Below are 72,089 nucleotides of genomic sequence, written 5' to 3' on the forward strand. Positions count from 1 at the left end.
AAAATAGGGGCAGGAGGAAAAATACATGTCATCTATGCACTTAAATAGCGAATGGAGGATGCTTTTCCCGTGGTTCATTTTCATGGCAGCCAGGTAGGCTATACTCCTGTTGTAAAGATAAGCAATGTGCTTAATGTTAGGAAAGTTGAGAAATGAGTATAGGACGACTAGCCTTTTGAAAACTGATGGAATCCTCTATTTTCTCTCGCAATTGTATAGCCTATAGAAATGTTGTGCAACATGAGCTCATGGGCTCTCATGAAGTGTTTAATTAGACTTTCGATCACATTTGCATTGATGTCAGAGTGATTAGAGGGACAATAGAGTGCTGACCACCAGGCAGTTAGCAAGTTTGGTAGGCTACTAATGACCATCAGCAGCATTAGAGCTTGAAGAAGCCTAATTACGGTGACTAAACGGTCACGTGGAATTTAACTGCCTTCATAACTCGTGACTGCCAGTGTAGCGGCAATTCAGTCACAGCAACAGCACAAGGTGCACCTGTGTAATGATCATGCCGTTTAATCAGCTTCTTGATATGCCACACCTGTCAGGTGGATGGATTATCTTGGCAAAGGAGAAATGCTCACTAACAGGGATGTAAACAAATGTGTGCACAAAATTTGAGTGGAAGAAGCGTATGTGCATAGGGAACATTTTCTGGGAACTTTTATTTCAGCTCATGAAACGTGGGACCATGTTCTTCACATGCTGCGTTTTATATTTTTGTTCGTGTAGATTCTACAGAACTTACTGAGTATTCTCAACCCCACTTTTACATCGGCACATAGAGTAGTGCCATAGAAAGTGCTGTTGAGTTTTAAGACCACTGTCCCCCAAGAAATAACACCATGTATAGACTCTAGTGCCTGATCAATAGGGGGTGTAGAATATTGTGTTCTTTACATGAATTTACTTCATCTCCAACCATTTCGCAATGTGGTTGAATGTATTATTTATTTTATATAAAGTAGTTATTCTCCCCTGATGTAGTTATAATTTTGCAACTTAGTTTAACATTATGCAGTATACAAATCTGCAAACATTAGTAATTTACTATCATACACAGCCTTTTACCGCCTTTTATTTTTCAATCAAAAATCCGGAAATCTTAATGTAGAGAGCTCAGGCACTTGTCATCTCCCGTCTGGATTACTGCAACTCGCTGTTGGCTGGGCTCCCTGCCTGTGCCATTAAACCCCTACAACTCATCCAGAACGCCGCAGCCAGTCTGGTGTTCAACCTTCCCAAGTTCTCTCACGTCACCCCGCTCCTCCGCTCTCTCCACTGGCTTCCAGTTGAAGTTCGCATCCGCTACAAGACCATGGTGCTTGCCTACGGAGCTGTGAGGGGAACGGCACCTCAGTACCTCCAGGCTCTGATCAGGCCCTACACCCAAACAAGGGCACTGCGTTCATCCACCTCTGGCCTGCTCGCCTCCCTACCACTGAGGAAGTACAGTTCCCGCTCAGCCCAGTCAAAACTGTTCGCTGCTCTGGCCCCCAATGGTGGAACAAACTCCCTCACGACGCCAGGACAGCGGAGTCAATCACCACCTTCCGGAGACACCTGAAACCCCACCTCTTTAAGGAATACCTAGGATAGGATAAAGTAATCCTTCTCACCCCCCCTAAAATATTTAGATGCACTATTGTAAAGTGGCTGTTCCACTGGATGTCATAAGGTGAATGCACCAATTTGTAAGTCGCTCTGGATAAGAGCGTCTGCTAAATGACTTAAATGTAAATGTAATGTAAATGTAATTGAAGTAGATATGTACATATAGGTAGGGATAAAGTGACTATGCAACAGGATAGATAATAAACAGTAACAGCAGTGAATGTGATGAGACAAAAGAGTTAGTACAAATGGGGTCAATGCAGATTCTCCAGGTCACTTTTGATTAACAATTTAGCAATCTTATGGCTTGGGGGTAGAGGCTGTTCAGGTTCCAGGCGTGGTGCAAAGGTACCACTTGCCGTGCAGTAGCAGAGAGAACAGTCTATGACTTGGGTGGCTTGAACGTTTGACAATTTTTAGCGCCTTCCTCTGACAGCACCTGGAATAGAGGTCCTGGATGGCAGGGAGCTCGGCCACAGTGATGTACTGGGCAGTACGCACTACACGCTACTCTGTAGCGCCTTGTGGTCGGATGCCAAGCAATTGCGATACCAAGCATTGGTGCAGCCAGTCAAGATCCTTTCAGTGGTTCAGCTGTAGAACATTTTGAGGATCTGAGGGAACATGCCAAATCTTTTCAACCTCCTGAGGGGGAAGAGGCGTTGTCGTGCTCGCGTCAGGACTGTGTTGGTGTATGTGAACCATGATAATTCCTTAGCGATGTGGACACCGAGGAACTTGAAGCTCTCAACCTGCTCCACTACAGCCCCGTCAATGTGGATAAATGTTTGATTTAACCTTTACTTTGACAGGGAAGTCATACTAAGACAAGGGTCTCTTTTACAGATTAGCCCTTCGTGAACACATCCAATACATACAGTTGTGGCCAAAAGTTTTGAGAATGACACGAATATTAATTTTCACAAAGTCTGCTGCCTCAGTATGTATGATGGCAATTTGGATATACTCCAGAATGTTATGAAGAGTGGTCAGATGATTTGCAATGAATTCTAAAGTTCCTCTTTGCCAAGCAAATTAACTGAATCCCAAAAAAACATTTCCACTGCATTTCAGCCCTGCCACAAAAGGACCAGCTCACATCATGTCATTCTCTCGTTAATACGTGTGTTGACGAGGACAAGGCTGGAGATCACTCTGCCATGCTGATTGAGTTCGAATAACAGACTGGAAGCTTTAAAAGGAGGGTGGTGCTTGGAATCATTGTACTTCCTCTGTCAACCATGGTTATGTGCAAGGAAACACGTGCCGTCATCATTGCTTTGCACAAAAAGGGCTTCACAGGCAAGGATATTGCTGCCAGTAAGATTGCACTTAAATCAACCATTTATTGGATCATCAAGAACTTCAAGGAGAGCGGTTCAATTGTTTTGAAGAATGCTTCAGGGCGCCCAAAAAAGTCCAGCAAGCGACAGGACCGTCTCCTAAAGTTGATTCAGCTGCGAGATCGGGGCACCACCAGTACAGAGCTTGCTCAGGAATGGCAGCAGGCAGGTGTGTGTGCATCTGCACTACAGTGAGGGGAAGACTTGAGGATGGCCTGGTGTCAAGAAGGGCAGCAAAAAAAGCCAAAGTGAGGAGGTGAGGGCCCTCGGAGTGTGGTATCAGGAAAATAACCTCACACTCAACGTCAACAAAACAAAGGAGATGATTGTGGACTTCAGGAAACAGCAGAGGGAGCACCCCCCTATCCACATCGACGGGACAGTAGTGGAGAGGGTAGTAAGTTTTAAGTTCCTCGGCGTACACATCACGGACCAACTGAATTGGTCCACCCACACAGACAGCATGGTGAAGAAGGCGCAGCAGCACCTCTTCAACCTCAGGAGGATGAAGAAATGTGGCTTGTCACCAAAAGCACTCACAAACTTCTACAGATGCACAATCGAGAGCATCCTGTCGGGCTGTATCACCGCCTGGTACGGAAACTGCTCCGCCCACAACCATAAGGCTCTCCAGAGGGTAGTGAGGTCTGCACAACGCATCACCGGGTGCAAACTGCTTGACCTCCAGGACACCTACACCACCTGATGTCACAGGAAGGTCATGAAGATCATCAAGGACAACAACCACCCAAGCCACTGCCTGTTCACCCTGCTATCACCCAGAAGGCGTGGTCAGTACAGGTGCATCAAAACAAGGACCGAGAGACTGAAAAACAGCTTCTATCTCAAAGCCATCAGACTGTTCATTTAATGATTACATACCCTACATTACTCTTCTCATATGTATATACTGTATTCTATACCATCTTCTGCATCTTGCCTATGCCGTTCTGTACCATCAATCATTTTTATATCTTTATGTACATATTCTTCATCCCGTTACACTTGTGTGTATAAGGTAGTTGTTGTGAATTGTTAGGTTGGATTACTCATTGGTTATTACTGTCGGAACTAGAAGCACAAGCATTTCGCTACACTCGCATTAACATCTGCTAACCATGTGTATGTGACAAATACAATTTGATGATTTGATTTCTCTCCAGGAAAAACATCAGGGACAGACTGATATTCTGCAAAAGGTACAGGGATTGGACTGCTGAGGACGGGGGTAAAGTCATTTTCTCTGATGAAACCCCTTTCTGATTGTTTAGGTCATCCAGAAAAAAGCTTGTCCGGAGAAGACAAGGTGAGCGCTACCATCAGTCCCGTGTCATGCCAACAGTAAAGCATCCTGAGACCATTCATGTGTGGGGTTGCTTCTCAGCCAAGGGAGTGGGCTCACTCACAATTTTGCCTCAGAACACAGAATGGTACCAACACATCCTCAGAGAGCAACTTCTGACCAACCATCCAGGGTCAGTTTGGTGATGAACAATGCCTTTTCCAGCATGATGGAGCACCTTGCCATAAGGCAAAGTGATAACTAAGTTTCTTTGGGAACAAAACATAGATATTTTGGGTCCATGGCCAGGAAACTCCCCAAAACTTAATCACATTGAAAACTTGTGGTCAATCCTCAAGAGGCGGGTGGACAAACAAAAACCCACAAATTCTGACCAATTCCAAGCATTGATTATTCATAAATGGGCTGCCGCCAGAAAGGATGTGGCCCAGAAGTTAAATGACAGCATGCCAGGACAGATTGCAGAGGTCTTAAAATAGGAAGGTCAACACTGCAAATATTCACTCTTTGCATCAACTTCATGTAATTGTCAATACAACTATTTTACACTTATGACATGCTTATAATTATACTTTAGTATTCCATAGTAACTGACAAATCTGACAAAAATATCTAAGAACCCTGAGGCAGCAGACTTTGTGAAAATTAATATTTCTCAAAACTTTGGCTATGACTGTACATACAATATACAAAATTACAAAACATGAAGAAACACAGACACATTAATCAACATGGATACATGGAGATGGTGGTGTGCTCGGCCCTATGTTTTCTGTAGTCCACGATCAGCTCATTTTTCTTGCTGACGTTGAGGTAAAGGTTGTTGTTTCCATGTCTCTGACCTTCTCCCTGTAGGCTGTCTCATTGTCATCGGTGATCTGGCCTTCCACCGTCATGTCGTTGGATAACTTAATGATGATTTTGGAGTTGTGCGCGGCCACAGAAAGTACAGAAGGTGACTAAGCACGCAACCCTGAGGGGCCCCCGTGTTGAGGGTCATCGTGACGGATGTGTTGTTGACTACCCTCACCACCTGGGGGCGGCCGATCAGGAAGTCTATGATCCAGTTGCAAAGGGAGGCATTTAATTCCACTGTCCATAGCTTAGTGATGAGCCTGGAGGGCACTATGGTGTTGCACATTGAGCTGTAGTCAATGAAAATTATTCTCTCGAAGGTGTTCCTTCTGTCCAAATGGGAAAGTTGGATCTGTTGGGGCGGTATCCGAATTGGAGTGGGTCCAGGGTGTCTGGGATGATTGTGTTGATATGAGCCATGACAAGCCTTTTAACGTCTTGAAACTAGGGGGCACTATTTTCATTTTTGGAAAAATTATGTTCCCAAAGTAAACAGGATATTTCGTCAGGACAAGATGCTGGAATATGCATATATTTGACAGCTTAGGACAGAAAACACTCTAAAGTTTCCAAAACTGTAAAAATATTGTCTGTGAGTATAACAGAACTGATATTGCAGGCGAAAGCCTGAGAAAAATCCAATCCAGAAGGGACTCTTATTTAGAAACCTCTGCGTTCCTATGCGTCCCTATGGAGCAGTGAATGGGATATCAACCAGATTCCTTTTTCTATGGCTTCCCTAATGTGTCTTGTGTCACAAGACATAGTGTCAGGCTTTTATTTGATGGATCTAATTTGGAATATTTTTCGGCGTTGTCGTGACCACTTATGCTAATTGGTGTCAGTTGATGACAATTCTCCCAGATCCGGGAGGGGTAGTTCTATTAAAGCATCTTGGCTACAGAGTGCTATGGGGCATTAATCATTTAGGTAGGTTAATTTGACATTCTTGGGCAGAGGGACTATGGTAGTCTGCTTGAAACTTGTAGGTACTTTATTACAGACTGGGTCAGGGAGAGGTTGATAATGTCAGTGAAAACATTTGCCAGCTGGTCAGAGCATGCTCGGAGTACGTGTCCTGGTAATCTGTTTGGCCCTGCGGCCTTGTGAATGTTAACCTGTTTAAAGGTTTTACTCACGTCGGCTATGGAGAGCGTGTTCACACAGTCGTCCGGAACAACTGGTGCTTTCATGCATGGTTCCGTGTTGCTAGCCTCAAAGCGAGCATAGAAGGCATTGAGCTCGTCTGGTAGGCTCGCGTCACTGGACAGCTCACGACTGGGTTCCCCTTTGTAGTCCATGATAGTTTGCAAGCCCTGACACATTTGACAAGTGTCAGAGCACATCTGACAATTCATGTGTGTGTCCTTCTGTAGCTCAGTTGGTAGAGCATGGTGCTTGTAACGCCTGGGTAGTGGGTTCGATTCCCGGGACCACCCATACGTAGAATGTATGCACACATGACTGTAAGTCGCTTTGGATAAAAGCGTCTGCTAAATGGCATATATTATTATTATTATATTATATGTGTTAGGAAGTGGTAAAGAGGAATAAAATGTCCAGGATTGTTTCTCTGACTTGAGTCAAAGTATTGTCACACCAATGTTAATCCCTATCTTTCCGAAACAGAAAAGACAACAGAGGGAAAGATTATGAAAGCAGGATGAACAGAGATTGGCAAGACCCTGGCTGAGAAGATTCTCTTTTGTGCGAACAATTGGCAGTGTAAAATGTAAGTGACTAACTCTTCATAAAACCTCTAGATGCATGCATGGTGGATCTTAACACAGGTAATGCTTTGACTGTATGTGATAAGCACATGATTGTATGCCTTTTTTACTTATAGCTGCTGCAATGTGAACTGGGTCAGGAGGTCTGAGTGCAACATGTGTAACACTCCTAAATTTGCCAAGCATGAGGAGAGAACAGGTACACTACACAACACTGCCCAAGTTCTTTGTCATGTTTTAAAGTATATTGCCTCCTTAGATATTCCTTGTTTACTCTTAATTCTATTGCCCTTTCGTGTTATCAGGATATGGTGGAGGGTTCAATGAGCGGGAGAATGTGGAGTACATCGACCAAGAGGAATCTGATGGAGAATAGGACAAGGTGGAATCTCTTTTGTGAATAAGAGCTTAGTGTCACGCCCTGATCTGTTTCACCTGTCCTTGTGATTGTCTCCACCCCCTCCAGGTGGCGCTCCCCCCAAGTGTATTTATCACTGTGTTTCCTGTCTCTATGCCATTTTGTAATATTTTTTGTTGTCTTTCAATATTTACCGGTTTGGGAGAAAAACAAAAGTACAGCAGGAATCCTGGGAGCAAGTCTTCCTCGAAAGAGAATTTTAAAAAGGCAGATCCAGTGAAAGCAAAAGATTAGGAGGAGGATGATGACGAAGAGGAAGGAGACCTTTCAAAATACAAACTAACCTGTTCAGTTAATGCAGGAGCACATTTTAAGGAACACAGTGGGTTACTGTATATAGCCCTTTTCCATTGATTTACATTGTAAGGCAGTTCTAACTCATTATTTCCACTATTAATATGTGCAGTGGTTGCTCCACTAAACGTTTTGTGATTATGCTGACTTAAGAGGTCATTTGTGGTTTAGTACAGTATCCTGTGTCACTATTTCATTGCTCCAGACCAGCATAAGGGGGAGTTAGAGCACTGATTATGCTTTTGGGTCCTACTGTGTCTCTAACTGACAATGGATGTGCAACATAAACTTAAATAGAAACTGATAAATCTGCACGACTTCAGTATTACTTACTAAAACTGTTGTGACACAGGTTTATTATTATTTTATTTTTAAAGTAGTACTGTAAGCCACTCCTGACCTGTCACAGTGCCTGAGTAGCGTAACGGTCTAAGACACTGCATAGCAAGCAGTGCAAGCTGTGTTGCTACAGATGCTGGTTCAATAATCATGAGATCATTGTAGATTTTTGTTTTCTCTCCCTCTAAAAACAGATAAATAAAACCAAATAAATATTTCTAAATAACAAAATAGCTTTATTTACGGATTAGTAACAATGTCTCACCCCATGTTCACTATATGTTATTTGAAAATGTCACGCCCTGACCTTAGAGAGCCGTTTTATTTCTCTATTTGGTTAGGTCAGGGTGTGATGTGTGGTGGGCGTTCTATGTGTTGTTTTCTTTATTTCTATGTTTTGGCCGGGTATCTGGGACAGCTGTCTATCGTTGTCTCTGATTGGGAATCAAACTTAGGTCACCCTTTTTCCCTCCTTTCCGTGTGGTTAGTTATCTTTGTTAGTGGGAGTCTAGCCCTGTAAGTGTCATGGTTGTTTTTCGTTTGTTGTTTTGTTGGTGGCATTTTAAATAAAAAGAGAAATGTACGCTCACTACGCTGCACTTTGATTTCCTTCCAACGACGGCCGTGACAGAAAATGAAATCATCTCCAAAATATTGTTATTTTTTAAACAAAGCGATTATTATTATTAATTTAGTCATATGTAAAAGCCCGTTGGATATTTTCACAGATATATTATTAACCCTGTTATTAGCAGAACAATATATATTGGTCATATTGTTCATGGCTCCTGAGTGGGGCACAATGGGATGGGATTGCCTTGCAGTTCTCCAGATAGTTCTCCAGATGTATCCACTGAAAGGTCAGGAGGTTCAAGGCATGAGGGCAGGGGGCACGGGATGGGCCGCAGAGCTGCGCACAGAAGACCAACCTAGCCCATGGGGAAGGGAGGAGGATGGAGGGGGGATGGACCCCTACCCCTCCACACTAGCAACACTTTAAGTGGCATTGCACTAATAATGGCGCTGACAAGGGAAATGCTCCCGCTGCTATGTTCTTAGTGCCAGTCTGCACGTTCAAACTAAAACAATGTAACTAATGGCATCTTTATGCTTTCGATACAGTTTTTCCCAATTGCGAAAACACAATTTTGCAAACTAGGCTGGTTTTATCGAAATACTTAACACAATTCACAAAACCACACACACAAACTGCAAAATACCTCATATATACTACAAAATGAAGCACTGCAACCAAAACTACATATAGCATTATCAAAATCAAACGTTTGCACGAAATGGCCCACACTTCATTCATATTACCAGATTTTTGTCTAACCAACTACACACTGTTGGGCATGATGAAAAGCACTCTCATCTTTGGTATGCTTTGCCATAATACTAAAATAGTTCAAATTGTAGAAAATTCTTCAGATGCACAGGATTATTTGCAGATACACACACATGCTGTTGATTCATATGCAACATATGCACAACAAATATATTTACATTGGCCTGAACAAAAATATGCTCACAAAATAACAGTAAACTGAAAAAGAAAATTGCAGAAAGTATGTGCATAACAAATATATGTAAAAAAAGAGTAAAGAAAAATAATTAGGCAGCATCTTGCCGCACAGCTGGGTCTGGCCACAACGCCTCATCCACATCACAGACAATATCTTCCCTTGCCAGACATTGAGGGAAGAAGCGCCTTGAGTGCCTTATCCATTCCTGAATCGCACCCACATCAATCTCATCACATGCCTATTCCATAGCCTGCACAAGAGGCATGCGCACAAAGGGCTGCCCGAAAATAACTCTTCTATGGGGTTCAGAAATGGTGAGTATGATGGGAGGTATTGCACGAGAAATGGTGGGTGGTCAGCAAACCAGTTTTGGACTGGGGCTGCACGATGAAAGCTCACGTTGTCCCATACTACAACGTACCGGGTTCTTTGATGGTCTGCATCATTCATACGCTCTGGTGGTATGAGAACATTGTGGAGTCTGTCCAGGAATGTGAGAATATGGGCTGTGTTGTATAGTCCAAGGTTAGCATGACGGTGGAGGACACCATGCGTAATGGAGATGGCAGTGCACATTGTGATGTTCCCACCACGTTGGCCAGGAACATCTATAATGGCTCTGGCCAATGGCGTTTCTCCCCCTTCTTCTGGTCTTTGCTAGGTTGAACCCAGCCTCATTTATAAAGATGAACTCATGTGGGATTGCATGAGCATCCATTTCCAGTACTCCCTGAAAACAAAGAACAAAAGCAGTCAATATGGTGTTATCCAGTACATTGGGAAACAATGTTGCGTGTAGTGTACTGCAGTCAATATTGTACTTACATCCACATATGCTCGTCTGACCTCTTTGTTTCTTTGAGAGATTCTCTCAAACGGCACCTTATAAAGTTGTTTCATTCTGATCTTGTTTCGCTTGAGAATGCGAGCCAATGTGGACGGGCTGACTTGTTGAATGTTCTTGAATTATAGTGTTGTCTTGGAAGATGTGGCTTTAAATTTCTCGTAATCTGATTTCATTATTTTCCAAAACCAAGTTTACAATGGCAGCTTCCTGTACCCCGGTGAACATTTGGCCCCTTCCTCCACCATGGTTGCGTCTCTCAGTCCTTTAGAAAAACAAAAATATAGGGCTTGGACAATGCAACCTAAAGATATTTCCCCCACAGTAGAGTAAATTCTACAGGAAATGTGTGCAGTTAGTGTATGACATCAGCCATTCTTGAAGTAAACAGGTGTCACCCAACTGATACACTATGACATGGGGTGTACTAGATAGTGTGACATTTTTTGGGGTTACATACCTGTACTCCAGTCTAAATGTCCGGATGACACAGGCAACAGTAAAACGGCTCAAATTGGGCTGCACTCTCTGTCCAGCCTCTCGCATTGTCAGCCCATGGTTGATGACATGATCAACTAAGGTTGCTCTGATTTCATTTGAAAGTTGTCTTTTTTGGCCATGAACTCCTCTACCAGCTCTACCCCTACCTCTCGCTCTTCCGCCCCCTCTCATTCTCACCCTTCCTCTTCCTCTTCCTCTCTCTGCAACGGCTTCCATTGTTGTTGTAAAACAAAAGGTGCTCACCTGTGGCCTTTTCATAGTGCTTACTTCCTGATTGAAGTGGTAACATTTAACCATTGAGGTGTTTGGCCAGGTGGCACATGTATTGGCAGATTAGCTCATGTAGTGTCATTTTGAATGGCAGTGTTTTGAAATGGCAAACATGTGACTTTATGTCAGATTGTTGTGTCTTATGCAGGGAACAATGTGCAGTGCATTTAAAAAGTGCCATTTTGAATTGCAAAATGTGTGTAAAGCAGAAAATCTGTTCAAACTTTTGGAGACTTGAGAAGACGTTTTGCTCTCTGTGTGTCAGTTTAAATAATTGTGCTGTGCATGTCATTTTAGTGTGTTACCAATTGGAAAAAGCTGTAATAAATAATGATAAAAATACTCTTTCAAAATGCTAATGTTTATTTAGTTATGGATCCATAACGAATTACTATGGGAATAAATATCACTGAATTACAGAAATATCCTCCAATCCTCTGTATGTAATTATTGGCGAAGAGTCACGTCATATTCTTCAATGTAGTGTAGGCCTACCGTAGGAAACATGAGTCTCACTAGTGTTCAGTAATGTGCTGTTAAAAGTGGGTTAGGTCTTATTTAAAGAGAATATTGAAGTTAGAAGCAATAGGATTTGAAGCAATAGCCTACAACTATTTCAACACCGTTTCACGCTGCTCTGAAATAAGAATTTGTTCTTAATTACAAGGACAGCCTACTCCTTCCACACTATCAGGGAATTGAACCCCGGTCTCACCTGTGCCTGCATGACACAGGTATTCTTTATCTAAATAGCCCAGTACTGTACTCCTGACCATCACATTGTACAGCACCATATTTTCCGTTCCTTCCTAACAGAAACACAGAGGGTTTTTGTTTTTCTTGGAATAGAAACACAATAATATGAATCAAATGAATTAAGCAAGTACCAGTGAAAAGTTTAGACACACCTAATCATTCCAGGGTTTTCTTTATTTTAAACTTTTTCTACATTGTAGAATAATAGTTAAGACATCACAACTATGAAATAGCACACATGGAACCAGTTAAGAACAAATTCCTATTTACAAGGACAGCTTATGCCTACCTCCCCGTCAGGGTATTGAACCCCGGTCTCCCTCGTGCGTGCATTCTCTAGAAGTGTCACTATTGAAGGCTTTCAAATGCTTCTCAAAGATGCCCTCTGGTGGTCAAACTTGCACTAACTAGCATTAATGGTACCAGTGGTTCACACTTAAATAACGTGCCATAGAATTGTAGCACAATGGTGGAGCACCTATTTGGGTCATGGCACAGCAGCCATTTTGCATTAGAAAGCTCACCGCAAAAGAGTTATGTTAGTTCGGCCACATTGTAAGAAAATATTGTGCAATGGAAAATTTGAATTTATGCTTCTTATTGGACACGTTCAGATAGGACCCCAGAGACACGTCAGGGATGGAGGTCGGAAAACACTCAATTGTACATATCCTTCAACAGTTTTTTCAGTTTTGTGCCTAGTTTACACACAACCCAGCTATGTTTTAAAACTGTAATTCCTGGGGGGGTTGGAGGGGCGCCATGTGCCACTGACGGTATTCTTAAATGTATGTGAATTTAGCAGCAGAACGGTACTTATTTTCAAGTATTAGTTTGGTGATCCCTTTCCGTAAAAAACAAGACTACTTTGCTTTTGAATGTCAGCATGTCGACAAAACATAATGCCAAAAACATGACTTTGAGAAAACTCGGCCTACAAGACCCATACTCATCACCGCCCACTCCTGAGTCTGATGGCCCGGGGACTCACACTTTACCCGGGGGTGCGGCTTGGCCTGGCGGCACTGCAATGAACATTCTCGAGGCCATCAAACTACTACACTCAGAAATAGTTGCTACGATTGAGGCCCGAATACAGGAGGTTTCTGATTCTTTAAAAGCAGATCTAACCATCCTGTGGAACGAGACTGTGCCAGCAATCTCATCACTCAAAACAGAGACCTCCACTACCAATGTCTCTGACTTAACTACCTCCCTGGAGGCTGACATGAATCGCCTGGCTGCAGATTTGAAAAAGGTGCAGGAGTCAGCAGAAATGCCTCGCGCCACGGATTTTGTTTCTGGGCTAGTGAAGGATGTTCTTGCCTTGGATGAGAATCCCCTGATCTTGCCCACCAGTCGCTGTGCCCAAAGCCCCGGGATGGTGAGAGGCCCTGTGACATATTTACTGAAGTGCACTTTTTCCATGAGAAGATGGAGATTCTCCGACGAGCCAGCAATACCACTCTGAGCTTTCAAGGACAGAGCTTCTCCATCTACCAGGACTACTCCCCCACTGTTTCCAGGCAGCGCGCAGCTTTCGGGCAGGCCAAATGACTACTACGGGACCATCCAGGTGTGAAGTATGGATTGCGATTCCTGGTCAGTTATTCTCCATCTCATGAGGGTAAATACTACACATTTGAGTCTCTGGATGAGGCCATGGCTCACATTCAACGTCACATGAAGAAGTCTTGAACTTGCCCCCAGATCAGCAACTGTTGCTTGCGAACTGTGGATAGTAAGTAGCCCACCTGTGGTACAAATATGTTTAGTTTTAACATACTATTCTTGTATAGTTGTTGAGTTGGTGAACACATTCAGGCTTATTTGATGCTGTGATCTAATGTTTTGATCATCTAGTGTGCTTGCCTTACAATCATTCAGTCATTTTAATTTAATTCTATTAAGGTTTTACTTAACTCCTTTGTTTAACCTCTTGCTCCTACCTGACAGGCGTCCCATCTAGACATCTGGAAATGCAAATGCGCTACGCTAAATGCTAATAGCACTCGTTAAAACTCAAACGTTCATTAAAATACACATGCAGGGTATTGAATTAAAGCTACACTCGTTGTGAATCCAGGCAACAAGTCAGATTTTTAAAATGCTTTTCGGCGAAAGCATGAGAAGCTATTATCTGATAGCATGTAACACCCCAAAAGACCTGCAGGGGACGTAAACAAAATAATTAGCATAGTCGGCGCTACACAAAACGCAAAATAAAATATAAAATATTCATTACCTTTGACCATCTTCTTTATGGGACATCAAGGAGTGCCAACAAACACTATTGGGTATTTTTTTCGATTAAATCGGTCCATATATAGCCTAGATATCGATCTATGAAGACTGTGATCAACGAAAAAAATGGCGTTTTAAAACGTAACGTCATTTTTTTAAATTCAAAAAGTCGACGATAAACTTTCACAAAACACTTCGAAATACTTTTGTAATGCAACTTTAGGTATTAGTAAACGTTAATAAGCGATCAAATTGATCACGAGGCGATGTATATTCTATAGCTGTACGTCTGGAAATAATGTCTGGGTAAATCTCAACCAAAATATCCAGTTGGAGACCGGAAGAAATGGGCTGTCTCTTCTTCGTTTGACCAAGAAACAAATCGTAGGCAAATGACAAGACTGTTGACATCGTGTGGAAGCTGTAGGTATTGCAACCTCGGCCCCATTTAATGTGGTTCACCTTTATCAATCGGTTGAAGTTGTGCATGGATATATTTTTCCATTTTCAGTGATCAGATTTTCCTGCACTTTTCGATGAAACGCACGTTCTGTTATAGTCACAGCCGTGATTTAACCAGTTTTATAAACGTCTGAGTGTTTTCTATCCACACATACTAATCATATGCATATACTATATTCCTGGCATGAGAAGCAGGGTGCTGAAATGTTGCGCGATTTTTAACAGAATGTTCGAAAAAGTAGGGGGTAGGAGTAACAGGTTAAAGGCTGTCTCATTCACCTATTCAGTTTGTTTACATAGTGACTAAAAATATTTCTGGATATTTGTTAACCACTTCACTTTATTTCTAAAGGTTTTGAATGTAATATATGCCCAGCAAATGTTCAACGTTGCACACAAGTAGTTTTTTTGGTCTTGGCTGTAAGTTGTCTTATCGTCAAACTAGACAATTATTGTAAAACAAATGTTTGATCGTCTTATTACGATTCGCTTACTTCAAATTAGGTTTTTGATTGAGCGCCTTTATACATTTTATTTATTTTCTCTCTCAATGCCTTTTATAAGACTCAGAATATAAGTGGTAATTGTAATTTTGTTTGCACAAGGCATTCACTTTATTTAAAAATGTTCTCCCTTTTTGCTGCTTGATCCACTAACACAAAACACGACTTTAAAGAACAGGACTATGGGTTTGGGTTTAACACTGCACTCTCACAGACATACAGTGCGAAGAGAACATGTTCTATTTAGGCTTGTACCTCGTTTGGAGGTACTGTCTGGGATGGGGGGGGGAGTGGTTGAGGGAGGAAGAAGGTTGAATTGTTCAGTTCTAATGTTGTCATTGAATTTTTAGTTTTTTTTCTGTACTTTTTCCAAGAATCTTGCAGCGTGCCTTATTACTCGGGGCAGCATGGTAGCCTAGTGGTTAGAGTGTTGGACTAGTAACCGAAAGGTTGACAAGGTACAAAACTGTCGTTCTGCCCCTTAACAGACAGTTAACCCACTGTTCCTAGGCCAACATTGAAAATAAGAATTCTTAATGGCATCAGACCGAGGCTTTGCATCTTTGCTAGTGCTCCTAGACCTTTGACCTCTAGACCTCCTAGATCACCACATTCTTTTGGAGGGATTGAAAACCCAAATTGGTCTACACGGACAAGTTCTGGCCTGGTTTAGGTCTTATCTGTCGGAAAGATATCAGTTTGTCTCTGTGAATGGTTTGTCCTCTAATCAACTGTGAATTTCGGTGTTCCGTTTTAGGACCACTATTGTTTTCACTATATATTTTACCTCTTGGGGATGTCATTCGAAAACATAATGTTAACTTTCACTGCTATGCGCATGACACACAGCTTTACATTTCAATGAAACATGGTGAAGCCCCAAAATTGCCCTCGCTAGAAGCCTGTGTTTCAGACATAAGGAAGTGAATGGCTGCAAACGTTCTACTTTTAAACTCGGACAAAACAGAGATACTTGTTCTAGGTCCCAAGAAACAAAGAGATCTGTTGAATCTGACAATAAATCTTAATGGTTTTACAGTCGTCTCAAATAAAACTGTGAAGGACCTTTACTCTGGACCCTGATCTCTCTTTTGACGAACATATCAATACTGTTTCAAGGACAGCTTTTTTCCATCTTTGTAACATTGCAAAAATCAGAAACTTTCTCTCTAAAAATTATGCGGAAAAATGTATCCATGCTTTTGTTACTTCTAGGTTAGACTACTGCAATGCTCTACTTTCCAGCTACCCGGATAAAGCACTAAATAAACTTAATTTAGTGCTAAATACGGCTGCTAGAATCCTGACTAGAATCAAACAATTGGAACATATTACTCCAGTGCTAGCCTCCCTCCACTGGCTTCCTATCAAGGCAAGGGCTGAGGTTTCAAGGTTTTACTGCTAACCTACAAATCATTACATGGGCTTGCTCCTACCTATCTCTCTGATTTGGTCCTGCCGTACATACCTACTTGCTCCTACCTATCTCTCTGATTTGGTCCTGCCGTACATACCTACACGTACGCTACGGGCACAAGACGCAGGCCTCCTAGTTGTCCCTAGAATTTCTAAGCAAACAGCTCGAGGCAGGGCTTTCTCCTATAGAGCTCAATTTTTATGGAATGGTCTGCCTACCCATGTGAGAGACGCAAACTCGTTCTCGACCTTTAAGTCTTTACTGAAGACGCATCTCTTCAGTGGGTCATATGATTGAGTGTAGTCTGGCCCAGGAGTGTGAAGTTGAACGGAAAGGCTCTGGAGCAACGAACCGCCCTTGCTGTCTCTGCCTGGCCGGTTCCCCTCTTTCCACTGGGATTCTCTGCCTCTAACCCTAATACAGGGGAAGAGTCACTGGCTTACTGGTGCTCTTTCATGCCATCTCCAGGAGGGGTGCGTCACTTGAGTGGGTTTAGTCACTGATGTGATCTTCCTGTCTGGGTTGGCACCGCCTTGGGTTGTGCTGTGGCGGAGATCTTTGTGGGCTATACTCGGACTCAGGATGGTAAGTTGGTGGTTGAAGATATCCCTCTAGTGGTGTGGGGGCTGTGCTTTGGCAAAGTGGGTGGGGTTATATCCTGCCTGTTTGGCCCTGTCCAGGGGTATCATCGGATGGGGCCACAGTGGCTCCTGACCCCTCCTGTCTCAGCCTCCAGTATTTATGCTGCAGTAGTTTATGTGTCGGGGGGCTAGGGTCAGTTTGTTATCTGGATTACTTCTCCTGTCTTATCTGGTGTTCTGTGTGAATTTAAGTATGCTCTCTCTAATTCCCTCTTTCTTTCTCTCTCTCTCGGAGGACCTGAACCCTAGGACAATGCCTCAGGACTACCTGGCATGATGACTCCTTGCTGTCCCCAGTCCACCTGCTGCTCCAGTTTCAACAGTTCTGTCTGCGGCTATGGAACCCTGACCTGTCCACGGGACGTGCTACCTGTCCCAGACCTGCTGTTTTCAACCCTCTAGAGACAGCAGTAGTGGTAGAGATACTCTGAATGGTCAGCTATGAAAAGCCAACTGACATTTACTCCTGGGGTGCTGACCTTTTGCACCCTCGACAACCACTGTGATTATCATTATTGGACCCTGCTGGTCATCTATGAACATTTGAACATCTTGGCCATGTTCTGTAATAATGTCCACCCGGCACAGCCAGAAGAGGACTGGCCACCCCTCATAGCCTGGTTAATCTCTAGGTTTCTTCCTAGGTCCTGGCCTTTCTAGGAAGTTTTTCCTAGCCACCGTGCTTCTACACCTGCATTGCTTGCTGTTTGTGGTTTTCGGCTGGGATTCTTCACAGCACTTTGAGATTTCAGCTAATGTATAAAAAAAATGATTTGATTGTGGTGTCAGGTACTTTTTAGAGAAACTGTATAATATTGTGATGAGGCAACATACATATTTTTATCCAAATTGCACAGTGTCGTGGCAGGCTACATTGTCCATGCACTCATTTGGCTTTGAGACATGATAATATCATAGAATGAACTTCCATTTTTACCAAGGATGTTTTACAGATGTTGGTCACATAAACACAGATTGTCTTTGATTTAGGAACATTCTTGTGTGTGCAATTGTATAAGTGAGGAAAACCATCTTGAAATGTCTATTGTATTCACCAGGAAGCTTGCTAAACTGATTTGATTTACTGTGAAGGTAAGTATTTTTCTTTACTTTCTTCTATTTCTTGTTTTGAATAAGTGCAAGGAATTCTGATAGTTTGTTTCCTAAGCCTAAAACGACACCAATTATTTGTAGCTGACAGTTGAATCATTCATTTTACCTCCTTAACTAATTGGTGGCCTAAGTACACTATATATACAAAAGTATGTGTACAACCCTTCAAATTAGTGGATTCTGCTATTTCAGCCATACCTGTTGCTGACAGCTGTATAAAATTGAACCCACAGCCATGCAATCTCCATAGACAAACATTGGCAGTAGAATGGCCTTACTGAAGAGCTGTGACTTTCAACTTGGCACTGTCATTGTCAAAGTCAGTTTGTAAAATTTCTGTCCTACTAGAGCTGCCCCGGTCAACTGTAAGGGTAGTTATTGTGAAGTGGAAAGGTGTAGGAGCAACAATGGCTCAGCCGTGAAGTGGTGGGCCACACAAACTCACCGAACGGGACTGGCGAGTGCTGGCACACGTAAAAATTGTCTGTCCTCGGTTGCAACACTCATTACTGAGTTCCAAACTGTCTCTGGAAGCAACGTCAGCACAATAACTGTTTATCAGGAACTTCATGAAATGGGTTTCCATGGCCAAGCACCTGCACACAAGCCTAAGATCACCATGGAGCAGTGGAAACACATTCTCTGGAGTGATGAATTACACTTCATCATCTGGCAGTCCGACGGACAGGTCTTGGTTTGGCGGATGCCAGGAGAACGCTACCTGCCCGAATGCAGAGTAGTGCCAAATGTAAAGATTAGTGGAGGAGGAATATCGGTCTGGGGCTGTTTTTCATGGTTCGAAACTTGCCTGACCTGCACAGAGCCCTGACCTCAACACCCTCAAAATCCTTTAGGATGAATTGGAACGCTGACTTCGAGTCAGGCCTTATTGCCTAACATCAGTGCCGGACCTCACTAATGCACTTGTGGCTGAATAGAAGCAAGTCCCAACATCTAGTGGAAAGCCTTCCCAGAAGAGAGTAGGCCACTATAGCAGCAAACGGGGGACACAGTATGTTAATTCCCACGATTTTGGAATGAGATGTTCGACGAGCAGGTGTCCATATACTTTGTCATGTAGTGTACACACAGTGCACAAACCATTAGGAACACCTTCCTAATATTGAGTTGCACCTCCTTTTGCCCCCAGAACATTCTCAATTCGTCGGTACATGGACTCTACATGGTGTCAAGCATTCCACATAAATGCTGGCCCATGTTGACTCCAATGCTTCCCACCGTTGTCAATTTGGCTGTATGTCTTTTGGGTGGTGGACCATTCTTGATATAAACAGGAAACTGTTTAGCAAGAAAAAGTGAAAAACCCAGCGGCGTTTCAGTTCTTGACTCACTCAAGCCGGTATGCCTGGCGCCTACTACCATACCCAGTTCAAGGGCACTGAAATATTTTGTTATGCCCAATGACCATCTGAATGGCAATCTATGTCCCAAGGCTTAAAAATTATTCTTTAACCTGTCTCCTCCCCTTCATCTACACTGATTTGAAGTGGATTTAACAAGTGGCATCAATAAGGGATCATATCTTTCACTTGGTCAGTCTCATGGAAGAAAGCAGATATTCCTAACGTTTTGTACACGGTGTATGTCTTATAGTTACAAGCATGCTACTCAACTTTGGTAAGAGTTTACCTTATGAAATTACTTCATTTCTTTCTATTGTGCGAGCTAAAATCTTTTCGCTTCATTTCTCTGCTGTATTCTCGAACAGCTCAGGGTATTTTTTTTATGACAAAAAATGGCTATTGTGGACCTTTAAATACAGGTCACTTCTACAAACAAAGTGCATGTTATGGTTTAATCATGTTTGATTGCTGTTCTCAGTCTTGTCTGTAGATGGCACTTGGTACTTTTAAACTACTACGTTAAATTAACTAACTCCGGAACAGAGCAAATGGAATGGCATCAAACACCTGGAAACCATGTGTTTGAAATCATTCCACTGATTCCACTCACTACCATGATCCCATTCTCCCCAATTAAGATGCCACCAACCTCCTGTGTCAGGAGGCTATTGTCACATTGTATAAATGATTAGAGACAGGCTCAGGAATATGTAAAGGGGGAGTTTAATACTTCACCCAAAAATATATGCCATGAAAAGGCACTGGAACGAAGCCCAACACAAACATGTATAGAAAAACACACGGACGTAACCCAAACAAAAGAGTGAGGTTAAACCTCTAATAAATACACAAGACAAGACTCATAATAACAGGTACACTATATACGCAGCACGAAAGCCGAACCAACAAAGCACAGGCACTCACAAGACCAACAGACATGGGAACAACAACCGACAAGACAATGGTGAACAGAGGGCACATATAAAATTACTAATCAGGGGAATTGGAACTAGGTGTGCGCAATGAAACAGTTCAGCTGGTGAAATAAACCTCAGGAGCTCATGTATGGAATGAGCAGCAGCACCTACCGGGGAATCCGTGATAGCTATGTAGAAATATTGTGATGATGGGATAGGTCTATCAACCAAGTGCATAGTGAGGAAGAATGATCCACTCATGTTAGGTTCATGTGTGACAAGAATATTCTAAAGCTATTTTCAGTTCAGCAAATTGCTTGCCTGGCCCTCCTAGTTCAGGCCAAACGCTATTCCGTGCCCAATGGAAGTTAATGCCTCGATCATACATGCAGTGTTTTTGCGTTTTGGTACACCAGAAGTACAGTGTATTCATTTCCAATGGAACACTGCGCTGGACTTGCAGCATTGCAGAGGAAGTTGCAGTGACTTCTGTGTGGTGCATACATTGGATAAATCTAAAGTATGCATCAAATTGTATGCATAGACGGCTTGACAGAAATGGTAACAGAAGGTGAATGTTGAAGTTTTGTTGCACACATATCAAAATTATGCTGTGTACCATTTTGCGCAATGACGTTGTAGGTGTGTGCCAGGCACAAGCCTGGTTCACATTACCCATAAGCACTCCTTTACATTGCGCCAGATGTCATGCATTTCAATGGGGACATCCACAACTGAGTAGAAACGCCCCTTTGCTGTTGAAGGCTCTGTGGCAAGATGGACATCACGATGGACATCACTTTGAACATTTTAAAACTTTGCAGTCTCTTCAGTCTTGTTGAAAAACAGTAAGTTACCAAAACATAGAAGATGGAAAATGTGGTTTTCAGTGATGGCTTAACTATCCACTTCTAAACAATTTCCTATTCCTATAAGTGTGTACTATTATAATAGCAATGTTAAATGATACACATTGCCTGTAAAGCCAATTATACTTTCACAATTGCCTCCCGTTTAAGTTTATGGTGGTGAGGCTTTACAAACACTACACTTCTCTGTTCAGTAGCAGGGCAAGATTCCTTGAAGATGACATACAGCATAATGAAATACCTCTCGATTTAAAGGGTAATTAGTCATGTATGTAGTGAATGACAAAGCAGCAGAATAATTTAGTTTGAGTCATCAGGCTAGCAAATGGCATTGAATTAGAAGTCAACTACAATGTGAAGGATATAGGCTTGCCTTGTGATAATTAGGCTAGTAGGCCTACATTTTCTTAAATGCAACGACTAGGCTTTTCCTAGGCTCTGAAGACTCCGAGGTCAGTGATTCCCAACCATGTGGTTTAGGGAGCTTCCAATGGGTTCCTGAAAAAGCTGTGATAAAACTAAGATTGAATAAAGCAGCAGCAAGGCCAAAATGTCTAATTTAAAAAAGCTTTTCAGTGGAACTCAGAATGGATCAGAACCCCTAGTTCAGGTCAGATCAATCAAAGCTATATCAAAGCCATTTAATAATAGCCTAGGCCAATATTCAATGTAAGGCATAGCTGCCTACTAGGTATAGGCCTATGCTAAAACATTTACAATGTAATTTTCGCAGAAAAGTGAACATACACTTTATATTATGCCCTTGTCCAGCTGCCAAAATTAGCCTCCTGGAGCAATTGGTGTAGAAAGTTATACCTGACGAATTTTGAAATTGTGCACATGCTCTTGCAGGTAGTCCCACCTCCCGTGCTTTAAAACGTGTGACGCGTTTTTACGCACAGTAGCTTTGCGGCAACACTTGGAGGGTGCTGGGCGTGTACAGTGGATTTAGCCTGTATGTATCCTCACATAGAGGCTGATTTCCGACAACTGAGACTCTTTGGATACCAGGCGCAACGCTTCTCCTGGAGAGATGTTGGAATCCAACAAGTCTTTGCGTGAGAGCAATGTCACCAAAAGTGGCAGCTGTGGATCCGTGTCAGTTGTTTTCCCCATTACTATGATGGTAACAGGAATGGTGGGCAATTCTCTCGCTCTTATGCTGGTATATAGCTCGTACAGAAAAAAAGAAAATAACAGGAAAAAGTCTTTCCTACTCTGCATAGGGTCGCTGGCATTGACAGATCTGTTTGGACAGCTTCTCACCAGCCCTATAGTTATATCGGTTTACAGAGCCGATTTGAAATGGGACCGCATAGACTCATCGGGGAGTCTGTGTGCTTTCTTTGGAGTGTGTATGACAACTTTTGGCTTGTGTTCTCTATTCTTTGCCAGCGCAATGGCAATTGAGAGGGCATTGGCGATTACAAGTCCTCATTGGTACTCCAATCACATGAAGACAAGTGTGACAAAGCAAATTCTGGCAGTTATATTGTGTCTTGTTCTTTTTTTCTCGCTGTTGCCAGTCGCAGGAGTTGGGCACTATACGCTGCAATGGCCAGGCACTTGGTGCTTCATAAGCACTGGAGACAGAGAGGTCCCGGGCAACATGTTTTTCTCCATCACTTTCGCTGTTCTTGGGATATTCTCACTTCTTGTGACTTTCTCCTGCAACGTCGTCACAATTCGTGGATTAGTTATTCGTTGCAAAACGAAATCGGGCACATCTCACTCATCCAAGCAGTGGGAACGATTAACCACGGAGACAGTCATTCAACTATTGGGAATCATGTGTGTACTGATTATATGCTGGGTTCCTTTACTGGTAAGTTCTAGTTGTTTTCCTATACTGGTAAATTCTGGTGGTTTTCCTCTTGTTTTATAGCATTTGGTAATGTGGTGTAGAACTCTCTAAAATACTAGACTCATATTTAACACGGCACGCCTATACGACAAATAATTCACAGAACGCACATTTTACTTAAAGTTCCAAAGGAAGGGTCTCATTTACAACCTTATTGACACACAGGTGATTGGTTTAGCTATCTTGAGGTGATTAGTTAACGTTCTTGAGTGCTTGATGTCACACACATGCTCTACAAAGCAATCTGTTTAGCTAGCTCACACCACCCACGAGTTAACACCGACTGAAAAACTTGGGAAACAGCTTCAGTTTGATCACCAAATCAGTTGGGGAAAGAAATAGGGCTGTGACGATTATGGCATTTTGTGTAACGAATAATTGTCATGCAAATGTACACGATTATTGTCATAAGTCTTTTTCTTCTAATGCATCAAAGCACGTTTGAAAATTAGTTTTGGAAATGAAGCTTCTCCTCCCAACAGTGCCATTCTGCTCATAAAACTGAAGAAAAAAAAAGCTATTATCTTCTTAAATGAAGTTGAATCTTCCCTTCTCCTAAAATATATATATTAAGAAGATTATGATTTTTTGGAGTTTACTGTTATTGTCCATAATTGTTGAACCAAATGAAAACCTCATCAGCTAGCTACCAATCTATTTTAGTTTCACTGATCATTAAAAAAAATGAGCCCACTAAATTGTTATTTTGACCTTTCCACAAATGGTCTGGTATGTGTTGTTTGATATCAGCAAGTTAACCCAAATGTATCAAAGAATAGGTTGTGTGTCCACAATAAGTTAGTGTCTATTGCCTGGCCAGTGGTCTAGCCAGCTACATTTCAGTAATTAGTTATCCTCCTAAATGCGGTGGTCAGTGTAAAACTAAGTGGAAATGTTAGTTATTGTTGCGTGGTGTAATTATATCTAACCAGTTGGCTAATGTAGCCTGTGAGCCCATGAGCTCCCAAGTCTAGGTAGCTGTGTCATTTGGTGTCAACGATTAGCTATCCAGCTACTGTTGACTAACCCCATTCCGTACAAATTTGCACAACCACTGCATTCAAACAAGGCAGCAATTAAAACTAATGGGACTGTGTGGGCTTCAGTCTGTGCAGAGAACCACGTTTTTATTCAAGCTTCGATTGACATGGTAATGGCCCAATAGTATTGCAGAAAAGTTTTTAAAAAAAACTGCCCCCCCCCCCACACACACACACACACACACACACACACACACGGCTTATAGGTTTCACTCGACATCTTTAAAAAGACCCAACGGAGCTCATTGCCTTCTTCAATCATGCAGAAACAGGCAGCATGAAGGTCTCATCATTGATTTGACTGGAAAGGGAAGAAATCGTGCTTTACAATGGTATTCATATTACAGTTGACCTGGAAGTTTTACGTTTTGTGTGTTAAAATAAGGTCATTGTATTGTACATTACAGCGCGATGTACAAAAGTGTGTTAGCTAACTATAGTTGGCTACTGCATGGCCATTATAAGCCAGCATGCTAAATAGCCGGCTACATTTCAGTCAGTACCTATCCTTCAAAATGGTCACTGGATAAACTAGCTATGAGTTGAACATAGTACCAGTCAAAAGTTTGGACACACCTACTCATTCAAGGGTTTTTCTTTATTTTTACTATTTTCTACATTGTAGAATAATAGTGAAGACGTCAACTATGAAATAACACACATGGAATCATGTAGTAACCAAAAAAGGTGTTAAATAAATCAAAATATATTTTATATTTGAGGTTGTTCAAAGTTGCCACCCTTTCCCTTGATGAAAGCTTTGCACACTCTTGTCATTCTCTCAACCAGCTACATGAGGTAGTCACCTGGAATGAATTTCAATTCACAGGTGGGCCTTGTTAAGTTAATTTGTGGAATTTCTTTCCTTCTTAATGCGTTTGAGCCAATCAGTTGTGTTGTGACAAGGTAGGGGGGTGTACAGACACTATTCCTATTTGGTAAAATAGCAAGTCCATATTATGGTAAGAACAGCTCAAATAAGCAAAGAGAAACAACAGTCCATCATTACTTTTAGGGATGCACGATATATGGGAGAACTTATCGGAATCAGACGATAAAAGCGAAACATTTTCGTGACCAAGCTACTTTGATGCTAGGTGTTCATAATGTTTTGTCTAGTGATCGATAGATTTACACAAACGCTTGGATTGGTTTCGCTGTAAAGCATATTTTCTAAATCTGACACGACAGGTGGATTAACAAAATGCTAAACTGTGTTTTGCTATATAGCATTTGTGATTTCATGAATATAAATATTTTTAGAAATATTATTCGAATGCGGCGCTCTGCAATTCATCTGTTGTTGATGGCAATTATTCCGCTAACGGGATAGGTAGCGTCAAGAAGTTAACAAATGCAGCATCTCACTGTCTCTTCTCTGTCAGCCCAATGTTGAATCATGTCCCAATTGTGTGACAACACGTGCACAGAGGTTATCCACCTATCACAACCCTGGACAGCCTTTCACTAATTGTAACCACGGCAGAGAAGTGTAACGGTGGTAAGTGTTCCACCAAAATGGAAAGTGAGGAAGCCAGCTCAGCCTCTTGTGAGAATGAAATCATCACCAAAAAGGCCAGCAATGTTTTTTCACTAATATGGAAGTGATTCGGGTTTAAGAGGTCTGATGTTGAGCAAACTAATGTCCTGTGCAAAATGTGTCGAAAGACAATTGCTTCAAAAAGCAGCAGGACAACTAACCTCTTCCATCACCTGCAACTGAAACACGAGGTGGAATGGGAGGAATGCGTGAGACTACGCAATGCCGATTCCAGTCGCTCGATTCCCAAAACGTCTGCTGAAAGACAAACTACCATAGCTACATCCTTTTCAAACTTAATCCCTTACGACAAGAAAAGTTTGAGGTGGAAGGAAATAACGGATGCAGTGACCTATTACATAGCGAAAGATATGGTTCCAATCTGTACAGTAGAAAAGTCAGGCTTTAACCTCTCTGGGATATGTCACCTGGCCAAAAGCCAGAGAAAATGCAGAGAAATTAATGCTACACTTGTTGTGAATCCAGAGGCGAAAGCAAATTATGCTATTTCTGAGGATAGCACCTCCGTAAACAAAGAGAGAGAACATATTTCAACCCTGCAGGCGTGACACAAAACGCAGATATAAAAATATAATTCATGCCTTTGACAAGCTTCTTTTGTTGGCACTCCAATATGTCCCATAAACATCACAAATGGTCCTTTTGTTCGATTAATTCCGTCGAGATATATATATATATATATATATATATATATACAAAATGTCAATTTATTTGGCGCTTTTGATCCAGAAAAAAAACTGTTCCAACTTGCGCAACGTGACTACAAAATATCTCAAAAGTTACCTGTAAACTTTGCCAAAACATTTCAAACTACTTTTGTAATACAACTTTAGGTATTTTTTAATGTAAATAATCGATAAATTGAAGACTGGATAATCTGTTTTCAATACAGGAGGAAAACAAATTGTAGCTAGCTTTCTGGTCATCTAACAGTACACTTCAAGTGACCCTCGTTCAAGATGGCCGCACTTCTTCATTACACAAAGGAATAACCTCAACCAATTTCTAAAGATTGTTGACATCCAGTGGAAGTGATAGGAACTGCAAGAAGGTCCCTTAGAAATCTGGATTCCCAATGACAACCCATTGAAAAGAGTGAGAATCTTTTATTTTCTATCCAAATCTACTAATAATATGCATATCTTACCTTCCGGGGATGAGTAGCAGGCAGTTGAATTTGGGCATGCATTTCATCCGGACGTGAAAATACTGCCCCCTGTCACCAAGAAGTTAAGAAGCTGCTAGGTACAGTTGACCACAAATATCAGTTGCCAAGCCACAAGTATTTCACTGAAGAAACCCTGCCAAAATGTCTGCCTCCAGACGTCTTACTTCCCCGATGATCATACGGATGAAGTAATAGCCCAGGGTCTCAAATACTCTCTGGCATCGTGGAAGATGAGCAAAGACCGACAGGTGTGCATGACAACTGACAGCGGGAGCAACATGATAAAAGCGTTGTGCTTGAACAACTGGATCCGCCTGCCTTGGGCACAGGCTTGACCTCGGTAAGTGTGACATTGGATAATTAAAGTGCATTCAAAAAATATATGTTCAGGCCAGCAGTAGGCTAATGTGTTAGTAGTTGTGTCATTCTGCCAATCTAACCACAGGCTGTTTTAATTAGAACATTATCTAAATTAATATATTTTCAATCAAAATGATTATATAAATTACATATTCAAACAGCTAGTGGTCAAACATTCCTAAACCATAGAATAGACATGGAGAGACTTGTTTCTAGCACAGACTGAGCTCAGTCTACACACTCACCAGCTCATCATAGAGTCCCCAACCAGGTGGGGTTCAAGACAGAAGATGATAGAATGAATCCTGGAACAAGAAAAGGCTATTGCCCGTGTCTGGATTCAGAGAAGAAAAGCATGCACCTGGTGTCCAAATATCAGGAAATTGATGTGTTGGAGTCAGTGAACAAACCATGGGCCCACTACAGGAATTCACTGACACGCTGTCCGGGAAGAACTACAGTGGGGCAAAAAAGTATTTAGTCAGCCACCAATTGTGCAAGTTCTCCCACTTAAAAAGATGATAGGCCTGTAATTTTCATCTTAGGTACACTTCAACTATGACAGACAAAATGAGGGGGGAAAATCCAGAAAATCACATTGTAGGATTTTTTTATTAATTTATTTGCAAATTATGGTGGAAAATAAGTATTTGGTCACCTACAAACAAGCAAGATTTCTCACTCTCACAGACCTGTAACTTCTTCTTTAAGAGGCTCCTCTGTCCTCCACTCGTTACCTGTATTAATGGCACCTGTTTGAACTTGTTATCAGTATAAAAGACACTTGTCCACAACCTCAAACAGTCACATTCCAAACTCCACTATGGCCAAGACCAAAGAGCTGTCAAAGGACACCAGAAACAAAATGGTAGACCTGCACCAGGCTGGGAAGACTGAATCTGCAATGGGTAAGCAGCTTGGTTTGAACCAACAATGCAGTTTAAAAAATGAATGAGAACAAGAAAGTAAAGGAACAAGTAATTAAAGAACAGCAATAAAATAACAATAGCGAGACCATATACAGGGTGTATCGGTACAGAGTCAATGTGCGGGGACACCGGTCAATCGAGGTAATTAATAACTCTATTAATAATAGTTATTATTATTAAAGTGACTATGCATAGATAATAACAGAGAGTAGCGCAAAAGGGCTGGAGGTGGGGCAATGCAAATAGTCTGGGTAGCCATTTGATTAGATGTTCAGGAGTCTGTTTAGAAGCCGCATGGACCTAGATTTGGCGCTCTGGTACTGCTTGCTGTGCGGTAGCAGAGAGATCAGTCTATGACTTGGGGGGCTGGAGTCTTTGACAGTTTTTAGCGCCTTCCTCTGACACCACCTGGTATAGAGGTCCTGGATGAGAGGAAGCTTGGCCCCAGTGATGTACTGGACCGTCCGCACTACCCTCTGTAGTGCCTTGCAGTCGGAGGCTGAGCAGTTGCCATACCAGGCAGTGATATAACCATGCTCTTGATGGTGCAGCTGAAGAACCTTTTGAGGATCTGAGGACCCATGCCAAATCTTTTCAGTCTCCTGAGGGGGAATAGGTTTTGTCATGCCCTCTTCACAACTTTTCTTGGTGTGCTTGGACCATGTTAGTTTGTTGGTGATGTGGAAACCACATAATTCCACCACTCTTCTGCTTGAGGAAACCATGAACAAGGTCTAGCGAACCTACCGGTTCCAAGTGGAAAAAGCATCTACTTTTAATTTCATCCTCCGAATGTTGGTCATGATGAGAGATGGAATGTGGAAGATTAATGTCTATTTTGTGAGGTCAATAAAAGTTGTATGAAGATGTTATAATGAAAACATTGTAACTTGAAGAGTTTTCATACAGTGTATATCATGTTCACATACTTTACGTTGTGTGGAAAATATCCAGGATAAAGACAATGTTTTTGTGACGATAAGATTGTGATTTTAGTTATCTAACGAGATCATAGTAAAATGTGATACCTTGCTTTAGCTCCACCCCAGGGAACCCAGAGAGCATGTCAGCAAGATGTAAACACCCCCTTTATATCTGAGGGTATAAAGCATTTGAGGTAATAATTAGCATATCAGATTAGAATGACCACGAGCTGCAGCTGAGGTGTAAGATTAGTCGCGACCCCATAAACGCAATACGAGGTTGAGGAAGACAAAGTAACCTCTTAACAATCAATGCTACGCTTGAGTAGTTGTTCTAAATACTTTATCTAAGAAGGTGAATTTAAGCAGGACTATCTGGTTATTCTCTTCAAATAAATGTTTGTCGAAATGGCTTTCATCACTACTCTGGGATCATCGACATTACTGATGAGCCGTCCTCAGGAGATCACTCTTCCAGTGGAAGTAAACAGAAAACTAAGGACAGTGTGACATCTTGTGGACAGTGTGACATCTTGTAAACAATCAGAGACTTATGAAGGAGAAGGTCATCCAAAGACCAAGCCTCCGTTGAAACCTTATCCCCAAGCGAAACCCAGCAACAGAGATACCTGACGAAGATCTCCAATGAATCATGTAACAATGAATGATCAGTGAGACTCGGTCACAATGGGACTGATATGAGGAAATAATAATTGATGACCTGTATGATATCTATATATTCTTGAGTTAATTCGGGAAACGGTAACCAATTAAGCGAACTTTTATTGTGGTGCCCCAAATTCCTAATGAGTTAATTGTTACATGATTCATTTCATAGAGTAATAATTAAACGTAGAAGGTAATTATTAGACAGTAATTATTCAATTAATAGTAGTCATTACATTTGTCGTGACTTGACTGTCATTAACCTGTTGCGTCGAGCAATCCCGTATCCGGGAGTGTAATTATAGCCTCAAGCTCATTACCATAACGCAACGTTAACTATTCATGAAAATCGCAAATTAAATTAAATAAATATATTGGCTCACAAGCTTAGCCTTTTGTTAACAACACTGTCATCTCAGATTTTGAAAATATGCTTTTCAACCATAGCTACACAAGCATTTGTGTAAAAGTATTGATAGCTAGCATTAAGCCTAGCATTCAGCAGGCAACATTTTCACAAAAACAAGAGAAGCATTCAAATAAAATCATTTACCTTTGAAGAACTTCGGATGTTTTCAATGAGGAGACTCTCAGTTAGATAGCAAATGTTCAGTTTTTCCAAAAATATTATTTGTGTAGGAGAAATCGCTCCGTTTTGTTCATCACGTTTGGCTAAGAAAAACCCCCGTAAATTCAGTCACTACAACGGCAAACTTTTTTCCAAATTAACTCCATAATATCGACAGAAACATGGCAAACGTTTAGAAACCATCCTCAAGGTGTTTTTCACATATCTATTCGATGATAAGTCATTCGTGGCAGTTTGGTTTCTCCTCTGAAGCAAATGGTAAAATGCACGCAGCTCTGGAGATTACGCAATAATTGCAACGGAGGACACCAACCGGAGCACCTGGTAAATGTAGTTAGTCTCTTATGGTCAATCTTCCAATGATATGCCTACAAATACATCACAATGCTACAGACACCTTGGGGAAACGACAGAAAGTGTAGGCTCATTCCTTGGCATTCACAGCCATATAAGGAGACATTGGAACAAAGCGCATTCAAAATCTGGGGTATTTCCTGTTTGAAATTACATATTGGTTTCGCCTGTAGCATCAGTTCTGTGGCACTCACAGATAATATCTTTGCAGATTTGGAAACGTCAGAGTGTTTTCTTCCCAAAGCTGTCAATTATATGCATAGTCGAGCATCTTTTCGTGACAAAATATCTTGTTTAAAACGGGAACTTTTTTTATCCATAAATTAAAAGAGCGCCCCCTATATCGAAGAAGTTAATGCAACCGCTATGTTAGATTTCAAAAACTTTACGTTGAAAGCAAACCATTCAGGTCGCGTCGAACGTCGGATGAAAAGTTCAAAAAGTTCCGTTACAGCCCGTAGAAACATGCCAAACTATGTATGGATTTTTTTACATAAAACTTCATTAGTGTTCCAACCTAACAATTCCTTTTCACGTGAGCGCGCCAGACAGAGGCAGTGGAGCCCTTATGAGCCCCTCCTTTAGAGTAGAATCCTCAAAACAGGTTCTAAATACTGTTGACATCTAGTGGAAGCCTTGGGAAGTGAAACATAATTAATATCCCACTGTATCTTCAATGGGGGCTGAGTTGAAAAACTACAAACCTCAGATTTCCCACTTCCTGGTTGGATTTTTTTCTCAGGTTTTCACCTGCCATATGAGTTCTGTTATACTCACATACATCATTCAAACACTTTTACAAACTTCAGTGTTTTCTATCCAATACTACTAATAATATGCATATATTAGCATCTGGGACAGAGTAGGAGGCAGTTCACTCTGGGCACGCTATTCATCCAAAAGTGAAAATGCTGCCACCTATCCCAAAAAGGTTAAAGTTACAATGTTTCCATTATAACGTCTTCAATGATATCACCAAACAATAAATTATCCTCCCGACCATTTACCACATTCTTTGTGTAGAAATATTGTTTCATTATCCACTTTTGGAAGTTGGAGTTTTGTAAAATCTCTGTTGTAACCCTCAGACATTCCATTCTCCATACTGCAAAGGGCCAGAGAGAGACTTTTTACCATTAGTCATCAACCAGCCCAATTTCCTCCCCTCTTCCTCTCTGGTGAGAGAGGGGGTGCTGTCTTTGATCCTTGACCAGGAGGGAAAGTCATGGCACATTAACGATAGTCACATCACAACAGAGTATGAAACTCCTATACAAATTCCATTGTTGGGATAGATGCCACCTTATTATAATGTAATAAATCATCATAATATTCTGGAAGAATGTGTAAAATGCTTAAGATTTTAGGGCAATTTTATTTGCAGTTTGTAAACCTTACATGAGGTACAGGAATTGCATTTACTGTCATGGTTCGCCAATAAAATATATCTGAAAGCTACGCCCCTAATAAGCAACACCTTCTGAAAAAAACCTTGAGAATTACATTAAAAAAGACCCAGCTGCTAGGTCAACCCAGCATGAAAGTAAAAAATATCCAACTGTTTAACCCATGTTTGTGTAATACCAACAACTCAACATGTTGTTTTATTCACACAACCCAACTGGCTGGGTCAAAAAAACTCAGTGTGTGTTCTGTCCAATACTTACACAGCGATGGGTTACCAAATAACCCAAATTAGGTTGTTTTTAACCCAGCAATTTATAGTGTACATTTGCTTAATGTCTGGAAGGAGAGTTGACAGTCTAACCAGAAACCTAGGTATTTGTAGTTGTCCACATATTCAGAACAAGTCAGAACTGTCCAGAGTAATTATGCTAGTCGGCGGGCGGGTGAGGGCAATAAATCGGTTAAAGAGCATGCATTTAGTTTTACTAGCATTTAAAAGCAGTTGGAGGCCACTGAAGGAGTGTTGTATGGCATTGAAGCTTGTTTGGAAATTTGTTAACCCAGTGTCCAAAGAAGGGCCAGATGTATACAGAATGGTGTCTTCTGCATAGAGGTAGATCAAAGAATCAGCAGCAGCAAGAGCGACATAGTTGATATATACTGTACATAGAAAAGAGTCTGCCCGAGAATTGAACCCTGTAGCACCCACATACACTACCAGAGGTCCTGACAACAGGCCCTCCGATTTGACACATGGAACTCTTATCTGAGAAGTAGTTGGTGAACCTGGCGAGGCAGTCATTAGAGAAACCAAGGCTATTGAGTCTGCCTATAAGAATGCGGTGATTGACAGTCGAAAGCCTTGGCCAGGTTGATGAAGACGGCTACACAGTACTGTCTTTTATCGATGGCGGTTATGATATCATTTAGGACCTTGAGCGTGGCTGAGGTGCACCCATGACCAGCTCGGAAACTAGATTGCATAGTGGAGATGGTACGGTGGGATTCGAAATGGTCAGTGATCTGTTTTTTAACTTGTTTGGGTCTAGATTGTCTCCCCCTTTGAAGACCGCGGCAGCTTTCCAATCTTTGGGGTTCTCAGATGATAGGAAAGAGAGGTTGAACAGGCTAGTAAAGGGGTTGCAACAATTTTGGCGGATAATTTTAGAAAGAGTGGGTCCATATTGTCTAGCTGATTTGTAGGGATCCAGATTTTGCAGCTCTTTCAGAACATCAGCTGTGTAGCCGAGTGATCATAGGGTCCAATGAGCAGCACTAGAGTCAGGGAGCCAATTCTGATCGTCGCTGCTACGCTAGACAAGCTGGAGACACGGCGATTCAGACAGCTAGTGGGCCGGGGCTGACAGTTGGGCATCCGGCGACGTCACAACGTAAGAGCCTGTTCAGACCACCTCGGACGGTTACGTCGGCAGACCAGTCGTGATGGATCGGCGGGGCTCCGTGTCGGCAGTAGAGGGTCCAGGCCAATTGGCAAAAGAGGTATTGTAGACCAATAATTGGCTGGTGGATCTCTTTGGCTAGCTGGGAGATGGGCCTAGCTCGAGGCTAGCTGGTGCTTGCTTCGGGACAGAGACATTAGCCTGGAGTAGCCACTTTGATAGCAGCTAGCTAGCTGCGATGATCTGGTGTAAAGGTTCAGAGCTTGCAGTAGGAATCCGGAGATCTGGTAGAGAAAAAGCAGTCCAATATGCTCTGGGTTGATATCGCGCTGTGCAGACTGGCAGGAATTGACCGGGTTGAGGCTGGCTGATGTCCGAGTTAACCTTTTGCGACGAGCAAACCCGTATCCGGGAGCGTAATCATAGCCTCAAACGCATTAGCATAACGCAACAGACATAAATACCCCTATAAACTTTTCCTATTCATGAAAATCGCAAATGAAATGAAATAAATATAATCAAACACAAGCTTAGCCTTTTGTTAAAAACACTGTCATTTTCAAAATATGCGTTACAGCCAACGCTAGACAAGCATTTGTGTAAGTTTATCATGACATAATGCTATGCTAGGCTCTGCTGGCAGCAGGCAACATTTTCACGAAAATAAGAAAAGCAACCAAATGAAATCATTTACCTTTGAAGAACTTCAGATGCTTTCACTCAGGAGACTCCCAGTTAGATAGCAAATGTTCCTTTTTCCCCAAAATATTATTTTTGTAGGCGAAATAGCTCCCATTTGTTCATCATGCTTGGCTGAGAAATCGACCCTAAAATGCTACAACTATAACGGCAAACTTTTTTCAAAATTTGCTCCATAATATCGACAGAAACACGGCAAACGTTGTTTAGGATCCATCCTCAAGGTGTTTTTAACAAATATATTCGATATTCGATAATATATCTGTCGAGGCCGTTGGTTTCTCATAAGAAGCAATTGGAAAAATGGCTACCTCAGTATTTTACGCAAGGTTTTCTGTGGGAGACACCATGTGACCACATGCCATATATGGTCCCTTACAGCCATTCTTCAAGGGAAATGCCTAAAAAGACGTCACAATGCTGTAGACACCTTGGGGAAAACGTGGAAAAAGTAAGCTCATTCGTAGCTCATTCGTAGCCATATAAGGAGTCATTGGCACGAGGCGGCTTCAAAAAATGCGGCACTTCCTGGTTGGATTTTTATCCGGGTTTCGCCTGTAACATCAGTTCAGTGGCACTCACAGACAATATCTCTGCAGTTTTGGAAACGTCAGAGTGTCTTATTTCCAAAGCTGTTTCCAAACTATATGCATAGTCGAGCATCTTTTTGTGACAAAATATCTTGTTTAAAACGGGAACGTTTTTCATCCAAAAATGTAAATAGCGCCCCCTAAATCCAATTGGTTAACTGACTACTAGCTAGTAGTTAGTTAGTTGGCTAGCTTCTGAAGGGGTTTCCAGTTCTAAAGTATAAAAATAGCAGATCCATACCACATTGGGTGAGGCGGGTGGCAGGAGAGTATATTCAGTCCGTAGATGGAAAGTGAGATATAAATATATAAAATGAAAATATATATGAAATATTTATGAAGAAAACGATATATACGCGGGACATACAGTATACTTGGGGCAGCAGGGTAGCCTAGTGGTTAGAGCGTTGGACTAGTACCCGGAAGGTTGCAAGTTCAAACCCCGAGCTGACAAGGTACAAATCTGTCGTTCTGCCCCTGAACAGGCAGTTAACTCACTGTTCCTAGGCCGTCATTGAAAATAAGAATTTGTTCTTAACTGACATGCCTAGTTAAATAAAGGTAATAAAATAAATAAATAATACACGGAACGGGACAAAACAAAGACACATATCCGACTGCTACGCCATCTTGGATTCTTAATAATCCAGTACCTAGGACCGACACATCCGGCTTCTTCACCTGGGAGATCGTTTTAGACCAGCCACCCGGACAGCTGATGAATCTGTGGGTTTGCACAAACTGTCAGAAACAGTCTCAGGGTAGCTCATCTGCGTGCTCGTCATCCTCATCAGGGTCTTGACCTGACTCCAGTTTCGTGTCGTTACAGAGTTCAGTGTGCAAACGCTCACCATCAATGGCCACAGGCATACTGGAGAAGTGTGCTCTTCACGGAGGAGTCTCATTTTCAACTGTACTGGCAGATGGCAGACATCGTGACAAATTTTATGGCAGATGGCAGACAGAGTGTAAGGCTTTGTGTGCGCGAGCGGTTTGCTGACGTCAACGTGATTTGAAATCAAATCAAATGTTATGTCACATACACATGGTTAGCAGATGTTAATGCGAGGGTAGCGAAATGCTTGTGCTTCTAGTTCCGACAATGCAGTAATAACCAACGAGGAATCTAGCTAACAATTCCAAAACTACTACCTTATACACACAAGTGTAATGGGATAAAGAATATGTACATAAAGATATGAATGAGTGATGGTACAGAGCGGCATAGGCAAGATGCAGTAGATGATATAGAGTACAGTATATACATATACATATGAGATGAGTAATGTAGGGTATGTAAACATTATATTAAGTGGCATTGTTTAAAGTGGCTAGTGATACATTTTTACATAATTTCCCATCAATTCCCATTATTAAAGTGGCTGGAGTTGAGTCAGTGTCAGTGTGTTGGCAGCAGCCACTCAATGTTAGTGGTGGCTGTTTACCAGTCTGATGGCCTTGAGATAGAAGCTGTTTTTCAGTCTCTCAGTCCCTGCTTTGATGCACCTGTACTGACCTAGCCTTCTGGATGATAGCGGGGTGAACAGGCAGTGGCTCGGGTGGTTGTTGTCCTTGATGATCTTTATGGCCTTCCTGTGACATCGGGTGGTGTAGGTGTCCTGGACGGCAGGTAGTTTGCCCCTGGTGATGCGTTGTGCAGACCTCACTACCCTCTGGAGAGCCTTACGGTTGTGGGCGGAGCAGTTGCCGTACCAGGCGGTGATACAGCCCGACAGGATGCTCTCGATTGTGCATCTGTAGAAGTTTGTGTGCTTTTGGTGACAAGCCGAATTTCTTCAGCCTCCTGAGGTTGAAGAGGTGCTGCTGCGCCTTCTTCTCAACGCTGTCTGTGTGGGTGGACCAATTCAGTTTGTCCGTGATGTGTACGCCGAAAACTTAAAACTTACTACCCTCTCCACTACTGTCCCATCGATGTGGATAGGGGGGTGCTCCCTCTGCTGTTTCCTGAAGTCCACAATCATCTCCTTTGTTTTGTTGATGTTGAGTGTGAGGTTATTTTCCTGACACCACACTCCGAGGGCCCTCACCTCCTCCATGTAGGTCGTCTCGTCGTTGTCCTCCATGTTGGCCGTCTCGTAATCAAGCCTACCACTGTAGTGTTGTTAGCAATCTTGATGATTAAGTTGGAGGTGTGCATGGCCACGCAGTCGTGGGTGAACATGGAGTACAGTAGAGGGCTCAGAATGCACCCGTGTGGGGCCCCAGTGTTGAGGATCAGCAGAGTGGAGATGTTGTTACCTACCCTCACCACCTGGGGGCGGCCCGTCAGGAAGTCCAGTACCCAGGTGCACAGGGCGGAGACCCATGGTCTCGATCTTGATGATGAGTTTGGAGGGTACTATGGTGTTAAATGCTGAGCTGTAGTCGATGAACAGCCATCTCACATAGGTATTCCTCTTGTCCAGATGGACTTATTGGGGCGGAAAGCAAATTGGAGTGGGTCTAGGGTGTCAGGTAGGGTGGAGGTGATATGGTCCTTGACTAGTCTCACAAAGCAGTTTGTGATGACGGACGTGAGTGCTACGGGGCAGTAGTCGTTCTTGGGAACAGGCCCTCTTGAAGCATGTGGGAACAGCAGACTGGGACAAGGATTGATTGAATATGTCCGTAAACTCACCAGCCAGCTGGTCTGCGCATGCTCTGAGGACGAGGCTGGGGATGCCGTCTGGGCCTGCAGCCTTGCGAGGGTTAACACGTTTAAATGTTTTACTCACGTCGGCTGCAGTGAAGGAGTGCCCACAGGTTTTGGTAGCGGGTCGTGTTAGTGGCACTGTATTGTCCTCAAAGCGAGCAAAAAAGTTATTTAGTCTGTCTGGGAGCAAGACATCCTGCTCTGCGACGGGGCTGGTTTTCTTTTTGTAATCAGTGATTGACTGTTGACCCTGCCACATACCTCTTGTGTCTGAGCCGTTGAATTGCGACTCTACTTAGTCTCTATACTGACACTTAGCTTGTTTGATTGCCTTGTGGAGGGAATACCTACACTAGCTGCCCCATTTCACAGGCCACACTCAACTGCCTGATCAACTCTATGCGAACGAGATGTTTCGCACAGCATGAGGCAAATGCTGGTCACACCAGATACTGACTGGTTTTCTGATCCATGCTCCTACCTTACAGGAGGACAATAACCTAATACATAAGGCCAAATATACACTGGAGTTGCTTACCAAGACTACATTGAATGTTCCTGGGTGGCCTAGTTACAGTTTTGCCTTAAATCGGTTTGAAAATCTATGGCAAGACTTGAAAATGGCTGTCTTGCAATGATCAACAACCAACTTGATCAAGCTTGAAGAATTTTAAAGAATGTGCAAATATTGTACAATCTAGGTGTGCAAAGCTCTTAGAGGAGACTTACTCAGAAAGAGTCACAGCTGTAATCGCTGCCAAAATAGTCGCTTCCAAAGTTGATTCTAACTCGGGTATGAATGCATATGTAAATTCGCTATTTTTCTGTATTTAAATTTCCATAAATGTGCAACAAATTATAAAAACATGTTTTTACTTTGTCATTATGGGGTATTGTGTATAGATATGGGAGTACAAAAAGCGAATCCATTTTGAATTCAGTCTGTAACAACAAAATGTGGAATAAGTCAAGGGGTATGAATACTTTCTGAAGGCACTATGTTTTTCATTTTGTTTATTTATAGGGGACAATGCACATTAATCAACATCAATTTTACAATAATTCAACATCCATGTACATGTGCCTGGGGTTATCCAAAAGCACATTTTCACCTGTAGTACCTGGGCATGTAAGGACCTTTACACAGCCACTATACAAATACTCACTAAACAATACAAAATACAAATACATTACATCCAATAATATATCATTCTAACAACAACACTATCATTGTCACGGCAGATTTCCTCCTCTTCCTCTGAATAGGTGAAACAAGGATCGGACCAATATTCAGCGTGGTAGGTGTCCATGTTTTAATAGGGAAAACTGAACATGAACACAAATACAAAATGAACTGGCAACGAAAAAGTCCCGTGCGGCACAGACACAGGAAACAATCACCTACAAAATACCCAAAGAACATGGCTGCCTAAATATGGTTCCCAATCAGAGACAACGATAAACACCTGCCTCTAAATGAGAACCAATCTAGGCAACCATAGACTTACATAAACACCTAGACTAGAGAACACCCCATAAACATACTAAACCCCTAGACCAGAAAAACACATAAATCCCCCATGTCACACCCTGACCTAACCAAAATAATAAAGAAAACAAAGATAACTAAGGCCAGGGCGTGACAATCATCAACTGTAATTTTACATATGAGGAACCACAGAACTTGTGTACAGGTTTGGATAGATTTTAGCCATGTTTTCAATATCAATAAAAAATTCCCATAATCCGTGCAGCCATGGGCATTGCATTCCAGTATACTGTAGCTCTAACAGAGAAGGCCGATTGACCGATTGCACTGTGTCAAAAAGGGACAACGCAATTCCCTCTAATTACTGCCCTTGTTATCCCGGAGGTGCTTTCCTTGAGCATGATATGCCGGCATAGGGGTGGAGGGGCAAGACCATGCAAGATCTTAAAGACAAGGTTTTCATCTACATAATGCTTAAAGCGATCCAGACTAAAATAAGTTATGTTTGTAAATGATATGACAATGGTGGTAACTGTTTGGTTTGTTATCAAAAACCTTAAGTGTTTGTTTGTAGAGTGATTCAATTGGTTTCAGAATAGGAGCTCCTGCTTGTGACCAGCGTGTGAGGCAATATTTCAGATGTGAGAAGATCATAGCATGCATATATAGTTTGGCGGCATTCAGGCAAAGGAAAGGTTTTATAAACTTAAAGTTGGATAATCCAAACTTGACCGTGTTAACCATCTTCTTCACATATTTCTTAAATGTCAAGTTGGAGTCCAAAATGACATGAAGATACCTGAAATTAGACAACATTCAGATTATCCCCATTATCATGAACAGCTCGTTGAGAATAATCAATGGATTTCTTAGAGAAGTACATAAAGTCTTGTCGATATTTAAATGCAGGCAAGAATTAGTCATCCATTTAGAAACATGTACCATATCTTCAGTTAACTTATTAACCTCTTACTCCTACCCGACACGCAGGAGTCCCGTCTAGACATCTGGAAATGCAAATGCGCTATGCTAAATGCTAATAGCACTCGTTAAAACTCAAACGTTCATTAAAATACACATGCAGGGTACTGAATTAAAGCTACACTCGTTGTGAATCCAGCCAACAAGTCAGATTTTTAAAATGCTTTTTGGCGAAAGCATGAGAAGCTATTATCTGATAGCATGTAACACCCCAAAAGACCCACAGGGGACGTAAACAAAATAATTAGCATAGTCGGCGCTCAGATTTTTAAAAAAACATTGTTTTTTAAAATTAAAAAAGTTGACGATAAACATGAATGCAACTTTAGGTATTAGTAAACGTAATAATCTATCAAATTGATAGCATGTTATTCTATAGCTGTACGTCTGGAAATAATGTCCGGGTAAATCAACCAAAATATCCGGTCGGAGACCGGAAGAAATGCGCTGCCTTGTGTCCGTTTGACCAAGAAACAAATCGTAGGCAAATGACAAGACTGTTGACATTGTGTGGAAGCTGTAGGTATTGCAACCTCGGCCCCATTTAATGTGGACCCCATTCAACAACACGGTCAAGTGGCGCATGGATATATTTTCCCATTTTCAGTGATCAGATTTTCCTGAGCTTTTCGATGAAACGCACGTTCTGTTATAGTCACAGCCGTGATTAAACCAGTTTTATAAACGTCTGAGTGTTTTCTATCCACACATACTAATCATATGCATATACTATATTCCTGGCATGAGTAGCAGGGCGCTGAAATGTTGCGCGATTTTTAACAGAATGTTCGAAAAGGTAGGGGGTAGGAGTAACAGGTTAACAACTAGTTGTTTACATACAGAACTGTATAATCTGCATACATCTGTATGTTAACTTGTGGGAGATCATTTATATAGATGGTAATCAGAAGGGGGCCTAATATTGACCCTTGTGGGACCCCAATGTTATAGTAGAATCCGACTGAGTGTCTCCCAAACGAACCCTTTGACTTCTGTTTGTCAGATAGGAATACATCCAACTAATGACTTCAGTGGACACATTAAGGGATGATAGTGTGGATAAGAGGACATCATGATTCACAGTTTCAAAGCCCTTTTCAAGATCCAAAAAGACTGTGCCGACTTCACCGATGTCCAGTTTAGATTTAATGCACTCCAGAAAATAGCATTGGCTGTTTAAGTAGAATGGTTTACATCCATGCATAAATATCAACCCTGTCCAGAGACCTGTTTTGGTAAATGCGTTTTGACCATTAGATTAACTTTTTGGCGTACTCTATAATTTAACCTGTTTCTGTTTCTACAGTGTGCAATAAGGCCTAAGTGTAATTTTTATTTATACTGTGCATTAACTGTATTTTATACACACATCTAGATACTCAGCTTGTTTGTGCAATGACTTTCTTAGGTATAGGACAGGCTGTGGACAGGGCTAGGTTACCCGGAACAGTATTATGACCAGTCTTAAATCGTTGGATAACAAAAGTAGGTTGTAATGATGATATTATACAGTTATTGACTATAAAACTGCTGTTTTCTGTCGATTTATACAGCTTGTCATAAGGGGATGTCTGAGGCAGGTTGGATTAATTTGCAGTGGGCAGATGAGACACATTTTATTACCATGTGCAGCCACAACAAATCTCAATCAGTTAGTGATTGGATCATCTTAATCAGATGAAGGACAACCACATGTTAACCGCAGCTTCTGAGAGCTGATTAAAATCCATTGGACGCACCCGTGCGTTAATCTAAGTAACATAATCCAATAAAAAAAGTGAGCCCTGCATGACAAAACCAAACAATTACATAATGAAGGCAGGATCATCAGAAACATACACCATTTTTTTATGAAATAACATTACCACGTTCCCAATGCGTCCAACTGTTTTTTTTTCCGTAAGTGAGGTGTGTAGAAACTAAAAGCTGTTTTACCGAAATATGTAGTGACAGAAGGAATTTCAAGAGTTTGACCAGGTATGGTATCTCATATCATATGATATGAATTAGTAATGATGTTAAGTAAACCGAGACCCTCCAAGGTACTCTTGATTCAATTTTCACTGACTCTCTTCTTTAGGTGCTGATGTTAAGAATGATCTCGACACAGACGTCGTCACATCACTGCAAACCGGCAGAAGTGTCTTTCACTCCTAGTCAAGACATCCAGGTGGACTGTAACTTCTTTCTCACCGCCATTCGCCTGGCCTCTCTGAACCAGATCCTGGACCCTTGGGTTTACCTGCTTCTAAGGGAGATTATACTGCGCAAGTTCTGCCAGGTGGCCAATGCTGTGTCCAACTGCTCCATAGACGGACAAAAGGAGACTCAGACGGCCCTGGATGTTCTCAACAAGCAGCCTTCTGACACTAACGGTCTGTAGAAACAGTAAATGTACCCGATCACAATTTTATTTTACTCTATCACCCACAGTCCAAAAACAGTTATTGTGCAATAATGTTGTGCCACTAATGACATAAATTACTTTGTTAGTGTGTTAATGGACCTGGCAATGCTCTACATGTGCACTCATTTTTGTTTGGTTGCATATATTCTAGTGAGGCTCACAAAACCAGAATGTGAAAATGTGACCTCTGCAACCTTCACTTTGGACTGTTAAAGCCAATGAGTTCCAGGGGGATTTTTTTTACATGGTTGCTCAATAAACATTACAGACCTACCAAACACAGACATTCTCAATCAGAAGATACCATTTTGTTTTTCAACCATCATGTTAAAACAACAGATGACAACTGTTAATGGAATATAGTTTTTGACTTTCTGGAATCACATTTGCATTTCATGTAACAAAGTTGATGTTAAATGTAATGATGGCTGGAATGTGTGACATTTTTAATTCAAATCAGTCTTCAATTTGTCATGTGTAATAGACTAGATTTGTAACCAAAAAAAATAAAGGGGAACCTCTGAAGTGCAAGGCAAGTGAACTCGAAACTGGAATAGATTACACAGTATTATATATGCTAATTGAAGAAGATTGCAAAATGTATTGATATATGGAAAAGTCATTGATATTTGTTGTTTCTGTGTTGAACACTGAAATGTGTGTTTAACTCTGAATGTGCTGAAGATGCTACCTATTGGGGATATGCTGTCATATGTTCAGGGGGGTCCACAATTATTGGCACCCTTGATAAAAAAATGAGCCAAAAAAATGTATAAAATAAATAGAATTTATATATTATATGCAAAACAAATAGGAAATGTATATTATTTTATGCTAATATAATTGCTCTGATAAAGATTTTGTTTAACTCCTGAGTGGCACAGCGGTCTAAGGCACTGCATCTCAACGCTAGAGGCGTTACTACACTAGCCTGGTTGGAAACCAGTATCACAACTGGCCATGATTGGGAGTCCCATAGGGCGGCGCACAATTGGCCCAGCGTTGTCCGGGTTTGGCCAGTGTATGCCATCATTGTAAATAAGAATTGGTTCTTAACTGACTTGCCTAGTTAGAGAAAGGTTAAATACAATTAAAATAAATAATAATAATTACAACTCTAAAATATAGGTGTAAAAATTGCCACCTCTGTTTGCAGTAGGCCTACTCCAGTACCCTTGAGAGGATAACGACACTGTTGATGCAATATAATTTTTGACCTAATGGGATTACATTTGCATTTGATATAACAAAGTTCATGTTAAATGTAATGATGGCTGGAATCTGTGGCATGTTTAATTCAAATAGTTCTTAACTTTTTTTCTAAACTGTTTAAAAACCTCTACAAGATTGGTGTCCTACCCGCGGGGCGGTTGAGCTAGCATAGGCTAATGTGATTAGGTTGTAAGTAACAAGACAATTTCCCAGGACATAGACATATCTGATATGGGCAGAAAGCTTAAATTATTGGTAATCTAACTGCACTGTTCAATTTACAGTAGCTATTACAGTGAAAGAATACCATGCTATTGTTTGAGGAGAGTGCACAGTTATGACCTTGAACACGTATTAATAAATCAATTAGGCAGATTTGGGCAGTCTTGATACAACATTTTGAACATCAATACAATGGTTCATTGGATCAGTCTAATACTTTGAACATTCACTGCTGCCATCTAGTGACTAATATCTAAATTGCACCTGGGCTGGAACAATACATTATGGCCTTTCTCTTGCATTTCAAAAACAATACAAAAAATACAAAAAACACCATGTTTTTTTCTTTGTGTTAACTTTTACCAGATCTACTGTGTTATATTCCCCTACATTCATTTAACATTTCCACAAACGTCAAAGTGTTTCCTTTCAAATGGTATCAAGAATATGCAAATCCTTGCTTCAGGTTCTGAGCTACAGGCAGTTTTGGGTATTTCAATTTAGGCGAAAATTGGGGGGGAAATGGTTAGATCCTTAAATTAATGAGATTGGAGAACAATTTAGGAGGGATTTTGGAACATTCCTCCATACAGAATATTTCCAGATCCTTGATATCCTTTGTCTGGGCTTATGGACTGCCCTCTTCAATTCAAACCACAGGTTTTCAATGGGGTTCAAGTCCGACAGATGGCCATTGCAAAATGTTGATTTTGTGGTCAATTAACCAAGACACAACATAATTGCCCCATTTTTTGAGCATACTATATAGCTCAGTATTTATATTATTTATTTGATTGTCTTTTATGCTTATCTTTATCAAGGGTGCCAATAATTATGGACCCCATTGAGGTTCTGCTATTTACATTTTGGTCATTCCCATTGTCTCTTGAATCTCTTGTTTTATAAAGGAATGAATATGTTCAAACAAAAGCCTTGGACGACCTGATTGAATGATTTTTCTTAAGCATGTACTGTATATTTCTCATATGGTCATGCCTGCAGCCGCCTACGCTGTGAATGGATATGATAACGTTCTCTTTCATGCTGGATGGTAGTTCATGAATCGTGTCAGTGGGATGGTGTTCTCCATGAGCCATTACTTCTTCATCAGTCTAGTACCCTGGACAACAACATGAACGACGTCATACTGTACAGTGCCTCACCTTGCCTTACCATGCTTAGCGTATTGAAAAACATTTATGAGCCAACTACCTAGTTGGTTACTTGGGTAACATAATGATGCTAACTGGCAGTCAAACTTGTATTTTCATTTTCTCACCTATGGCAATGATTATCTGTCAACATTGTTATTAAAGACAGAATTTCTTCAATGATTGTCAAACCAGTCTGCCTCAGAAACCAGCTCAAAGGTTTAACCGTACGAAGTTATTGAGATTGAAATGAGAGAGAGTTGAATACTGTGCTATTGCAGCATGGAGAGCAGTCTATCTATGGTGTTTCAAGTGCATTTTCCAAAGGAACACATTTATGTGACATTGAGTAAGGTTTATATGTATGTTCAATTCTTTGTTCACTGTTAATGTGCAATCAGGGATTTGCATGTTATTCGTTTATTATAGGTGTTAAACATGCTAATTTATCATTTTGAGAGGCAAGTTTCTACGATATCAGGTGGTCAATTTAATGAAGGGATTTTAATCTCTGTTTGTCTAGAAATTAGTTTCACTCCAGGTTTGCATTCATGCATTTAAAATAATTATTATGTACAGGTTGTCCTGAGACATGATTGTGTGATGGAACACAATTACTCTCAAATTGAATTAACTTCAACTTAATGAATTATATATTTGTAAGCAGAGTTTACATCATCTTTCTCATGACAGAAAACATTGATATATTAATAGCCACATGGGTTGCAGGTTTGATTGCAGTGTACAGTGAAAATCTTAGGCTTTGAGCTCCAACATGCAGGACTAGTGAAATAAAGTGATGAAAATGGTAATAAAACAATAGAAATAGCACTATATGCATAACAACAAATGTCCAGAGTAAAGTCTGAGGGGGTGGAGTGGAATGACCATAGGGGGAGTAGCAGCATGACCATTGAGTGAAATAAAAATTTAATTAATAATATCCATATTACCAACTGCAACAGTGATAAAAGTCATTGGGGTGAGGGCAGAGTAAAGTCCGTTGGGGGGGGGCAACAGGAGAAAGTGTCCATAGGGGGAGTTGTTACAGGTAAATTAAGTGAGAGTTGAGGGTTTGGGGTGTTGCCGTACCAGGCTGTGATGCAGACCAACAGTATGCTCTCGATGGTGCTCCTGTAGAACACTGAACACTGAATTTCTTCGGCATCTTGAGGTTGAAGAGTTGCTGTCATGCCTTCTTCACTACGGTGTCCATGTGGTTAGACCATTTCAGCTTCTCTGAGATGTGTACGCTGAGAAATTATTGCTCGTCTCCACGGCGGCCCTGTTGATGAGGATGGTGCCACTATCGTCCAGCCTGGTTCCTTCCGAAGTCCACAATCCACTCCTTTGTTTTGCTAACATTGAGGGAGTGGTTGTTTACCTGGCATAATGCCATCAGAGAGCCTACCTCCTCCCTGTAGGCTGTCTCATCGTTGTTGGTAATCAGGCCTACTACTGTCGTGTCGTCAGCAAACTTGATGATGGAGTTGGAACTGTGTGAGGCCACGCAGTCATGGTTAAACAGATAATACAGAAGGGGACTGAAGACGCACCCTTGTGGGATGTTACGGATACAGTTATCCTGTGTCTGTGTGTATCCTGTGTGTGTGTTTCTTTTCTCTCCTTCTCCCCTCACAGGTGAAAATCATCACTCCCCAATCAATCATCAATCAGAAGACACACCTCCTCCTATTTCCTGACCTATCACAGTTCCTTCCCCATGGTTTAAAAACCCCATCATTTGTTTGTTCTGGAGCGCAGCTCAGCTCAGCTCAATCTCTCTGTAAATGCCATGTCTGTAGGTCTCTGTGTTTCACTCTCGCTTTGTGTCTTAACCTCTCTTTTGTTTAAAGCACTTCATAGCACTTTGTCATCACCTGTGAGTATTATTTTTGGTTATGGTATTTGTTTGTTGCTGGTGGGAAAAGGGAGAAACCAAGACAAGTCGCCCATGGGCATACACTACCCGTAGGTGGACTTTGTTAAATACACTAGTTAGAACTGGGCGGACCACCCACTGTATTTTTGGTTAGTTAGTTAGCTGTTGTTAAAGTAGGCTAGTCTAGCTTAGGGGTGTTTTTGTATACTTATTGTTTCTTTCTTTGGGTCCAGCTCAGCCCCTTTTCCTGCTCCCCCCCATTACCGTGTGTTTATAAATAAACCTAGAGTTTGACGGTAGATTTCTGTTGTCGTGGTTATTTCGTTCACACTTTTACTTTGTCACAATAATAATTTGCATGAGTTATGTTACGGGTCTCATTACCATCCCCCCTAGACCGTCGGGCCAAAAGGGATTCGTAACATGGGAACTCATAGGGTACTATGGTATTGAAAGCCGAGGTGTAGTCGATGAACAGCATCCTCACATATGCATTCCTTTTGTCCAGGTGGGTAAGGGTATTGTGCAGTGCGTCTGTGGATCTGTCAGGGCGGTAGGCAAATTGGAGAGGGTCGAGTGTGTCGGGAGGGAGGAGGTGATATGGTCTTTGACTAGCCTCTCAAAGCACTTCATGATTACAGAAGTGAGTGCTACTGGTCAGTAGTCATTCAGTTTAGTTACGTTCCCTTTCTTGGGCACAGGGATGATAGTGGACATCCTGAAGCAGGTGGGTATAGAGGCCTGAACTAGGGAGAGATAGAAAATGCCAGACACAACAGCCAGATGCTCTGCTGAGGGCACGGCTAGAGATGCCATCTGGGCCGGCAGCCTTGTGAGGGTTAACACATTTTAATGTCTTAAATACATCCTCAGTGGAGACTGTGTGCGTAGCCCGCGTTGTCATCGTATGTTGTCATCAGGGGTTATCCTCAGTAACTCAGGGTCATAGTGCTCTATTTTTCAGAAAGGTGTCTAGCTCGTCTGGTAGGGGGGTATTGGAGTCGGTGATGCGGCTGGCTTTCTTTTTGTAATCCGTGATCTTTATGAGCCCCTGCCACATACGCCTTGTGCACGACCTGCTGAATTGCTCCTCCACTTTGTCTCAATACTTGTGTTTTGCCATCTTGATCATTCTGCCTAAGTCATATTTGAACTGTTTAAACAAACTATTGTCCCTGGTCACCTTGCCCAGTTTTCCTACAAGGCTCCTATCAAACCACGATTTTTGATTTGGAAAGATACTATAGGTGTCACGTCATATATGCATTTTTTTGATGAACATGCTGTTATACCATTTTAATTGTCCATAGGCAACTTTCCAAGACAGTACTTCCACAATAGAAAGGAAAAAAGGTGATAATGATCCCTGCTGAGTACACACGCTCTGTTTCAACACTTGCAGTTCCATAATGAGCTTTGCAAGATATCATTTGCTCTCATAAAATATGAATGAATAAGACAATTAGGCCTACTACTCAGAGATATGTGGATAGAGGATTTTGAGAAAAATAACTTTAATGTTAGCCTTGCAAAATAGGATCTCTGCTAAGAGAAAATAATGCATACACTAATTCAATGTTACACCCTCAGGGGTAACACTGAGGTACTACATTAAGGTACCCTTTATTGGGGTTTTAAATACGTTTAATTATAGTTCCTATTGTAGAGACCATAACCCAACACCTAGCACCCTCTCCAAGAGGTTTGTAAGGGCTAAGTTGTTGGGTTGACAGTCGTTGGACCCGGATTTGAGTTCTGGGCAGGAACACCCCCAAAATGCGCTGCATCGGTGTAAGACATGAGATGAAGCTACCATGATGCCATTGATGGGGTGCCCTGGGGAGCTTGAGAAAGAGAATCACAGGGGCGCACTTTCCGAAGGACTATTCTAGGCAAGGTACAGATCTCTTGACTTACGGCTAAGATGTTGGGTTGATAGTCGATGGTTTGAATACTGGTTGGACTACTCCTGAATTCGCAATAAGTAGTTTTTAAATAATGAGTTATTCTAAAATGTGATATTAGTTTAAATTGTGTGATTTGTCATTTTGGTGATGCCAAATAATGGGTTTATATTGCTCCACTGTTATTTCTGTTATTGACGTTTGCTACAGCAGGAAAATAACCCTGCAGCAGCAGGTAATGTGAATTATTATGTGTATTATAATTAATGGAATTGTTTTTAAGGGTTTATACATTTTTCGTTAGGGCAAATAAAATCTGACTATGGTGCTTGCAATGGAAACAAACATATTATGCTTGTGCCCAGTGGGAATTACAAGCCTTTATAAACCTTATATACTACATTTCCTGCAGTGCAGAAACATTATCAGCAACAAAAGAGTGATCCAATTAGGATCCTACATCTGTACACACCCACATATGACTAAACTGCTTGGAGTAACACCAGATTGTAAACTGTCATGGTCAAAACATATTGATGCAGTAGGAGCTAAGATGGATAGAAGTCTGTCTATAATAAAGCGATGCTCTGCCTTCTTAACAGCACTATCAACAAGGCAGGTCCTACAGGTCCCAGTTTTGTAGCACCTTGCCTACTGTTCAGTCGTGTGGTCAGGTGCCACAAAAAGGACTTAGGAAAATTGCAATTGGCTCAGAACAGGGCGGGGGGTGGCCCATGGATGTACACAGAGAGATAATATTAATAATATGCATGTCTCCTGGCTGAAAGTGAAGGAGAGATTGACTTCATCACTACTTTTATTTATGAAAGGTATTGACATGTTGAATGCACTGAGCTGTCTGTCTAAACTACTGGCACACAGCTCGGACATGCATACCCCACAAGACATGCCACATGAGGTCTCTTCACAGTCCTCAAGTCCAGAACAGACGATGGGAGACTATGGCAGTATTACATCAAGCCATGACTACATAGAACTCTATTCCACATCAAGTAACTAACGCAAGCAGTAACATTTGATTTAAAAAACATTAAAAAAACACCTTATGGAACAACGGGGACTGTAAAGCAACACAGACATTGGCACAGACACATGCATACACACACACACACATACACGATAACATACGCACTATACATACACATGGATTTAGTACTGTAGATATGTGGTAATGGTGGAGTAGGGGCCTGAGGGCACACAGTGTGTTGTGAAATCTGTGAATGTATTGTAATGTTTAAAAATTGTATAAACTAATTCATTTTGCTGGACCCCAGGAAGCAATGCAGCAGCTAATGGGGATCCATAATAAATACAAATACATATAGCTCACTATTTGAGCAACACCAAAATGACAATCACCTAATTTTATGAGTTAATAACAATTAGCAGTCTAAAAACTACTACTCTTTACAGCCCTCCTAAAGTCATCTGCATACATAGGTATGGTTTGCTCCTAGCAGAACTCGGCTAGGCGAAGTGAACGTCTGTGTTCGCATACTCCCTTAAAATCACTTGAGAAACGAGACAAAAGTGACAATATTACTGTTTGTCCCTCTTGAGATGCTGTATCAACAACATAGCCAGTACACTAATTCAGACTATTTTTAAGAAATTTGTAATTCATTGACATTATTAGCAAAGAGGTCTTAGTCGTGCAATTTTACATCTAACTAAGATGTTTGGTGCTGTATTTTTTAAGTGAAAAAATGTGCATGAACTAGTAGTCTTAATAGAATAATCCCTACTGTTTGAATTACAGATGAAGGGGCGTAGTCTCCGGCTACCAAAATTTGACAAAACTCAAGAAAAATAAATGGTGTGCTCGAACAGCCGAAAAAACCCTGCCAAACACCAAAACGTCACAAATGTTTGTCATAAAAAATGTGCAAACTGTTTAGACTGGCAAGCTAGGGTACCCTAATGAAAAGTGATACCATCATTTCCTTTTTTTGCCTTACACCAAAACCGCTAGAAACCAGTTCTGATTAATAGGGCTATATAACCTGTTGTGAGCAGACCAGCACGCAGCCTGAGCAATTATCCACAAGAGAGATCTGCTTCTGCTTCAGTCTATAATTGCATAATTTTGAGAATAGTGTTTTATGAGCCCTGGAGGATCCACAGTTGCTAACTGAATCCAGGTTGCTTTGTCAGATCTCTCATGCATGGAGCTGATTCCCTGTTTTCCCCGTGGACAGTCAGTGCCCAAAGTCAGTTGACAAAGGATCCTGGTGAAGATAACAGAGAGCATTGCATATAATATACGCTGAAAGACGTATGATGAGGATATTTTTGTATTCTACCCTCATGTGGTATGACAGTTCAATTTTGGTTTATTAAATACACCATTTCTATGTGCCTGTTTGTGTAATTAGAGTCCATTCCAAGTGAATGAATCCCTTTAAAAAACAATACAAGGGAATCTTGAATCATACATTTCATAATGGCTTGTCTTATATTACGTATTAATTTGAGCCTTCTGTAAAAAGCCTGTTTTGACCATGCTCAATTTAACTGCCTAGGTAGGAAATAATTGTACAATTGATAGATCTCAAGTGATGCGTAAAATACTTCACTCTACTGTCTCTGCAGATTGTCTAAATGTTAGGGGAACGGCACCTCAGTACCTCCAGGCTCTGATCAGGCCCTACACCCAAACAAGGGCACTGCGTTCATCCACCTCTGGCCTGCTCGCCTCCCTACCACTGAGGAAGTACAGTTCCCGCTCAGCCCAGTCAAAACTGTTCGCTGCTCTGGCCCCCCAATGGTGGAACAAACTCCCTCACGACGCCAGGACAGCGGAGTCAATCACCACCTTCCGGAGACACCTGAAACCCCACCTCTTTAAGGAATACCTAGGATAGGATAAAGTAATCCTTCCCCCCCCTTAAAAGATTTAGATGCACTATTGTAAAGTGGCTGTTCCACTGGATGTCATAAGGTGAATGCACCAATTTGTAAGTCGCTCTGGATAAGAGCGTCTGCTAAATGACTTAAATGTAATGTAAATGTTACCTGATGGACACAAAATGTATAACTATGGTGCTTGCAATGGAAACAAACATATTATGCTTGTGCCCACTAGCAAATGCTCTACCAGTGAATGTTAAAATTCCAGATGACTGTCAGGCAAAGTCGATGTATTTTCAAGTTCAAGGCATTTCCTTCTGAATGTGAAACGTGAACATTATTTTTAGTATGTGGAAAAACTCCAACAAACTCTGATCTCTGAGACTCAATTTTCTAGATGAGGGCTACCTACATTTGAATTGTTAATGGAGCATTTTATTCTAATAATATTAATTTAGTATTGGTACACAATGTTGCAGTTAGAAGAAGCTTGGAACTTATTTAATTGTGTAAGTCATTGTTATGTATAGGTTTAGATTCCTGCTGCCAAATATCTCTGTCAAAGAGGACTATGTAACATTAGGGAAAGAGTGGAATATGCTCCTTGCCACCATTCATTAAACTGTCCTCTGGGTGGGTCGGTATCCTCATACCTGACTCATAGAAATTAAAACATGAAATGCACTTTTGATTCATGCTCTGTCATATTATATTATTGCGTATGTGATGTTGCATCATTGAACATTCTATTAAAGATTATGAACATACTTTTCAATATGCTGAATGTTATTTATTGGATATTTAGTAGCATAACACATTTTCAAGTTAGCCTATTACCACTTTTCCAGTTCTAATTTGTTGGGTCCTTGTTGAAAAATACAATTTGAATATCTAACAGACTAGGGCTCTTTATCTACTTCCCCAGAGTCAGATTTGTATGTCATGCTAGCAGATACCCATGGACTTCCAGTCAAACGCACCATTTTCAAAGATTTTAGTCAGAGTCAGAGTTCATATAAGGAAATCAGTCAATTAAAATACATTGAACAAAAATATAAATGCAACATGTAAAGTGTTGGTCCTGAAATAAGAGAGCCAAGACATGCTTCTACACCTGCATTGCTTGCTGTTTGGGGTTTTAGGCTGGGTTTCTGTACAGCACTTTGAGATATCAGCTGATGTACGAAGGGCTATATAAATAAATTTGATTTGATTTGATTTTCCATACACACAAAAGACTTCTTTCTCTCAAATGTTGTGCACAAATTTGTTTACATCCCTGTTAGTGAGCATTTATTCTTTGCCAAGAAAATCCATCCACCTGACAGGTATGGTATAAATCTGCCGATTTCTAAGGGTCTCTACTCCCAGAGTTGTTGACAATTTTTGTGCTTGCCAGTTAGCTAGCATTTCTCAGCTGTTACCAGTCAATAGCTAGCAGTTTCTTACTGGCGATAAAAATGGCATCATTGCTGAATTGTTTAATGTAACAAATGAAACATTAAACCTCTAAACATTCATGGTAATTCATTGTAACCTCAAACAACCCGGCTATTAAATTGGACAGGACAACATAGCCAGTACACTTCCTCAAAATAGTCAGATAATTAAGAAATGTGTAATTCATTAACGTTATTAGTGAAGAGGTCTTAGTCGTGTGATTTTGTATTTTTTTATTTAACAAGGCAAGTCAGTTGAGAACAAATTCTTATTTACAATGACGACCTACACCGGCCAAACCCGGATGACGCTGAGCCAGGTAGGCACACAACCACTTCCATATTTTTTTTAAACCAGTACCAGTTACCTTCAGATGAGTACCGTGACACTTGTGGTCTTAGAGCAAAACATAGAACACCATCTTGTTCGTGAGAGTCTCCCCTTTCCATAGAGTGGTCATAACAGTTTGTATGTAGGTCAAACCGTTTGGACGCTACAGATGGTTTCGTGAGAAGACTGATTTCTGGGATGTCTAATGGTCTGACAAACACCACTCTAGCTCTGCCACCTTTCACCACAGATGCGGAAGTGCGACACTGGCAGATGCAGTAAATTGAGACGCATCCAATGCAAAGAAAATTATTATTTTTTGGTTATATAATTTAGATTGACGCACCGTCAATCAAATCTAAGGGGTTAAACTGTGCTGGCAAATTGTAGTTGAAATTGCTATACTGCACTGTTAATTGCATTGATGTATCCATCAACACAAATCGCAATATACAAATCTACTTACGTATCTATTCATAGGTCGTAACACCTAAAACACCTTGAAATTGGCAACCTTTCACTGTACTTTGTGGCAGCTTTCCTGACAGTGCTCTCCCTCTGATCAGTAGTGAGCTAGTGGTAAACACCATTCTAAAATATATTTCCTTGAACAACTGTAAATTCTTCATTGTGGTCACTAGACAAACAACAAGTTGAATGACACATCCAGATAGCAGTTTATTAGTGATCAAAAGACCACTGCTATCCTGATGTTTCAATGTCTTAACGCAATAGAATGGCGTTCCTCAATGTCACACCAACCCATCACAGAAAGCCTCTAACATCACTTCGCACAGGACTGGTCCAACTTTCTGTGAATGTCTACCCCTCCTAGGAGAACAACAACTGCCTGGTCTTGAAATATCGAGAGAGGCAGAGTGAGAGAGAGGTCATGAGCAGATGAGCTACCACAATTTTCAATGTATTTTTAAAAATAGATAGATTTAGAGTTAGACAAACTTAGATTTTTTGGGCAGGAACATATGCAGGATATTACCCTAAACAACATAACCTTCACTCCAAATCAGAACTCAAAACCTACAACTTAATTTTGGATAGAATTACCAGGAATTACCTGGAATGTTTCAGACAAGCAGAGACCTGAAAACACCATCCAACCTGGAGCTGAGACTACCACGCTTGCGTGGACGAAGAGATACAGCTGCAATTGGCACTGACGTGTGAAGCGAGAGGTGTCGAAACCTTTGAACCCAACAGATGGCAGGCTACCCCACCCAGATCCAGAGGCCTTGAAGCCTCCTCATGCTGTTCAGTCCATCCACTGGCATTTTCTACAAGAAATCTCCCTCCAGAAATAAAAGCTTCTCTCACCTACTCCCATTGCCTGCTGCACTGCAGCTCAGATTCTGCTTGGTGATCTGTTCACCGTCTACCCTGGTTGTTGTCCCCCCTCCCCTCTCTCTCTCTCCCGAGCTTTCGCTCGCCTCCAGCTCACAGGCACTGTTGGGGCAAGTGACTCTGAACTTACAATGGCAAGCTCTAAGCCGTTATATATATATTTTTTAAATCAATTCTGACTTGTGCTCTGATATCTGCTTCACTGATTTCTGCTCCCGTAAAAGCCTGGGGTTTCTGCAGGTTAACACTAGAAGCTCATTATCTAAAATGGCTCAATTGAAAGTGTGGGTTCACAGCTCCAATCCAGATGTGTTGTTCATTACTGAGACGTGGCTAAGGAAGAGTGTTTTGAATACTGATGCTAACCTTTCTAGTTATAACCTTTTTCGGCAAGACAGATCTTCCAAATGTGGGGAGTGGCAATCTTTACCAAGGATCACCTTCAGTGCTCGGTTGTATCTACAAGTCTGTCCCCAAACAATTTAATTTGCTGGTTTTAAGTATTAAACTTTCAAATAGCTCTTAGTTGACTGTTGCTGGGTGTTATCGTCCTCCATCAGCACCGGCCTGTACCCTACCTGCCCTAAGTTCTCTGCTGGCCCCTTACACCAAGTCTGAATTTGTCCTGCTAGGTGACCTAAACTGGGACATGCTTAAACCACCTGACCAATTCCTAAAGCAATGGGACTCCCTAAATCTTTCTCAGATTATTACCAATCCCACAAGGTATGACTCCAAACACCCAGAAAAGGCTACTCTTCTTGTTATTGTCATAGGCGTGTGTATAGGTGACAAGGAACTCAGGCGCAGGAGAATTTATCTTGGGAAAATGGAGTAGTTTAATGACGTAAAAAAACCTAACTCCAAAACCATGAAAAAATACACAAAACAAAGTGGGTACGAGGACCCAACGCGCACCAATACAAAACATCTCTGACAAAGACATGAGGGGAAACGGAGTGTTAAACACATAACAGGTAATGAATGGGATTGGAACCAGGTGTGTAGGAACACAAGACAAAACCAATGAAAAATGAAAAATGGATCAATGATGTCTAGAAGACCGGTGACGTCGACCGCCGAGCACCGCCCGAACGATGAGAGGCATCGACTTTGGCAGAAATCGTGGCAGTTATCCTAATGGCTGCTCAGTGAAACGACGCTTGGTAAACCACTAATGAGCAAGCCTTCCTTCTTTTATTATATTTTCAGTGGTATTGTTAACAAACGCGCACCCATAAAGAAAATGAGAATTAAAAACAGGTTTAGCCCCTGATTTGACCGTGATCTTGCAGAGTTACTCCACCTCAAGAATAGCATTTGGCGAAAGGCTCGACACATGCATACTCAGGTTGACTGGGTTGCGACAAATGAGAAATAAGTAAGGCTATCTGGAAGGCCAGGTCAGGAGCTCCTGAAACTTGACCCCCAAAAAACATCTGGGTCAGATGGTTTAGACCCTTTCTTCTTTAAGGTTGCTACCCCTATCATCGCCAAGTCTATCTCTGACCTTTTTAACCTCTCTCTCCTTTCTGGGGAGGTTCCTATTGCTTGGAAGACAGCCACGGCTCGTCCTTTATTTAAAGGGGGAGATTAAGCTGATCCTAACTGTTATAGGCCAACATCTATTTTGCCATATTTATCAAAAGTTTTGGAAAAACTTGTCAATAATCAACTGACTGGCTTTCTTGATGTCTATATTATTCTCTCTGGTATGCAATCTGGTTATGGATGTTTTATTTTTTACCTTTATTTAACTAGGGAAGTCAGTTAAGAACAAGTTCTTATTTTCATTGACAGCCTAGTGGGTTAACTGCCTGTTCAGGGGCAGAATGACAGATTTGTACCTTGTCAGCTCAGGAGTTTGAACTTGCAACCTTCCGGTTACTAGTCCAATGCTCTAACCACTAGGCTACCCTGCCACCCAATGTGTCACTGCAACCTTAAAGGTCCTCAATGATGTCACCATTGCCCTTGATTCTGCTATTTTTATTGACTTGGCCAAAGCTTTTGATACGGTAGACTATTCCATTCTTGTGGGCCGGCTAAGGAGTATTAGTGGTTCTGAGGGGTCTTTGGCCTGGTTTGCTAACCACCTCTCTCAAAGAGTGCAGTGTATAAAGTCTGGACATCTGCTGTCTCAGCCACTGCCTGTCACCAAGGGAGTACCCCAAGGCTTGAACCTAGGCCCCACACTTTTCTCAATTTACATCAACAACATAGCTAAGGCAGTAGGAACCGCTCTCATCCATTTATATGCAGATGATACAGTCTTATACTCAGCTAGCCCCTCCCTGGATGTTGTGTTAAATGCTCTACAACAAAGCTTTCTTCGTGTCCAACAAGCTTTCTCTACTCTTAACTTTGTTCTGAACAACTCCAAAACAAAGGTAATGTGGTTTGGTAAGAAGAATGCCCCTCACCCCACATGTGTGATTAATACCTCTGAGGGTTTAGGGCTTGAGATAGTCATCTCATACAAGTACTTGGGAGTATGGATATATGTCCTTCTCTCAGCACATGTCATGGCTGCAGGCTAAAGTTAAATCTAGACTTGGTTTCCTTTATAGTAATCGCTCCTCTTTCACCCCAGCTGCCAAACTAACCCTGATTCAAATGACCATCTTACCCATGCTAGACTACGGAGTTATAATTGATAGATCGGCAGGTAAGGGTGCTCTCGAGTGGATAGATGTTCTTTACCAGTCGGCCATCAGCTTTGCCACCAATGCTCCTTATAGGACACATCACTGCACTCTATACTCCTCTCTAAACTGGTCATCTCTTTATACCCTTGGTTGATGCTTATTTATGAAACCCTCTTAGGCCTAACTCCCCTCTATCTGAGATATCTACTGCACATTCTGTTAAAGGTCCCCAAAGCACACACATCCCTGGGTCGCTCCTCTTTTCAGTTCGCTGCAGCTAGCGACTGGAACGAGCTGCAACAAACACTCAAACTGGACAGTTTTATCTCAATCTCTTCATTCAAAGACTCAATCATTTACACTCTTAATGACAGTTGTGGCTGCTTTGCATGATGTATTGTTGTCTCTACCTTCTTGCCCTTTGTGCTGTTGTCTGTGCCCAATAATGTTATATTTTCAGTGGCGTGCCGTGGGCCTGGGGCTTCAGTGAGGTCCTACACAGTCCCACCCGAATTAATCCACCTCTTATTACCATCATTATGATGCCAGGGCTCTGCACACTATACATTTAGACAGAAACGCAGTATAACCAGGCGTTGCGTCGCACCCAAAGCAGGTCGAACAGTGTTCCGTGACTGTGTTAAGCTGGAGAAGGCTGTTTGTGGGATTTTTTCCCGGTAGGTCTGAAAGTGCTGGGGGTCCAGGAGGGAGAGAAACATACATTTTTCGTGGTCTTGAAATCTGTTTCGTATCTGGCAAAGAATGTTGTCCAGAATATTGCTGTGGAGTTGTTGGTAGTATGTGCGAGGGTCTCCTTGTGCTGGGCCTCTGCATGCGCTGGGTGAACTTGAGATGCACGCTGTGTCATTGTAGATTTGACTGAACCTGCGCCTCTCGCTCAACTGTAATAATAGGCATTCCCAGCAGTGCAGTTTGCAGTGCTTCTCGGAGCCTGTGAGCCATTGATAGCGCTCGTAGTTGCAACTTTGAAAGTGGCGAACGAACCCCTTTCCCGTCTGTGACAGGCTTTATAGCGTCGGCGTCGGGCGACCTCTCCCTACAAAGTCTAACTTTTCTCGAAAAGTTTGTCTTGAGAAAGCCGTTATAATTATATCCTCGACCAAATCGATATCTTCTCCTCCTTCCGCCATTGTGGGTTGAAAAAACAGCTTAGTAGTACTCCTGTGTAACACTGGAGCCAGCCAGCAGGCATACAATAGTCAACTCTAAAGCTGATTGGTTGACACTAAATTTTCATTTCCATTCACTTTAAGCTACAAGCGCCCACACTGTTGATTCTGAAGGCCTGATGGAAGATTTTAGACCCCTGGCAACACATGATGGCTGAATATGATTGGATAAAAGATCTAACATAAAGACCAGCCCTCCAAATCTCAACCTGGGGTTGGAAGCAGTGCAACCAAGAGGAAAGCTATGAAATGAAGAGTATAACTCTTACTCTGGGGAATAATTGAATACATATTTGTGGGAAAATATATTTAAAAAATATATATATTCTGATGATGTTTAGGCCAGCAGAGAAGGCCTTGCTGGCCCTGACGGCCCACCACTGTATATTTTGTGCTGCTACCGTGTTGTGTTGCTACCATGTTGTTGTGATCTTGTGTTGCTACCATGCTGTGTTGTCATGTGTTGTTGCCTTGCTATGTTGTTGTCTTAGGTCTCTCTTTATGCAGTGTTGTCTCTCTTGTCGTGATGTGTGTTTTGTCCTATATTTATATTTGATACATTTTTTAAATTTTAATCCCAGGCCCCTGTCCCCGCAGGAGGCCTAATGCCTTTTGGTAGGCCATCATTGTAAATAAGAATTTGTTCTTAACTGTCTTACCTAGATGAATAAAGGTTAAATAATAAATAAAAAAGAAGAGAGAATAAGAATCTAAGGCACTAATCAGCACCATGTGTGCACCAATACATAATCAGACTTAACAGAGCACCTCTGACATGACAGAGGTAAAAAGTTTCAACACCTGTAACTAACATGAACATAAGCTAAGCTATACCCCAAAACTGATTAGTGAAGTCTCTATTGCTAATTAGCTAGCTACATAATGTAAGATTTTTACATGACACACAGAGCCAATCTGAAGTATTCGACCACACTTACATGTTTGATCCCCTGGAGAATGACTCCCTTATATAGTACCAGTCAAAAGTTTGGACACACCTACTCATTCAAGGGTTTTTCTTTATTTTTTACCATTTTCTACATTGTAGAATAATAATGAAGACATCAAAACTATGAAATAACACATATGGAATTATGAAAAAAGTTTAATAAATCAACAAATATCCTACCATCTAACCCTAGACTCATTTAAAGCCCACCACCCTACTCCACCGTTTAATCCGATCTAGTCCTACATCAGGCCAACCCCCTGTAACTCTTCTGACATCAAATCTCGTACACCCAAATATTTCTCAGAAGCCACCTCTACAACTTATATTTTCTGTGACTCAAGTTCAGTTGATCACCATTGCTATGAACGCTAAAAAGACAATCTTACTGAATACATACCTATCACTCTTTGGCCTATACCTCTGTAATGATACAGATTTACTACTCACACGCCTCGGGCTCTGAGGATTTCCCCACACCTGCCAGCTCTGATAATTTGCTCTCACTCACTTCCATTTATCCTCCAGACCTCGATCCGGCATAAGACTCACTTTGCATACACTTTCTACCATTCTTCTTCGACAAACCATCTAGCAGCTCCAGTCTTCTTCTTTGGTGGGGTTTATCGGTGGTTGGCATCCAACATTATGGTGCATTACCGCCACCTACTGTAATGGAGTGTGGGGCAGAGACAGGGAGAAACTAAATCCTACCTGCCAGCCCCGTTGATCTAAAAAATATGAAATATTTTAGACTTTATCTAATGAAGTTCTACTCAATGTACTCTAAACTATCCCCTTCTCCCTCATACTATATATAATCCTCTCTCTTTCCCTCTGATACTGCCCACAGTGTAGCAATACAGGCTCCACGGTCTCTGTTTCCTTGCAATAATCACACTTTCCTGTTGGATACTTTCCTATCACATTTGAAGTCTATACAACCATCTGTGTCCCACCCTTAATCTTGTAAAAATAGCCTCCTCTCTTCTGTCTCTTCCTGCCGTCCTCCCCTCCCCGACTTTCCTCTGTACTTGAAATAAATGCCTGCCCTTAGTATCTCTATTCCACTGTCCATATCAGGCTTTTTGCCTTGCTCATTGAAACAACAACATCAACATCCCGACTACTAAGTGCTCGTTTAGCCAGTACATCAACTGCCTCATTCCCCTTCACCCCCACATGGGCTGGGACCCAAGTAAATTGTATCTGTATATCCACCTGTCTAATCCTTCCATGGGTTTGTAGTACCTCATAAAGCAGGTCTTGTCTGCTTTGTGAGCTAAAGGACTGCAGACTCCTCAACACTGCACATGAATCAGAGCAAATAACTACTCTGTCTGGCTTGACTTCCTTCACCCACTGCAAGGCCAACAGTATGGCAATCAGCTCTGCTGTAAATGCAGCCAGATGATTTGTTTCCTGACTGCCACCCCACATTCCTGCACTACAAATGCTATCCTGTCCTTGTATCCTTTGAACCATCTCTGTAAATGGCCACAAAATCCTGATACACAGTATCAATATGTCTATTAAACGAATCAGATGGATCAACACCCTTCCTATCTTTCTGTAGTCTTTCCAAAACGTCTGATCAACGACTGGAGGCAGGAGTAGCCATGGTGGATTTACAGGAATAGCTACTGTTGGACGAAACTCCCTTCCAAATAGTCTCATCCCCATCGCCTAGGTATTACCCACCCAAAGCTCATGTTCTGTCCTCGCTCATGTTCCCGGCATGCCTGTAAAATCCCTTTCGCAGGATGAGACACCCAATGTCCCTGTAGGTTGACCCAATAATTAATTGCCAGCTGAGGTCTCCTAATCTGCAATGGCATATCCCGATCTCCACTTGTAGTGCAGACACTGCGGAGGTCTGAAACGTCCCAATACATATCCTTGCCCCTGTATGACATCTAGCCCTTCCAATGCTGTCCGGGCTGTCAAACCATACACTATACTGCCATAGTCTATTACAAATTGGATCAATGCAACATACATGGTCCTCAATGAGAAATGTCCAGCCCCCCACTCCTTACCCATCAGACAGCGCATCACATTAAGCACCTTGTTACACATTCCCACCACTCTTTCAATGTGTTCTGACCAGGTCAGTCTGGTGTCAACGCATACCCCAAGGAACCTGAACCTGAAGGCCCCCACCCTCTCCAAGTTTCTCCCATATAACCTCAAGCATACCTCATCTCCCACCGTCCTCCTGGTAAAGAACACTATCTGAGTTCTCTACGGAGAACCTGAAACCCCACTTGAATTCCCACCACTCTACCTCATCAATTGCTTCCTGTACCTTCCTGACTATGTATGGCACATTTCTTCCCCTCTTCCATAAGGCCGCATCATCTGCAAATAATGACTTCCCAATATCCGGCTGTACCTGAGAGTAAACATAATTTGATCATGATTGAGAACAGCAGAGGACTAATCACACTCCCCTGTGGTGTACCTTTATCGACCAGGTAGTTGCCTGATAGAGACCCTCACCTGGATAGACCTTCCAACAGGAAATCCTTTATCCAGTTATGTTCTTCCAAATCATATCATATGCCTTCTCCACATCAAAAAAGACAGCAACAAGAGTCTCTTTGTTCACCTGAGCTTCCTGAACTCTGCTACTTAAATGTTTTTGTTTTTTTTACCTTTATCTACCCGGACGACGCTGGGCCAATTGTGCACCGCTCTATGGGACTCCCAATCACGGCCGTATGTGATTCAGCCTGGATTCGATCCAGGGACTGTAGTGTCACCTCTTGTAGCGGTCTATGTAGTACCATAGACCACTACAGTCCCTAGTTCGCACTACAGTCCCTACACAGAGCAATGGGTCCATAGTTCTCCTACCATTCCTGAACCCACACTGATGTGGCGATACTAGCCCCCTGCTCTCCAGGAAGTAAGTTAGCCTCTCCATAATCATGCATTCCCCATAATCTTACATACATGTGATGTTAAAGTGCTTGGCCAATAGCTTGTTGGCCTCATTGGGTCCTTTCCTGGCTTCCAGATTGGTACCACTACTGCCTCCTTCCAGCTCCCTGGTAGTTTCCCCACATTCCACACTGTTGTACAACACCAATACCATATCCAGTGCCTCATCACTAAGATGGGTCAACATAACATAGCACAACTCATCTTTCCCAGGTGAAGTTAGCTCCGCCTTACCTATTTCCCTTTTCATCTATGCCATGGTAAATGGTGCATTCAACACATCATTTATGTCTTCCCTCCTATCCAGCACTCCAGGGTGCTCCTCTCTTGTTCTCTCTCCCCCTCCTCTGACAAATTTGCTGAGCTATGCACTTGGACAAACGCTTTGGCCATCATATCTGCCTTCTCCTCATCTGTTACTGCCACATAATGTAATATGGCTACAGTTTCATCTGCCTCACCTAAAGCCTGTTCTGGTGGGAAGCTGCTATAGAAAACAAAGTACTAACAGTCAGTATCAGGGTTAGCGTGTGAAATGCGTGATAATGTATAATGTATGTGATATCAACAGAGAGGTATATTTTCTGGGTAATTGAAATATTGAATGGCTTTCATCAGGCTGCTCACTCAGGCTGCTCACTCAAGAGACTACAAATACTTAGGTGTTTTGTTAGACTTTAAACTCTTCTTCCAGACCCACATTAAGCATCTCCAATCCAAAATTAAATCTAGAATTGGCTTCCTATTTTTCAACAAAGCATCCTTCACTCATGCTGCCAAACATACCCTCATAAAACTGACTATCCTGCCGATCCTTGACTTTGGCGATGTAATTTACAAAATAGCCTCCAACACTCTACTCAACAAATTGGATGCAATCTATCACAATTCCATCCGTTTTGTCACCAAAGCCCCATATACTACCCACCACTGTGACCTGTATGCTCTAGTCGGCTGGCACTCGCTACATATTCGTCGCCAGACCTACTGGCTGCAGGTCATCTACAAGTCCATGCTAGGTAAAGCTCAGCCTTATCTCAGTTCACTGGTCTCAATGGCAACACCCACCCGTATTACGCGCTCCAGCAGGTGTATCTCACTGATCATCCCTTTAGCCAACACCTCATTTGGCCACCTTTCCTTCCAGTTCTCTGCTGCCTTTGACTGGAACGAATTGCAAAAATCGTTGAAGTTGGAGACTTTTATCTCCCTCGCCAACTTTAAACATCTGCTATCTGAGCAGCTAACCGATCGCTGCAGCTGTACATAGTCTATCGGTAAATAGCCCATCCAACTACCTCATCCCCATACTGTTTTTATTTATTTACCTTTCTGCTCTTTTGCACACCAGTATCTCTACCTGCACATGACCATCTGATCATTTATCACTCCAGTGTTAATCTGCTAAATTGTAATTATTCGCCTACCTCCTCTAGCCTTTTGCACACAATGTATATAGACTCTTTTTTTCTTTTTTCTACTGTGTTATTGACTTGTTTATTGTTTACTCCATGTGTAACTCTGTGTTGCTGTCTGTTCACACTGCTATGCTTTATCTTGGCCAGGTCGCAGTTGTAAATGAGAACTTGTTCTCAACTAGCCTACCTGGTTAAATAAAGGTGAAATAAAAAAATAAAAAATATACTACCCACCACTGCGACCTGTACGCTCTCATTAGCTGGCCCTCGCTTCATATTCATCGCCAAACCCACTGGCTCCAGGTCATTGACAAGTCTCTGCTGGGTAAAGCTCCGCCTTATCTCAGCTCACTGGTCACCATAGCAGCACCCACCCGTAGCACGTGCTCCAGCAGGTATAGTTCACTGGTCACTCCAAAAGCCAATTGCTCATTCGGCCGCCTTTCCTTCCAGTTCTCTGCTGCCAATGACTGGAACGAACTGCAAAAACCACTGAAGCTGGAGACTCATATCTCCCTCACTAGCTTTAAGCACCAGCTGTCAGAGCAGCTCACAGATCACTGCACCTGTACATAGCCCATATGTAAATAGCCCATCCAACTACCTCATCCCCATACTGTTATTTATTTATCTTTCTCCTCTGCACCCCAGTATCTCTGCTTGCACATTCATCTTCTGCACATTGTACCCTTCCAGTGTTTAATTGCTGTATTGTAAGTAATTCGCCACCATGGCCTATTTATTGCCTTGCCTCCTTTATTCTACCTCATTTGCACATGTTGTATATAGACGTTTCTACTGTATTATTGATTGTATGTTTGTTTATTCCATGTGTAACTCTGTGTTGTTGTATGTGTCAAACTGCTTTGCCTTATCTTTGCCAGGTCGCAATTGCAAATGAGAACTTTTTCTCAACTCGCCTACCTGATTAAATAAAGGTGAAATAAAATAAATACAAAAAAAATGGAAGGGTATCTATCTGCTTTGATGACAAATCAACTCATATTTTAGCTAGCTACCTACCTTCGCTGTTTTGCTAGATAACATTTTACTGAACCGTGACACTGACATGACATGCATACTGTTATTAAAAGACAGCAATGTATTCACCTAAAAATATAAGTGATTAGGCAAATCATTAGCTAGTTAGCTAGCTAGCTACCTCTCACATGAATTGTGCAAAAATATGATAGCTAACGTCAGTTAGCTAAGCAATAGCCAGTCAGCGCTGACAGATTTTTACAAAAGGATTTTTACAAAAAAGGAAATGTTTTTTTTTTGTCTTTTGAGCTTCTAGTCATGAAATTTGTGCAGCCTACTCAAACAATTTTTATAGCTACTGTTTACAGGCCTCCTTGGCCATATACAGCGTTCCTCACTGAGTTCCCTGAATTCCTATCGGACCTTGTAGTCATGGCAAATAATTAATTTAAATTTTTATTATGAACTGTCGTTTCTCTTTGCTTATTTGAGCTTTTCTTCCCATAATATAAACTTGGTCCTTTACCAAATAAGGCTATCTTCTGTATACCACCACTATATTGTCACAACCAAACTGATTGACTCAAACACAATAAGAAGGAAAGAAATTCCACAAATTAACTTTTAAGAAGGCACATCTGTTAATTGAAATGCATTCCAGGTTACTACCTCTTGAAGCTGGTTGAGGGAATGCCAAGAGTGTGCAAAGCTGTCATCAAGGCAATGTGTGGCTATTTGAAGAATCTCAAATATATAATGTATTTTGATTAGTTTAACACTTTTTTGGAAAACCACATGATTCCATACGTATGTGTTATTTTGTAGTTTTGATGTCTACATTGTCTACATAGTAAAAATAACTAAAAACCTTAACTTTTGACTGGGAGTGTATGTATGTATATTTAGATATTTTATAACAATACGCTGCTGCTACTCTGTTAATTATATATCCGGATTGCCCTAGGCACTTTTACCCCTACCCTTATGTACAGTACCAGTCAAAGGTTTGGACACACCTGCTCATTGCAGGGTTTTTCTTTATTCTTACTATTTTCTAGCAGCTTTGCACACTCTTGGCATTCTCTCATCCAGCTTCATGAAGTAGTCACCTGGAATGCATTTCAATTAACAGGTGTCCCTTGTTAAAACTCTTTGGGGTAGGTGGGACGCTGCCAACATCTGGTGAAATTGCAGAATGCGAAATTCAAAATACAAAATCCGTAATATTAAACATTCATGAAAACACAAGTCTCTTACATCATTTAAAAGCTTAACTTCTTGTTAATCCAGCCGGTTGCAGTCAAGGTTGCAAGTTCCTTCACGACAACCTCTTCCCTTCACTTGCACCCCTCGATGAAATGACAAAAAGAGGATATGGGAGCTCTGGATCGATGAGGCAAAATTGTCTGTTTGATGTCCCATTCAAGCCACAGAAGGACTTCATGAAGTTCTGACCCAAGGAGAACTTCATGATGACCCTCCCGGCTCCTCCCACAGGCATCCTAATAAGGAATACAAGAGCAAAGAGAAAGAATACGTCAGACAGAGTGAGAGGGTCGTCACACAAGGGCAACAATCATGGAGGAGAAATACAGTGAGAAGTCTGACAAGAGATGGAATACGGCAGACAGAGTGAGAGGTTCGTCACACAAGGGCAACAAACATGGAGGAGAAATACAGTGAGAAGTCTGACGAGATGGAATACGGCAGACAGAGAGAGAGGTTCGTCACACAAGGGCAACAAACATGGTGGAGAAATACAGTGAGACCTCTGTCAAGAGATGGAACAAGGAGCGACGTGCCTTTGACAAAGTCCCACAACCAAAATGCATTAACTGATACAATGAGCACATGGGTGGTGTTGACCTTCACGACCTACAGGTTTCAAGATACCATATCTCCATCAGGTCTAAGAAGTGGTTGTGGCCCATCTTTGCATGGTCTCTCAACAGTGCACTCATAAACAGCCATGTATTTTAACCTCTTGAGTGTAGGGGGCAGTACTTTGATGTTTGGATGAAAACGCACCCAAATGAAACTGCCTATTTCTCAGTCCCAGACTCTAGAATATGCATATAATTGTCAGATTAGGATAGAAAACACTCTAAAGTTTCCAAAACGGTCAAAATATTGTCTGTGAGTATAACATAACTGATATTGCAGGCAAAAACCTGAGGAAAATCCAACAAGGTAGTGCCTAAGAGAAACTAATCTCCCTGTTCCATTGCATGCCTTCCCTCCATTTAAAGGGATACCAACCAGATTCCATTCTCTATGGCTTCCACATGGTGTGAACAGTCTTTAGACATAGTTTCAGGCTTTTATTTAGAAGAATTTAGCGAGAATGATCAAATTGTGTCAGTGGATGGCTGGGTGCCAGCAGAGTTTTGCATGCGCAACAGCTTGGAGCAGACATTTTCTCTCTCTCTCCTATTGAAAAAGCTACCGTCCGGTTGAAATATTATCAATTATTTATTGTAAAAACAACCTAATGATTGATTATAAAAATCGTTTGACATGTTTCTACGAACTTTACGGATACTATTTGGAATTTTCATCTGCCCCGTCGTAACTGCTCGAGCCTGTGGATTTCTGAACAAAACGCGCCAAACAAATGGAGTTATTTTGGATATAAAAATAATCTTTATGGAACAAAAGGAACATTTATTGTGTAACTGGGAGTCTCGTGAGTGCAAACATCCAAAAATCATCAAAGGTAAGCGATTCATTTTATTGCTTTTCTGTGACCAATCTACTTTGCTGCTAGCTGTTTGTAATGTTTTGTCTGCTGAGAGAGATGCCCTAACATAAATGCTTGGATAGCTTATACTGTAAAGCTTTTTTTAAATCTGACATGCCAGGTGGATTAACAACAAGCTAAGCAGTGTTTTGCTATACTGCACTTGTGATTTCATGAAAATTAAATATTTTTTAGTAATTTAATTTGAATTTGGCGCTCTGCAATTCAGCGGATGTTGACGAAAATGATCCCGTTAACGGGATGGGTGCGCCAAGAAGTTAAAGAGACATTATGGGAGGGACCATCGACCAGCTCACCTTCTCATGGATAGATGCACAGTCTCTTATTCAAAAGTTTGGCCCGAAACCACTGAGCCATGGAAGGAGATCTCTACTGGCTACTACTGTTGAAGATAGGCAAGATATGACAAAGCTTCTCACTGGCCAATCAACACGATGCACCGGTTCCAGAGACGTCTTCATTGTGACAAACGCACTACCTATGCATGTGAGAAATGCAAAGCGCCACTGCGCATTGAGTGCTTCAAGATATACCACGGACAGTAGAAACGGAGATAAGAGTGAATGAAAAAGCCAATTAAAGAAAAATAGAAAAGTCAATAAAGGCTGAGGAGAAGCAGTACAACGGACTCTAGGAAGAAAATAAAAGTAAATGACAAATAATCAAAATGACTGAAATGTTTTGGGGAAAACAGGTCAATTGATTCAAGACGAATGACAGTAGGTCTGACTGATCATAGTTCAAAATAGTGATCCACAATCTAATCATGCACTTGGTTCTGAAGCCTACCTCTATGATATATATTATTTTGTTCAGTGTAGGCCTGCCTCTACTTGAATGGATATTCTACAGGCTACCTCTATCCTAAATGTTACCCTTATGTTCAGTGGGAATAAATCACATGACTGCTATACAGTTGTTGGTGAATGTTGCACTAAAATGTCACAATGACAATGTTACAATGAATATTGCACTAAAGTACAAGTTCAAATGTTACAATAAAGTTACAATATTAATGTTTCAATACATGTTGTACTAAAGTAACAATGTTGAAATATGTTGATGGTTGTTGTTTGTTTATTTTGTCTTTCCTCTCAGTATTTGTATCTGTGTTGCATAAGGGTTTTTGATATGTAAAATTGTCACACTAGAATGTGATGGGGCATTTTAGTAGCAATGCTGGGGACTGCCAGTGAGAGACTTTTACTTGTGTTAAAATAACTGGGCTGGGTTATTTCAGAATTTTGATGACTGCATAGGAGAGATATGTTAATTCAGTATACATCACATTATCCCACCGGTCACGACCATAAAACACACCTTTTCACCTACTTTTCCATGAAAATGTAAAAAAAATAATGATTGATTATTTCAAAAGGTTACTAATCACACAGTATTTGGATATTTTCATGTATTCATGTATTTTCATGTATGGGAAAAAAAATTGGGATTAAATGGGTTAATGCTTTGAGCCAATTATTTGTGTTGTTACAAGGTTGTTGTTTTTTTAACTAGGCAAGTCAGTTAAATAAATTATTATTTACAATGACAGCCTACCCCGGCCAAACCCTAATGTCACTGGGCCAATTGTGCACTGCCTTATGGGACTCCCAATCACGGCTGGTTGTGATACAGCCTGGAATTGAACCAGGGTCTGTGGTGATGTCTCTAGCACTGAGATGCAGTGCCTTAAAATGCTACGCCACTCAGGAGACCAAGTAAGGGTGGTATACAGAAGATAGCCATATTTGGTAAAATACCAAGTCCATATTATGGCAAGAACAGCTCAAATAAGCAAAGAGTAATGGCAGTCCGTCATTACCTTGGGGCGGCAAGTAGCTCAGTGGATAGAGTGTTGGGCAAGCAACTGAAAAGTTACTGGATAGAATCCTCTGTCATTCTGCCCCTGAACACGGCAGTTAACCCGCTGTTCCCCGGTAGGCTGTCATTGTAAATACAAATTTGTTCTTAACTGACTTGCCTAGTTAAATAAAGGTTTAAAACAATACCTTAAGACATGAAGGTCGTAAACCTTTAAGTTTCAACAAGTGCAGTCGCAAAAACCATCAAGCGCTATGATGAAACTAGCTCTCATGAGCACCGCCACAGGAATAGAAGAGCCAGAGTTACCTCTGCTGCAGAGGATAAGTTCATTAGATTTACCATCCTCAGAAATTGCATCCCAAATAAATGTTTCACAGAGTTCAAGTAACAGACACATCTCAACATCAACTGTTCAGAGGAGACTGTGTGAATCAGGCCTTCTGGGTAGAATTTCTGCAAAGAAACCACTACCAATAAGAAGGGACTTGCTTGGGCCAAGAAACACGAGGGATGGACATTAGACCGGTGGAACTTTGGTCTGGAGTCGAAATCTGAGATTTTTGGTTCCAACTGCCTTTGTGAGACGCAGAGAAGGTGAACGGATGATCTCCGACATGAAGCATAGAGGAGGTGTGATGGTGCTTTGCTGGTGACACTGTCAGTGATTTATTTACAATTCAAGGCACACTTAACCAGCATAGCTACCACAGCATTCTGCAGCGATACGCCATCCCATCTGGTTTGCGCTTAGTTGGACTATCATTTGTTTTTCAACAGAACAATGACCCAACATAAATCCAGGCTGTGTAAGGGCTATTTTGCCAAGAAGGAGAGTGGTGGAGTGCCTCCACAATCACCTGACCTCAACCAAATTGAGATTGTTATGGGATGAGTTGGCTAGTAGAGTGAAGGAAAAGCAGCCAACAAGTGTTCAGCATATGTGGGAACTCCTTCAAGACTGCAATGAGTAGGTGTTTTCAAACTTTTGCCTGGTACTGTACATATTGTAATAGCTCAACTTCCTCAGACCCCTGCACATTGACCTGGTACTGTCCTCCTAGTTATTGTTTTATTTGTGTTACTATTTATTTCCTTTTTTATTTAGCAAATATTTGTCTGACTTTTTATCTCTGCACTGTGGGGAATGGGCTCATAAGTAAGCATTTCACTGTAAAGTCTACCTACACCCGGTGAGTGTGACCAACACAATTTGATTGATTGACAAACTGCTCTAATTTCATGAACAAATTAAAGCTGACAGTCTACACTTTAATGTCATTGTATAATGTCAAACACTGGGGTACAGAGCTAAAACAACAAAACATTTGTCACTTTCCAAATACTTTTGGATCTCACTGTATGACTCAGCAAATTGTATGGCTTTAAGATACAAGTAATTTCAGAAGTAAATCCTTTGGGCTCCATTATACTGACATGGGCAGGACTAAATGGATGAGCGGGTGCTTTTGGCCATTAGCTGCCAGACTGAGCTTCTTTGGACATTCATTACTTTGTGGCATAAAAAGGTCGTAAAAGGCAATATTCTAAATTAGAGTGCTTAGTAGACCTCATTGAGAAGTCAATTGAAAAAGCACTGGACGAAACACAGTCTTTGTTTAAATGCCCACACCAGCAAAAATCCCCTTTTTTCAGTTGGAAGACGATGCCCAGTGCTTACCCATGATGTTCCACAAACTGTGACTTATTGACTTAAATTGTTATGTCAAAGTATGATATATTTGGGCTTGAAGTGGGAAATCCGAAGTAGGAACTTTGTGGAAATCTGTGGAAATGACGTGTAAGCTCTTTCTGGCTGATGTTATGGGGCAGGCTTTAGTTAATTTGGAACACCTACCTACAAACATGTTAAAGCTAACACACGTAGGCTCCTTACTGCTTAACCAACATGTTGCTACTGTGGCTTACTGCAATGCACTTCGATAATTGGGAGATTTTGAATAGACTGATGCTGGTAAAACAGTTAGTCAAAAAATAGCTATATTATTCTGATGAATGGATGAAGTGGATAGGTGAAATGCCAACACAGCTGGGATACCTCGTCATTTCTGGAGACGCGTATGGTGGTGCTACAGCAAGTGTGTACTGTAGATAGCTAGCAAGTAGCATTTGCTTGCTAACTATACAAAGTTTGGCTGGCTAGCTAACTATAGATAGCATAGATAACTGTGCGGTGAAGTAAATCTATAATTTTGTTACAATTTTGTTAAAAAGTAAAAAAAAATTGCTCTGTGATTAAATCACTGCTTTACCAGTACTAACGCTACCACATCGCCTTCGTATTAATAACAATTTTGTTAGCAATGTTGCACTTCTGTGTTTAGCAGAGTAACGTACTGTCCTATGTTGGCACAAAAAGTGAGAACTAATATTGTAGTTACCTATATGCCATTTTCTCTTCGACTCCTCATCCCAACCTCCCTCTTCTCTGCAAGTGAAACCATGGCCATACACAGACCTTCTTTTCCGCAGAGGATGTTTGAGTATGACTTTGTAGTATATTCACAGTTAAACGAGTCCTGTATCAACATAACCTGAAAGGCCACTTATAAAATAGCCAGACTACGGTTTGCA

The 72,089-nt window shown here is 41.5% G+C and overlaps 1 protein-coding gene across 1 annotated transcript; it reads left to right on the forward strand.

Annotated features, from left to right (window-relative positions):
* Positions 1 to 22,253: 22,253 nt before the first annotated feature.
* Positions 22,254 to 45,870, forward strand: ptger3 (prostaglandin E receptor 3 (subtype EP3)). Its single transcript, XM_035775356.2, has 2 exons — positions 22,254 to 23,154; positions 42,083 to 45,870. The coding sequence occupies exons 1-2, from the start codon at positions 22,363 to 22,365 to the stop codon at positions 42,383 to 42,385; spliced, it is 1,095 nt and encodes a 364-aa protein (XP_035631249.1). The 5' UTR covers positions 22,254 to 22,362; the 3' UTR covers positions 42,386 to 45,870.
* Positions 45,871 to 72,089: the final 26,219 nt, after the last annotated feature.

Source organism: Oncorhynchus keta, chromosome 8, assembly GCF_023373465.1.
Source record: "Oncorhynchus keta strain PuntledgeMale-10-30-2019 chromosome 8, Oket_V2, whole genome shotgun sequence".
Classification (NCBI taxonomy): domain Eukaryota; kingdom Metazoa; phylum Chordata; class Actinopteri; order Salmoniformes; family Salmonidae; genus Oncorhynchus; species Oncorhynchus keta.

Bases quoted from the DNA above. Each gene is read 5' to 3' on its own strand.
- ptger3 (XM_035775356.2), top strand. From the start codon at position 22,363: ATGTTGGAATCCAACAAGTCTTTGCGTGAGAGCAATGTCACCAAAAGT. The intron at 23,155-42,082 runs GTAAGTTCTAGT...TCTCTTCTTTAG, and splicing joins TATGCTGGGTTCCTTTACTG to GTGCTGATGTTAAGAATGAT.